This window comes from Momordica charantia, assembly GCF_013281855.1.
Source record: "Momordica charantia cultivar OHB3-1 chromosome 2 unlocalized genomic scaffold, Mcharantia_2.0 BLBB01000002.1, whole genome shotgun sequence".
Taxonomy (NCBI): domain Eukaryota; kingdom Viridiplantae; phylum Streptophyta; class Magnoliopsida; order Cucurbitales; family Cucurbitaceae; genus Momordica; species Momordica charantia.
In genome coordinates this window covers 10,748,049-10,820,137 of record NW_028275160.1, presented here as the reverse complement: position 1 = coordinate 10,820,137, position 72,089 = coordinate 10,748,049, and the positions used below count along the sequence as shown (strand labels likewise).

Sequence of the window (72,089 nt, the reverse complement as noted above, 5' to 3'; positions counted from 1 at the left end):
TCTTATCTTTTCAAAGTGGGATCCTTAACATGTCCCTTCAAGATGATGTCTTTTTCAGGTTTACAAATATTGGTCGAATTGCAATTTTTTTAGGACCGGATACTCGTTTGAGCTTTTGGGCTCTGATATCATATCAATATATATGAGGTTTCATCTCAAGATCAATTGGCTCGTTTGAAAAGATAATGAGACCTAACAAAATGTTAATAATAGACATGAATTATTCCTCTCATTATTGTCAATTGATTTTGAGATGGAAGCTCGTGAATATTAATATGGTATCAGAGCCCAAAATGCTCACACTAGCATCCGATCCAAAAATGGGATCCGACCAAGATCGATGAGCCAAAAAGAACGACGATCTTGAAGGGACATGTTAAGGATCTCACATTAGATAAGGGACCTAAGAAAGTTTTATAATAGACCCGATTATTGTCCATTGATTTTCAAATGTAACAAAAAAAAAATCATGAATCCAAAGTGAATATTATTTTTAGGGTTAAAGATTGAAGTTGATGGCTATAAAGCCTCCACATAGATGGCTTTCAAGTTGATGTACTAGATCTATGAATATTGGCCACTTGTATGGGAAATTTGTATGTTCTGTTGATGCTAAGTCTTGGAAATAGGTGTTTTGGTTTGGCCTACAAATCTTATATATGCCTCAAAGATGTTCCCTTCTTTCCCACACTCATAGGCCATTGCACATGAAAACATTTAAATAAAATAAACCAAACAAATTTTATTATTATTGCAACTTTTTTTTCTCTTTCTTTTTTTTTCCCCTCATTATTATAAATTCAATAAAGTTTAGGGTTAGGTTTTATGTAATATTGGACCAATGAATACTCCTTCCCAAACATGTGTGTGTCTTGGAGAACAACAAACATTGGCATTTGGGTTTCATCCATTTTCTAGTGAATCATCAAATTGATAGAAGTTTTTGAGGAGAAAACTTAAAAGTTTGATTAAACATATGTCATATTAAATCATTTGATTTGGACTTAGTACTATATGATTTCTTTGAGAAGAGGTTGATATATATCGTTATTTTAAAGGCTAGCAATTATTTGATCGTTAAGATATCGAACTCGTTAACGGGTTGTTTAAGAGTTCGCTTGATAACCACATTTTCGCTTCGAGTTTTGTGTTGGTTTAAGATAAGATTGTTTGTTGACATTAGTTTAATTTTTGTTTATTTATTTGTGTTTTAATCTAAATTAAATTTTGAAAATTTAAAAAGAAAGTGAGATTAAGATGCTCCATTTTTCAAATGGTCTCAAATTTGAAAAATATTTAATTTTTTTTAGTAGAACATCGGGGATCAAACTCACAACCTTTTGGTCGAAGATCCCAATTACAGATATGCTCACTTGATGTCCCATGTTTCAAATTTTAATTTTAAAATTTTTACGATCTCCTCTCAACTTTTAGGATCTCCCTAGCCATCCCAAGTAATATTATTGAGGATTTTATTGTTGAATATTTTTCTATTCCCATAAAAAAAGAGAAAGACAGATATATTATCGAGCAACGCTATTGGTGTCATCCTATGGAACCTTGATTGGAGAGAAACAACCGACTTTTTGGAGTGTTTATAAATCTCTAAATAGTCTAGGTAAGGATATTATTGTCTCTTCTTCTACTTGGTCCTCAAAATCAAGCCTCTTTTGTAATTATGATATATCTACTATTTCTCTCAATTTAAGGAGCCCTCTTTTGTTGTATTTATGTCTCTCACATGCTTTTAATGAAGCGATACCTCTTCTTTGTAAAATTTAATTTTTAAATAAATTTCAACCCAATAATGTCGTGTTGATTATATTTGAGTAATTGAATGGTGACATGATAAATTTAGTTTTAGAGATAAATTTTATTTAATCTTAAATATGTATAACTCCTATTCTCCTCTTGGTGAGGTGTGATATCATAAAATGTTTGATATTTCACTTCATTATTTTAAAACCTTTATGGATCAAAGTGCATGAACCATTATTCAATATTATTTCATGTGGGCAAGTTTTTATCCGACTCAATCAAATTCAAATTTTCTAGCTCTATCTCAGAGTATCCTTTTACTCAAAATTGACCCGCGATCATTGGAGGAATAATACCTAAACCTGAGGATGAATGAGTCGTCGAGAAATCGTATGAGAGTTAGTTAACTGCCGTGAATTGAAAGGAATAAGTTTGACAACAGATCACATATTACATGTTTGCTTTAAAAAAATAACAATAAATAAACTTAGATTAAAAATAAAATGGAGAGTTTCAAAAGAAAAATGTTAACACAAACATTTTAGGCACTAATGGGGTGTGGCTGATTTTTTGTTTTGGTCATTTAGATGCAAAAATGTGCGTTGTTTTTTTCCTTTATCAAAATTAATGGCCAAATTTGGCTGTGTTCTTGAACACTCCACATTATCAAAAAGCTCAAAAACTAAAATTTCAATTTCAATTGCAAAAGGCTTTGTCTCCAACCTCAAAACCCCATCATTTTCATTTCAAGACACTCTCAAAACATTGACATAGACTCTCAACACTATAACTTTTGTTCTCTTTTGAATGATACAAATTTTAGGCTGCTCCACATGTGCCTTTGTACTCAACTCCTACTCAACTTCTTCCTCTCTTAAAACCTCTCTATAAAAAACACCTCAAATTCAACACCTTCCACACAAAAACAAGCCTCCCTTTCGGCAAAATCGCAAGAAATTAAAGCTGAAAACTAAAGAGAAAATCGTAAGCGTTGCAATGGCGGTTCTCCCAAGTAGGCGCCTCCTTCTCGTCGTCCTCATCGTTATTCTCTGTTGTTTCTTAAACACTACTTCTGGTAGATTTCTCGACCTTATAACTTCTTTTTTTCTTTCTTGGTGTTTCGAATTATAGTTAACATCGTGTTGATCACTAACCTATTATGAAATAAGTCCGATCATTTTTTTTTGCATATTTGTTTTCTTCTCTGGTTTTATTTTGAGTTTCAGAATTAGGGTTAGTTCTGATCATGTTTACTTCTTAATTAGGATAAAAAATGGAATAGGTTTAATGATTTGTCTTTGGTGTTTCAAATTATGGTTATTACCGCCAATAATAAATGGATTAAGTTGTCATTGGTTAAAACGTATATTCTTGACCAAAAGATTGTAGTTCTACTCTCTTTTTTCAGTATCTTCTTTTTTTAATAATGTAATGCTTGTTATCCAGTATATATATAACAAATAATAAAGGATTTTTTAATTTTTTTGTTGTGACATATCTTAGAAGGTACATCTGTAAACTAGATGCATATTCAAGAAAATATAAAAACAAACAGAAACAAAAACAACATTTAAATAAGTTCGCTAATTCTTTATGCAATCATTAAGAAAAATTCTTCGCTCTGCAAAATTGAGGTCTCTAGCTTCCTTCTCTTTGAAAACCCGAATCTCACATGTACGACGTTATAATCGGATCGTTGATCGGGTTTTGGGTATTTGGGTTGTGGTTTTTGCAGCAGCAAGAAGTTTGGGAGTGCCTCAGATTGGAAATGTTGATCACAAACAGAAAGCAAATGATGATCTTAAAGTTGTTCATGATGAAGAACATTTTACAAGCACTGATGATTTGGTGGCTATGGATTATACTCCAGCCTCAAAGAAGCCTCCAATTCACAACTGAGAAACTTCACAAAACTTAAGTCCAAAGAGAGTTGTAATTATTTGATTAATTATTACAGTTTGTATGATATTATTTTACATCTGCAACCTTTTTTCTTTTTTTTCCTTTTTTTTTTTGGTTTAAAATGAAGCTTCAAGAGAAGTTATATATAGAAATGGAAGATGTATATGTGTAAAAAACAATAAGGGTTTCATGCATGTGCAAGTGTTTTTTTGACCATCCCTATCTTGTCATTTTTAAAAGTTAGATTGAATAATTGTGAGTAGAAGATTATTTATTTTGGCATTGAATGAACTCTAGAAACCTACGACTTCGAATTATAGCTCGGCTAGTTAAGATACATATTTCCGATCAAAAGGTCGTAAGTTCGAATTCCCAACCGTGTTGTACTAAAAAAAAGAGAAAAAGAGTTTGTCTTTTCATTCATATCTAAGATTGGAATTTCTAAGTTGGTCTTTATTCATACCTAGCTAGGCTCGTTTACTTACTACGAATTGGAATAATAATAAAGAATCAAGAATGAGAATTTTATTTCTTTGATTTACTAAAAATTTTATGTAATTGTAATTAGAAAACCTATTAATATTTGTTTACTGAAATTAACTAGAATCGAAATAGGAATTGGATATATAAAAATTACTAGAATACGTACCACTTTTGCTCTTTCTTATTTCTAACTAATTACAAATACATTAATTAAAAAGTGTCTTGATATTATTTTTAATTAAAACAATAATTTATTTTATTACTATTTTATTGATAGCAAAATATTGTTTACTGTAACAATTTACCTAATATTAACAGATAATAAATAAAATTATATCAACTAAAAAAGATTAATACAATTTTTATTAGAACGGCTATCATTAATATAAAATATTATTGTTATAATATTCAATAATAATGGATTATATTTTAACAATTTTATTGATATTAATAAGTAATAATAAATTAAATATAAATAATTGATAAATTAAATATAAATTTATATTATTTTATAATAAAATCACATCAACTAATAAAAAAATGAAAAAACTATTAGTAGTATATAAATAAATTCCTAAAAAAACAAACAAAAAGTAAAACCGTAAAATAACTCATGAAAAAATTATGGATTTTATTAATAGACGAGAGTAAAGGTAAAGTTGTAGTGAAAATATGTGGGATCCATAGAATAATGAAAGAAATGTGATTGATGAAGTTTTAGTAGAAAAGTGAGATTACTCGTTTTTAGGTTTCATCCGATTAAACTTTAACCTTTAATATATATATATATATATATATATATATATATATTTATTTATTTATTTATTTATTTATTTATTGTAATTAACGCCTCTCAAAACTAAATTATAAATTTTTCATGAACAACCAAAAAAATCATACAAAAATCAACTTACAAAGCACTCAAAATTATATTACAAAGAATGTCTAAACCTAATCATGACACAATACTGAGAATCTAACTATATAATATAATCAAGCAAATTAAAATGCTCAAGTTGAAATGCAACTAATTAAAAGTATCTAACACAATTAGAAGAACCAAATATTTTCAAAAAATTGTCTTCCAATCATAAGAACACTCAATGCTAGTAACAAATATTAATAAAAAAATAATATTCATAAGAACACTCAAAGCTAGTCACAAATATCAATAATAATAAAAGTAATATTAATCATTGTTATGGGATTGGATCTGACCAAGGAAATGCATCTCTACAGACTAGAGAGGCCTAAACCCAACGACAGATCGAGCGAGCGGGGGCTTGATCCCAACCCCAACTCGACACCGACCAAGGCTCGGCCAGTTGGCCTTGGCCGAGCCCCACTTTCTTTCCTTTCCCATTGGGAGAGGTATCCGGTCCATGAATTCCTATGATCCAATGACGACAGATAGATGGGTTCAACGAGAAGGTTCCAGAAGGCAAGACTCCTATAAATGGAACCACTCGCTGAACCCTAGAGGTAAGCAAATAAACCCTATTAAAAAACAAACAAACAAATACTAAAAATAATTATATTTATTTTTAATTTAATACAATATGTAGGAGCGAAAATTTGAATCTAGGACTCTTTAGTCAAAGATAATTAAGTATCTTAACCAATTGAACTACGCTGAGTTTGGTGAAACTAAATTATAAGTGTATCTCTCTTGATTCGTATCATTTTATGGTATTCCTTTAATGAATAATAACATCACATTTGCAGTTCTCTAATAAATTGCCACAATACAACACCACATATTGGTTACCAACCGAGTATATTAAGCGTCGTTTGGTAATGTTCACATTTTTTTTGTTCTTGTTTTCAATTTCATTAAAAAGTCTAAATATTTGGCATCTATTTATGTTTTTTTGTTTATTTTTTAGAAAAAATCCTAAAATTATATAAAATATTTGATAATAACAAAAACAAATTTGTTGTTTATTATTCACATTTCCAATTTGTTCCAAAATATAAATAAAAATATTGTTTTATCAATGTTAAATCAAGGAGTGTTAGGTCATGCAATTCTTCTTTTCTTTTACTAAAAAAAACAACAGTCTCTTTTCTTAATTCAATATCTAGGAGGTAGCCACAATTGAACTATCAACATTTTAAATGTATCTTATCGTCTTAAATTATGCATTTGAATGGACTATTAAATTAATCTTTAATTTCACACTTCAATGAATGTAGATCTATATATATATATTATCTACTTTTTCCTCTCCCCTCTCCCTTATGTCAACATTCTTTTCCAACCTCAAAAACTGAAAAAGATCCAATGTTGAGAACAAAAACAAGAGGATACCAATTAATTAAGAAAGACTTGAACTATATTTTTCTAAAATTTACTAAGTCATGTCCTAAATGATATCCTCTCCCTATCATTTTTATTATTCATCAGTTAGTTATTCGGAAAGTGTATAGTGACGTTAATTGGTGATGTAAAAATAGATTTGAAAACAAGTGATTCAATATGGCTCAATTGTCCAAAGAGGTTAGGGTAAATTGAGAGTGAATAATTTCAAATTTCATTACGACCACCTACTTTAAAAATTAATTTTCTATGTAATTAAGTTGCATCCTAAGGATTATTTCCAATATTTATCTATTTTATACGGCTTTCTCACCCTCGTCTTTTTCCTTTCAAGCACCACTAGGGACCACGCAGAATGCTGCCAAGGCCCTCACCTACACTGTCGGTGGTACCCGTATAGCCTTTGGCGCAACATACCACTCCCCTATGAATGTCCAAGGGAGTGGAGACCTCTCGTTCACTCCCTCTCTATCTGATATATAAACAGAGTGACGACCCTAACAAAGGTAAGCTGCATTTCTCTACAAAACTTATTGTGAGGATTTGGCACACATTCTTATTTGTCGTTTCTTGAGTTCTGAGTTAAGCATCAGAATCATTTGATAGAGCATCAATCAAACTATGTGTAGGAATCAAACTAACAAAGACAAAAACATAAGTGGCACCCAATCGGCACCTACACCTATAAATCGGCATCAACATAAATCAACATAATTTCCACAAAAACTCTTGCCCTATCTGTATTTATGGGTGTTCAAGAAAAATTGACTATCAAAAAAAAAAATCAAGCAATCCAACTCATACCATGAGTATGAGTTTCAATTAGGTTTTAAATTAATTTGAATTAGATTAATTAAGTTCATTTCTCCTTGTTAATTTTCAAAGAGGAGAAGAAATAGAGATAATACATAAACAATTAAAATTTCATTAAATTCAATTTAGATATAGACCTAATAACATTATATTTATAATAATAAAATATAATTAATCTCAAATCATAATTCAAATAAATAGTCAATAAATCTAATTCAAATAATATGGTCTAAAACTATATCTAATTAACCTCAAATCGCTCTTTTTTCCTTTTCTTGATTGTCACTCACTGTTGTACCAACGTGAATTTAGAACGAGATTCAATCCCAATTGGTGATAGTGGTAGTACTCACTAAGTAGTGTAAGGTCGCATCCATCAAACTACTTTCGTGATTTCATAAACATATAATTGTCACACACTATTCGAGTTTAGCACGAGATCCAACACCCAACTGAAGGATAGTCGTACCCTATCAATAGTGCAAGGTTGCACCCATCGATCAAGGGAGGGTACATAATTAACACTATCTTTTTCACGAAAAATATGTTCGTGATCACACACATATGCATAAGGTCCCAATTAAATAAACATAATCTGTATGCACTATGGGACATGAGAAACAAAAAAAATATTAATTATATATAACTCGACCATACCGTTAAAATTAAATCCAACATCATACAAATATATCCAACCTTAAATTAATAATGAATCAAAAAATATCTATTTTGGTTAATATCTATTTTGGTCAAATCAAAAAATTAAAAATTTCAAATTCTGTTTTTTGGTTAAAATATTTTTCGCTTCAAATAGATCGGATTTGGGAGGATTTTAAGTTTAAACGTAACGAATTCCGATTCTGTCCTATTTGGTGGAAAAAAATACTTATCACTATAACCTCATTTATTTTGTACATCCTCAAGCAATGTCATAACTTTTTTTTTTTTTATAATTCTAATAAATATAAACTGGCTCTCATTCCATTGTTTTTTTTCGCACCTTCCAAATAAACTAATGTTGATGTTTTTGGTGTATTTAACTTTTCTTATATTTCAATATTGTTAAGATCTTATAGGTTTATGTTTTTTTTTATATATATTTTTATTATTTTATTCTTTTGCTTTTATTTTTCAGTAGTACATATCATGAAATAACTATGTTATAAAAAAACACACATAACTGCAAATAAATTGAAATTGTTTGATTTTAAATTTTTATTTTTAATATTTGAATCAGACATTTGCAATTTTTTTTTAGTTTAGTTTTTAAAATAAATGTGACGTTTACAAGTTTTAATTTTTGTTAGATTGATTTCATTAAATTATTTATGTTTTACATGATTAAAATTACTAGTTTATATTAAAATATTATATTATTAATAATATAATACTCTACAAAATATTAAGGGCATAATAGTAAAATGTTATACTTTCTTTTCATTTCTAGTGAAGATCCAAACAAAAAATTTTAATTTCAATGGTTTAGAATCCTTTTATTTTCAAATACAATTAAGAATTTGAAATCATTTCCATCATTTAAAATCATAGAATTCGAAATCATTTCCTACCGATTCCCAGTGCCAAACGGAGTGTAAGAATGTCCTACTTAAGTTATATGAAAATTAATTTTTTAAATTAAATATTTAGTTGTTTTATGATATATTTACTTTTTTAATATTTATAATGTATTTTATTAGTCAAGAACGACAAAATTATGCTTTTATTTGTTTTGGAAAAAAAAAACTGAAAATTGAGAATAAAAAACCTAAAATTTGATTTTGTTGTTTCCAAAATTTCATTTCTTAAAAATCAGAAACAAGTAACCGGAACCGTCATCAAATGTTTATGTAAAAGAAATAATAACGTTACCAAAGTGACCTTTAGAAAATCTACTCTCAAGACTATCTTATCCCAATGTGTGATTGATATCAATAATCCTACTCGTTTATGGAATATTGAGTGTCTAAAGGGAACCGTGTATAAGCTGTCGAGATTATCCAACATATTCCTATTAGTTCTATCGTCCAAGGCAAATGGGTAAGGAACAATGACAAGAAACATGCTTTTTTTTTAGTTCAACAATACGTAGACATGATTTAATCCTCTGATCTTTTGGTCGAGAATATAATATCTTAACTGCTTAAGTTATACATAAACATCGAAAATTCAGTCAACTAGTAACGACACGACAATGATATAGTATAGAAATGCCATTTGAACCTCAAAATTCTCTACAAAATTGAACACTACATTAAAGCTTCAAGGGTTGGATTTAGGTAATATGTTGTTGGGTAATTTGGAATGACAAAAACAGTTGTTGCAATAATAAACTGATACACTACTCAACAAAACTTTATCATGATGGAGTTATAAGATCTCCAAAACCTCTGTGAAACTCTTTTAAAATCTAAGTATTTATTGTCTAATTCTATGATCATCTTCAATTCTGTCGGGCTCTTCGATTTGCAGATCCCTTGCTGCAACTGATCAACTATTATGAAGCTACAATTACAAGAATGCATGTTTCGGGACTCGAAATGGAATGGGTGGCCAGGTTAGCACCCCTTGTCGCCTCTGTACCTGAAACAGATGCGCTTCCCCCAATCTCGACGAAAAAAAACAACCTTATTGCAACTACATCAAACCCTTTTTGCACTCGGGATTCTAGATTTTTTCATAGAAAACCAAGGTAGCCTCAGCCGCAAGAACTTCTTCTTCAGAAACAATGTGGACTTCAGAATCTGATACACGAAACCACTCTGTAGAGACAGCCTGCAAATGCCCGTTGAGATCTTGCCCGAGCGGGTGACCTTGAACCCTTCTGTAAACAGTGTAATGCCCGCCCCCGGGTCTACCAAAGTGCTCGACGACTGAAACGAGTCGGTACAAACAAGTTTCTGAAGGTGCTATTTGGCACGTCCTACTCTCCTGTATGACAAGCACCATACAAGGGTGATTCAGAATAGACCATGACCATTCAGAGACAATTACAAAGGGGATATCACAGAGGTTCAAGAGTGAACCAAGCCAATTGCAAACTCGAATCGGATTTCAACAATTCATGCTGGGAAAAGAATCGAAACTTTAGACATACCGGGGAACTGGGTTGCAAGTTCATGTTAAGCAAGGTTTCCAAGCCGCCTCCAGTTTGAGAAGTACTGGTTTCTTCAGTAGAAATTCCTACTTGTTCCGAGCAAATGGATTCGCCTAAGGTTAGATTCGTGCGGTAGCTGTCCTCGCCTGTTATCCCATTTATGTACTTTAGCATTCTAGGATCGAACTGCATTCTGAAGAAATCAAGACCATGGCTCGGTTTTTTATTCGATGAATGTTGTCCTCCAAGTTGTCCTTCTAAATCTTTTATTTCGACTCCCGTCAGCATGAACGGAGACACGTCCAAACTCAGGGGGAATGAGATATGGCCCTGAGGAACAAAGATTGTGAAAAATTATTGAAAGATTGGATCATTTTCATAGAGACAAAAAGAAACAACTGTGTAGTATTCACACCACATTTCATTATGGAGCTCTCACCAGAAAAGCCAAGGAAGGAAATGAGTGTTTGGTAATTCAGAAACAATAATAAAATTATTCTACCAGCTACAACTTATTTGTTTTTTTGTTAATTTAGACCATTTTGATAACCATTTTGTCTTTTACTTTTTGTTTTTTAAAATTAAACCTGTAAATACTACTTCCACCCATGTCTTTCTTTATTTTACTACCTACTTTTTTAAAACGTCTTCAAAATCTAAGCCAAAATTGTAAGCTAAGAAAGAAATAATAGTATTAAAAAATTGTTTTTATTTTTAAAATTTGGCTAAGAATGCGAATGTGTTTTTAAGAAAGGTAAAAACATACTAAGAAAATTGTGAACTAACCAACATAATTATTAAAAATAAAAAACTTAAAATGGTTATCAAAAGGGATCAAAAGTTACTCATGTAAAAATTTATACCTGAAGTTTGAGCAAGTCACCAAACACGTTCATTGAAACACGTTTCATATGGATGCATAGAATCTACAAATGAGATAAATATTGGATGAGTACAATTTGTGATGGGTAAAAAAAAATGGTTAAATGACAAATTTAGTTACTGAACTTCAAAAGGTTCTAACTTTTATTCTAATAAATTGCTGCCATTAACATCATTATTCACATGTTAACATGGCACATTTTTTGGACTTCCGAGAGATGATTTGACATTACGTGGCAATAGGTGGTACAATAAAGTAGGAGAAATGAATAAAATAAAGCAGGTAGACCAATAAATTTGGTTTAAAATGTATTCCGCCAACATGTCTCATCGAAATTTTTGGCACGCCCATCCTTATTTCATCCAATCCTTATTTCATCCAATCCTTATTTCATCCAACTGTACGCTCCTTTATATATGGTTGTGCTAAATCATCACTTATTAGTCTCATCAATATGCCACACTAATATCTAATTAATGGTGTTAATAGTGGAAACTTACCATAATAAAATTAAAAATTAAAAAATATAATTGAAAATATTTAAAGTTCAAACTTAAACCTTTTAAAGTTTTGAGACTAAATTGACACATTCGTAAATTTCAAGGACTAAATTTCTAATTTACCTAAAAGAAAGACACAAAATAACAAAGGAAGATGTCTTGAAACCATCAATTTGTTCTTGAACAGCCACATCACTTTAATAACAATTTTACACCCAACTAACGATTTGAGGCATTTACAAGAGGCCAAGAGAGAATTCGAGAGCTACCTACTCTCTAGAACTCAAGGACACAGTTGTACAACTGTAGAACAGATTCTGTTCAAATAAGGTCGTGAGAGCTACCTGCTCTCTCCCAACTTCTGTTTCATTCCCAACTTGTCTTTAATGAAACAGCCGAACAGACAGCCCTCCCCGCTCTACGCGAGAGTATATATCCTAGGGCCCACTCTCATGATAGACTCTCACATCCTTACAGTGACAGTGACCCCCTCAACCTCATATTATAGGTTTGGAAAGCATACCTTTGGGCAGTGAGCAATACTGAGTTGTTTTAGAGTGCATGAAAACTTATTTGACCATGGAACTTTATGTAAATGAAGAAGTCTGTGGCAGCCACAAGAATCTTGCCCATCGCATTTCATAAGTTCTTCAATCTCCATCTAAAAAATTTCAAAAGCATAATACACCAATTAGTAATTGTTAACGTTTTAAAAGGCTAAAGATGGCCTCGAGGCTTTTCCTCTCGAAGAGGCAAGGCGTAGGATGCCTCAATTTTAACTTTCCTAAATTTGTATGATGATGTATTTTTCAACATAAAGAGTACAAAAAATTCACCCATGTCGATTGTCACTTCGATAAAAATTCTAAAAGAACATCTTTACCATCCCTATTATTATCACTAATAGGATTGACTTATTCAATATTTTAAAGTCTCGGGAGCAGAAGTAGTAATAGATTGAATTATCACAACTCATATATTAGCCTGTTATAATTAAAGAAACCTCTATATTTTTTTAATAATGGGACAAATTAATATTATTCCTCTAATCATTACACAAAGATGTAAAAACTTTAAGCCTTGGTGCATTTTCATGGAGATATAAGCATCTTCTATGAGAGTCATGAGTTTCTAGGCTAAAAGTTACAGCATTGCCTCGAGGTGACCCTCAAGAGTCGAGACGTTAGCATCAAAAACATTTTAATACATTGCATTACTCACATAAACTACAAAATGAGGAGGCTACTGTTTAAAAGGGAGTCTGCAGCAGTTTGGAAGTAAAGAGTAAAGACAATGGAAAAGAAATAACAAGGTAACAAACAGCGAAAAACGGAATGACGGAAAACAGGGGAAAAAGGGTAAAATCCCATGAACTAGAAATAGAAATAGAATTCCAGGTAAAAGAATTACTTCAGATGCTCCCACTGCGGACAGATATTTCACAGCAGCATTATGCCAACAATAGCTGCAACGATAATTCTCAACCTTTTCAGTCAGTAGCAAAGAACTGCTTTAAGCAATCCACCAACCTACAGCCAGCAACCTACTATTGCATTTGAAAATGCCTATAAGTACAGGGAAAACATTTTGTACCCATGTTATATAGAATTATGGGGCATGATATTGAAGTTATGGGTTCGAAATATTGAAGAGAAAAATGGACAACAAACATACAATAGTAGAATCACCCTTAAGCACTGGTGAAAGAGGCAGATTGTGGCAGGATTCAAAACTCAGGGAGATCTACAAAAGGAAAAACAGCCAGTTAATGAGCAAATAAATGAAATGACGGAATAAAAAATATAGAGAGACGAACTAAATTGAAAACATAGAAAGTAATGACAAAATTCACCATGAGTTGAGTTTCCCAACTTTATAGTGTTACAATTCCAATGACATATATAAAATTTCATCACTTGTAAATTTAGAGCCAAGGGAGTCAAACAATAGTTTCTGGAGTGCAAGTAAAGCATAATGACGAAAACTATAACCTACCAGAGCCTAAAATTTATAGTTATGAAGTTAGAACAAACCTGAGAAGTACAACTTTGACAAGTTAAGATGCTACCAAGAACACCGTCAAACGGCCCAAGGAAGTGAGACTGCCATCTTTCAAGTTCATTGTCGCCCTTACTTCTAGAAGTAATAATCCTACCATTAGATGCAAATACATCGACTAAAGAACACTGATGTAGATGATTATAATCTGAAATCTCTTCTTTTAATGAAGACAGAAGATGAAGGAATGCTTCTGCTGCATCCTACAAAACGGCAACACAATATGACATGAAACGCATAGATGAACTTTGAAAACAATTAAAAAGATATAACTCCCACACCTGCTGGCTTGTTAGACTGAAATTTGGAGTATAATAAGCCATCGCAAGCATTACTTTCCGTGGGCTCAACACAACTCTTTCCAAATAAATTGAACTTAGCTCTGTTGAAATGATTTACGTTATATAATCAGAAGACAAGAACAATAAAACTTCTCAAAATTTTATTAAAAAAATATAACTTTGGGTCACAAAATCAATCATTGAAAGATAGGTCAATCGTAACTCTAATCTTTAAGAATACTTCAAACAATTATCTGGAAATACAAGAGCTCCTCAAAGATAGACATGGCATCAATGAATTCCCAAAATATCAATTCTTAACAATACCTTGAAACTCGGGCAGCAGACGAAGCCAACTTAAGGTATAGAAGTGAAATGATCGTCTAAGACCCATGGTCAAAGAAGACCCATTTCCGTTAAATTTTGAGGCTCTATAGGTAAACTTGAATTAGTTATGAAAAGGCTTATAAAATACATTAGACAAATTAATTCAATATTAGAAAGAAAGAAAGAAAAATCTCATAAATTTGTTACAATAGCAAGCTGCAAACATAGTGAGATTGATGAAATTTTAGACAATATATCCAAAGATGATAAAACAATAAAAAGAACAAAATTTATGTCCCAGATTTGTTTTGCTTAAAGCCTCAAATCGTTGAATTGCTTCAACAAATGTCAAATTGAGCAGCCTAAGAGTATGAAGTCTCGATGCCTAGACAAATCTCAAATGAAATGCAAAAGTTCTGGACAATACCTTCTAATATTGCAGCCAAAGAAACCGTAAGTGGTAAGGTTTCACTCATTCCCTCGTGAACTTCAAAATCCTCCACAAGCTTTTGAAGAAAAGGTTGAAAAAACACACAGCTAGCTAAAGCCTGCGGAAATTTCCAGATTTAGGAGTAAATGAGTACAGTTTCAACTCTCCTCTGTGGAAGCAAGCTACAGAGATAAATTGTAAAGATTTCTCATATACCCAATTAGAATCCCAGCAAGAAAAGGAAACCCATTAGCTAAAAGTAATAGTACCTGTAAAATCACATTAAAAAAGCAATTGTTCCCAAGATTTTGCAATCCAGGAACTAGGCGCAGCCTCTCCGAAGAACTTGCTTGAACTGTCCATGATGAGAGGCTAAGATTGTTGAGCTTACCATCTTTAATGGCGAAAACAAGAGCTGCGGCGCTCAGAAACGCAGCCGCATAGACGTAGAACGCGGGGCGGAATCGGCGGATGGAGCTCATAGAGAAATCATTTCCCCGCTTCATTGGGTAGGGGCGCGGAGAGAAAATTTCGGCTTCTTCGCACTATATGACATAAATAAGATGCAACAATTTGAAATTAGGGAATGTAGTTGAAGTTTTCTCCTTTCGTTTTTGCGGAAATGGCCCATAATTTGGGAGTTGAGAGAGAAATGACATTCCAACCCTTGCAAATATAATTCGACCTTTAGGGTCCGTTTGGTATGCAATTTCTAGGAAATTGGGACTTTTGTCCCTTTTCATAATTTAGACTTTTGACCCCCTTTCTAAGATCTATTATTCCATGACTCCTCTCTTCTATTTTTTTTATCTATTTTTTATTTTTTTGATTGGCTTCATTATTAGAAAAAAGAAGGCAAATTTCTTCCCAATCTTTATTCCCCTACCAATCCCTTCACAAATTTCTTCAATTTGAATCTAGTACCAAAAAAAATCTCAACTTTTTAATTTGAATAATTAATTATAAATCTAAAAAATCTAACTTTTAATTTGAATCTAATACCAAAAAAATCTATTTAAAAAAAGTTGAGATCACATAATAGAATATTAAATAGTTAATCGTTTAATAGGGAAAATTTACAACGAAAATCAAGACTTCATAAATCTTAGGTCAATATTGCATTAAATGTCCAATATTTAATTGAAAAGAGGGCCAACAATAAATTCAGAAAAAAATGAAGTGGTGTGGATCCCGAACTGCAATAGCAGTATCTCGGACCAGGATAGAACATTCAGGACCATAATGTTATCCCGGTCCGAATTATACAATCCTGATCCGGGATACACGCAGTTCCAGTTTTTTTCTTTAATATCAGCGCATTTATTCTTGGATCATGCAATTTTTTTTTTGTTATTATTATTATTTTTTGTGTATGAACGCTAATAATCCACTAGAATGGGTTCTCAGATGGTAATTGATTCTTAAATTAAAATATTGATATATTTTACATATTAGATTCAAATTAAAAAATATATATTTGTGAGTTTTAAATTGATAGATTGGTGGAGGGAATCAAAATGGTGGAGAATTATACTTAAAGAAAATAATGATATTTTGGTAATTTTATAAAGACAAAAAATGGAAAAGGTTAACAAATTAGGATGGGAGGAGTAAAAATCCAAATGGATTATAGAATGGGTTAGAAACCTCAATTTTCCCAATCCCTATTATTATTCTATTCACTTAATCAAATAAATTTAGTGAATTTCCGTAATATAAAATTGTGAAAATAATTTTTAGATTTTCAATTTGAAACTTTAAATTCCATTAAAAAAAGATTAAAAAAAGTTATAAATATATGTTATAAATCAATTTGTTAAAATTAAACCACGAAAAAATTAAAACGTGTAAAATATAATATATTATAAATTATATAATATTGTAAAATAATAATTTTAGAGATTTTATAAATAAATTGTTATATATTAATTAATAATACTTTAGGTCGAACTAAATGTAATTACCACTCCTTTATAAATATATTACTAAACACAAATAATTTACTAAATTCAATTTCCAAAACTGCTACTAATCATGGTTGACGTGGGCACTATACATATATAAAAATGATAAGCTTTAGAACTTATTAGAAAATAATAACATAATGCAATATAGTGCATGTACCTACCCATACAAGAATCTAAGGTAGGATTCTTCCGACCTTGTGTAACATTATTATATGCTATAAACATTCTTAGTGCTCTAAATACGTTATAAAAATCTTGAAAACAAAATAAATTAATAAGTCATCAATCTTACATATTAATGCAATAAACTAAAAATTTAGATAACACTTATGCATTCATAACATATTTAATGTCTTCCTTAATAGCAGAGTGCGCAAAGAGTCTAAAACGTAAACTATATTGTTATGCACGTAAACGACACATAATGTAATGACTCCTATTAAAAAAAAAAAGTTAACATCAGAATAATATTATGAAAATTTTTAAATAAATTATGTGACCACAAAGTTTTAAAAATATTATTTCTTGTGTAAGGTATCAATATTTTTGACATGTTTGTCATAAAGCGAAAACGTTAGCTAAATTTTTTGAACATTCGTCTACTGAGGAATAACCTTGTTGCGCAACTTCAGATGGGTCCATTGTCTTAAATATGTCGCGCGTAATGTTATCCTAAAAAATGTTTCATAAATATTAAGACATAGACTTTTAGTATAGATACCAAATAATATAATTACTACATACATTATATTTAGAATAATATAAAATCACTTACGCAATCTACACTATTATCCATAGGCCTAATATCTCTACCATATCCACAAAACTACATAATATCTTCTCTAAAGCAAGGAATTCCTTGCATTCACCAAATACTTCAACATTAATGGTGACCTGAATATAATCATCTTTCATAGTGCGTTGGACAAGGCAATACAAAAATTTTATTAAAAAAGGAACATTTATATGATCAAGATATGAATGCAAAATATTTTTTGCTTTCGATTTAGACGCATATCATTGATACAATGGGATGTAATTAAGACATAAAAACAATTTATATGAAAATTACAGCCACATTTAAGTAAAGAAAAAAAAGCATACCTCATCATCTTTCGTGATTGTCACTAGTTTAGGAGGCCACGCAATAAAAGAATATTTTTTGGTGACGAGTCTCAATTGCACTCTTGATTGGAATAGGAATACAAACATCTTCTTTTCCAATAATGACATCAACAATGACCCTAACGTTATCAGTGCCCAATAGAACTCCATGAATCGTACATTGTGTCTCCCCTTACATTATCAGTGCCCAATAGAACTCCATGAATCATACATTGTGTCTCCCCTTCAAACATTGTGCTGATGGCAACAATGTTCTCAATTGACCCTATTGATAGTTTGCAAGTTTTTCTCTTCGAACAAAATATAGTCAATCAAAAGAATATTATATGAACAAAATTATATTAAACATTAAATAAGATTTGATCTTACATTTGAAGGAAACTCTTCCAATCCTTCAATTAAGAAAATAATTAACACAAAATAAAAGTAACTCAAGAATGAGTTTTTTATTTGATTTCTGTGTGTTTCAACATTATAAGCTCTCATCTTTTTATAGAGGGGTGAGAGAACTAGATTTAGAAAACAAAACTAATGAGAGATTTTGTATTACATTAGTTACACAAATATTAACCATATAACTTGACGTTGAAAAGATCATGGAGTTAGTTGTTGGTTTTCTGACTTGCACTTCGTAACATCCCCGCAAACGAGAGGGTGGGAAAAATAGCCCGAGTTTGAAACGCATATACGCAAACTGAGAGTGGGCAAGAGCTTTGGTGAGGCAGTCGGCGACCTGATCGACAGAGGGAATATACCGAACATCAAGATGGTTATTAAGGACCTGGTCACAGACATAATGAACGTCAATCTTAATGTGTTTGGTGCGCGCATGAAACATTGGGTTAGAGGTTAAGGCACCAGCTCCAAGATTATCACACCAAAGAACCGGTATAGTGGAAAGAGGGAAGTGAATCTCTTGAAGAAGTTGTCGAACCCAAGTGATTTCAGTTGAAGCATGGGCCATAGCTCGATATTCGGACTCAGTGTTGGACCGAGCAATAGCATTCTACTTCTTTGAGGACCAGGATATCAACGAATCACCAAGGAAAACATAATATATAGCAATAGACTTGCGATCATCAATGCTGGTAGCCCAGTCAACATCCGCGTAAGCTATAAAAGTGAAACGGTCACTGGGCTGAATAAGCAGACCGAGGGTAGGACTACCCTTAAGATATCGAAGAACACGTTTGACAGCATGCCAATGAACATCAGTCGAGACCTTTAAAAACTGGTTGAGCTTGTTCACGATGTAAGAAATGTCTAGCCGGGTGTGTGTCAAGTATTGCAATGCACCAACAGTGCTAAGATAGAGAAAATGGTCGGCCATCAGTTGCCCGTCACTAAGGGAGAGTTGGGTGCCAGTGACAGCCGGAGAAGGGCACAACTTGAGATGTCGCATGTTTAGTTTGGAGAGTAGATCGTCAATATATTTTGCTTGAATAAGTAAGAGACCCATAGACAAGTAATCAATTTGAATGCCAAGGAAGTAGCTCAATCGACCGAGATCTTTAAGGGCAAATTGACTATCCAACATGTGAATGAACTTATCAATGAATGTGATGTCATTTCCTGTGAGAATAACGTCATCAACATAGATTAGAAGAAGAATAATCATGGAGCTTGACCGTAGGTAGTAGAGAGAGGCATCATATTTGGAGTATTGAAAACCGTAGGATAACAACACATACTTTAATTCATCATTCCATGCCCGAGGTACCTGTTTGAAGTCATATATTGTCTTATTGAGTTTGCAGATGTGACGAGGAAACGTAGAATGATCAAAGCCTGGTGGTTGAGCCATGTAAACATCTTCCTTGAAAGGGCCATTTAGAAAGGCATTATTAAAATCAAGTTGCCTAAGTTGCCACCCAGAAGAAACAACCAGAAATAGAATAATACGGATGGTGGACGCCTTAACAACTGGGCTGAAGGTTTCAAAATAGTCAACAACCAGGATGTTGGTGGAAGTCTTTGGCGATAAGACGGGCTTTGTAGCGTTCAATGGATCCATCGAAGTTTCACTTGATTCAAAAATCCCACTTGCAACTAACAATATTGTGAGCTGTGTAGGATGGAACCAAGGTCCAAGTATTGTTGCAGATCAACTTTGAAAGCTCAGCATCCATCATTGTCTTCCACTAAGGCGTTTGAAGGCATTAGAGACCAACGTTGGTTTAGTTAGTGACCAATCTCGGGCAGTTGTGGTAGCCCATATTTTGGGTTTAATAATGCCAGATTTCCCACGGGTAATCATAGGATGAGAGTTCTGTACCGACAAGGTAGTGGGGTCGGACAAGGCCTCAAGTTGGTAGAGATATAGTAATGGAGGATGAAGGTTGAGAGGTTCAGTGACTGGTGATGGTATTGCTGGCGGTGGAGAGAAGATAACCAGAGGGTCAATGATTGGTGATGGTATTTGTGGCGTTGGAGAGGAGATAGCCAGTGGTTCTGGGACTGGTGGTAGAGGTGATGAAGAGAAAAGACAGGGAGAGGGCGACGAATGTGGGACTGATGGGGGGTTGGTGACAAATTGGCAAGGTCAGAGGATATATGGGATGTTGTTGGTAAGACAGCAGTAGGAGAAGAGTAGTGATCGGCTAAGCCAGTGGGTATGTGATGTGTTGGGATGGAAGAAACTGGAGGGGAATGTGATTTTGGGCAGGTGGGAAGAGAGGTAAAGGTGGTGGCATAAGAAACTAAGACATTATTGATGAAGCCACATATGCAACAGGAGGAGACGTGACAGACTTTGTTTGTCCAGAGCCAGAGGTGAATGGAAATTCAGTTTCATTGAACTGGATGTGCCGTGAGATAAACACTTTGCCTGTTGGACTGAGACAACGATTACCCTTGTGCACTGGACTAAATCCAAGATATAGACATTTCATGGTATGGAACTGGAACTTCTAATTATGATATGAGCGTAAGCTGGGGAAGCAGACACACCCAAAAGTTTTAACAGATGTGAGATCAAGTTGCTTCCCAACTAGTGCTTCCATCAATTGCAATATATTGCAAGAAAAAAAATAGATTGTAAAAATGAGTACTACTTCTCTATCATTGTTTTCCTCTAACTCATTTGCTTCATTTGAAATCATTTTGAACTCAACTTGCATTTTCATGGGTTATTGTTTAGTTTGCAACAAATTGCAATCCATTGCAATATATTGCAAGAAAAAAAGAACAGATTGTAAAAATGAGTACTACTTCTCTATTATTGTTTCCTTTAACTCATTTGCTTCATTTGAAACCATTTTGAACTCAAGAATGCTATTAAATGAATTAGGTCTTGCATTTTCATGGGTTATTGTTTGGTTTGCAACAAATTGCAATCATTGTAATATGTTGCAATACATTGCAATATATTGCAAGAAAAAAAAACAGATTGTAAAAATGAGTACTACTTCTCTATTATTGTTTTCCTTTAACTCATTTGCTTCATTTGAAACCATTTTGAACTCAAGAATGCTATTAAATGAATTGGGTCTTGCATTTTCATGGGTAATTGTTTCGTTTGCAACAAATGGATTTGCAATCAATTGCAATATGTTGTAATATATTGCAAGAAAAAAAAAAGATCGTAAAAATGAGTGCAATTAAATGAATTGGAACTTGGATTTTTGCTTTGCAATAAGTAAGTTGTAATACTTTGCAATATGTTGCAATATGTTGTTTCAAGAAAAAACAACATAATCTAACATACCCACAACTTGGCATTGCATTACCAATCTAACAACAATTAACAACTACAACATTTGTGATAATCAATGGACATAGAATTGCATTACGAATAAAAAAGTTATCCAAAATTGAATTACAAACAAAATATGCATGCAGTCCAAAAAGTATTTAGTTTAATTCCGTACACTTCGCTTGTCCTTGTATGCAATGAGATTACGATATGTCAGTCTATTATGGCCTCTTTGGTCACATCTGACACATCTATGCATTTTCGGGGTTTCACCTATAGATGTGATTCTCTTTTTCTGGCGCCGACCAACCCCTGCCACAAATTTTGGAGGTAAGACTTCTATTTCAACATAGTTTGATGGTGTCTTCCACTCCAAGACATTACAGACCGGAAAAATAGCCTCTAATATGCATCCAACAAACATTCATTAGTATAGTAAAGATCACATAAACTATATATTTTTATATTACGCTCCCTTACTACAGCAATTGTATGTGTCCATGGTAGTTTGTCTAACTGAAAGACCTTACAGGTGCATTCTCGAGTATTGCAATGCCAAAATTAAGCAACTAACTATTGAAGCAAAAGTTTCAAACCATTGGATAAGACTGAATGTCTGGAAATAAAATTAAAAGAATCAAAGAAAAACAAGAAAACAAGGTCAATGACTACTTACCATTATGTTTTTTTTTTTCCTTGCAACATATTGCAACACAATATCACAGTGTATTTCAGTGGCAAAATATAGTAATTAATAAGAGAAAATAATTATGGCCCTTCTCACAACTCCCTTCTCACAACTCCCTTACTTCCCCACTAACAAAATAAGAATCCCCACTCCAATCACATTTGAACTCCGAATTCCCATCTTTCAATTTCAAATTTGGATTCTTCAAATTACATATTAGAGTTCTTTATCTTTGTAAATGATGTATTAGTTGGGTCTGATTAGTTGGTGATATAACAGATTTAGTTGTAACGTTTTCTGGGCCTATATATATGGCCTTCTTCTTCTAATAATATTATGCAAGATTAATTTACTCTTATTTTGGGATTTCTGCTGATGAGCCTACTGTTTCTAATAGCATTGGTATGACTGATCCACTTATGCCTCCTAGTCTTCATGTTGGTTCTATTGGGCATCCTATTGCTGTTGGTTCTGATTCTTCAGGTGCTAATATTTTACACACTGATGGTGTGGTTTATGTTGTTGATACACCATTTGTTGCTTCTGATGGTGTTACTCCTGATTATGTTCATGCTGTTTCTTCTGATAATGTTGATGTTGTTGTTTCTGTTCCAGCACTGGTTGTGGCGCCTCGTCGCTCTAGTAGGCCAACTCGCAAGCCCTCTTATTTACAGGATTATCACTGTGGCCTTGTTAAATCAAATGTCTCCCCTGTTTCATTAGTACAATATCCTTTGCATAAACATTTGGTATATGATAGGCTTTCTCTTCTACTTACAGGGGTTTTGTTCTCAATGTTTCTGCTACCTACGAACCTCAGTTTTACCATCAGGTAGTATATTTTTCTCATTGGCTTGATGCAATGCGTGATGAGCTTCAGGCCGTGGAATCTAATCATACTTGGTCAGTTGTCCATCTTCCCTCTGGTCAACATTCTATAGGTTGCAAATGGGTTTATAAAATCAAGTATAAATATGATGGTAGTATTGATCGGTATAAAGCAAGATTAGTCAGCAAGAAGGATTAGATTATATCGAAACTTTTTCTCCTGTGGCAAAAATGGTAATTATTAAAGTCCTGCTTACTCTTGCTATATCCATGAATTGGCCTTTAATTTAGCTTGATGTCAATAATGCTTTCTTGCATGGAGATTTGTTTGAGGAAGTATATATGGATCTGCCTCTTGAATACAAACATGTTAAGGTTGATTCTAAGGGGGAGCGTTTTGTTTGTCGCCTACATAAATCCATTTATGGTCTTAAGTAGGCCTCTCGACAATGGTTTGATAAGTTTTCTCAATCTCTTATTCTTCTTAGTTTTACTCAAACCAAATCAGATTACTCATTGTTTGTTCGAGGTTCTGGCCCTTGTTTTGTTGCACTTCTTGTTTATGTAGATGATATAATTACTGGTGCTTCTTCCACTATTATTGATAGCTTGAAGTTACATCTTAACCATGTTTTTAAGCTGAAAGATTTGGGATCATTGAGATATTTTTTAAGCGTTGACTTAGCTCGATCATCTGTTGATCTTTTCTTGTCTCAACGCCATTATACACTTCAGCTTCTAGAGGACACTGGATTTTTGGCTTCAAAGCCTGGTTCTCTTCCTTTGGATCCTCACTTGAAGCTATCTGTTACAGATGGGACTTTGTTGGATGATCCATCTGAGTATCGACGACTTATTAGACGTTTATTATATCTTACTATTACCCGTCCTGATGTAACTTTCGCTGTTCACAAACTGAGCCAATTTGTGGCTGCTCCTCGGTCTTCTCATCTCAGTGTTGTCCACTCTTTGCTTCGATACTTAAAAGGTTGTCCTGAGCAGGGTGTGTTATTAAAGCCTTCTACATCTTTTCAGCTTCGTGTCTTTGCTGATGCGGATTGGGCTTCTTGTTTGGACTCTCGTAAGTCCACTACGGGTTTTTGCATTTTTTTTGGGTGATTCTCTTATTTCATGGAAAGCCAAGAAGCAAAATACTATGTCTCGTTCCTCTGCTGAGTCAGAATATCGTGCCCTCGCCACTATTGTTAGTGAACTTGTGTAGATCTCTTATCTTTTGAAAGAGTTGCAGCTTCCTGTGCCTTTTCTAGCTCTTATTTTTTATGATAATCAGGCGACGATTCATATTGCCTCGAATCCATCTTTTCATGAGTGCACGAAGCACATCGAGTTGGATTGTCACTTTATTCGTGAAAAATTGTTGCTGGCGTAGTGAAGGTTCTACCCATCCGATCTGATATGCAATTGGCTGACATTTTTACAAAGGCTCTTTCTTTACCTTCTCTATCTGCTTTACTGTCCAAGATGGGAGTCTGTAATCCCTTCCATCTTGAGGGGGAATATTAGAGTTCTTTATCTTTGTAAATGATGTATTAGTTGGGCCTGATTAGTTGGTGATATAACAGATTTATGGCCTTCTTCTTCTAATAATATTATGCATGATTAATTTACTCTCTAGCCTTAATATTACACTTCTCATAATCGTGCTCCACCAACATAGAATCCACCTCTTTGTTCGCATACTTGAACACTAAACCCACAAATTAAAAAAAAAAAGATAAGCCCATAAAACAAATCAATCATATAAATCAAATCGAACAAAACTTCAATTCATCGAGAAAATTAAACTCACTCAAAATATTTGAACCTATTGTTGTTAGTGGAGTTTCAGATTCAGAAGGAGATGATGAAGTGGGTAGAGCTTTGGACGGAGATTTCACTCTCGACCCTTGGGTGCGGCGAAGTGGGAGAATTGGCCGCGTTGTTGTTGTCACCGGATTATGAGACCCAGAAAAAAAAAGTCAGCCATGGAAATTTAGGCGTGACCAAACAATTTTGCATTTAGAAAAGAGATGCAAATGGAGGAGAGATGAGGTCGTGTGGATGGATAAGAAAGGAAAAGTAAAGGGAGGGTAATAAGGTCTCTTCGCCTCTCAAAAATCCTAACACTGTATAAGGTAAAAAGTGATCCCATGAGTCTTTAGACCCTCCAAAATTGGCTTACTTCTGGCAATTTCTCTTCCATTGTTGCTGTTATTACCTCCCCATCGACCTCTACAACGATTTCGTTGACCAAAACTTTCCTGTTAATAACCACCACCACAATGAGTATTTGACCCCTGACTGTTGTTTCCATTACTAGTTGGCTGGTTGGTTTGGAAGTTTCGCCCATCAACATAGTTCACTAAGAGTGTTTGAGTCTGGTTGATCGGGATGCCACTTTTGAGGGAGTTTTGGTATTCCAACAATTTCTCATATGTTAAAAGCTCCGCGTGCATTTCTGACCATGACGGATTTACTTTACCTTGAACGGCCACCACGATGGGATTGTACTCTTCATCTAAGCCTGTCAATACTTGTGAAACCAAGTCTCAAATAGAGACCGAACTACCCACTAAGGCCAAGTTATCAGCATGACATTTCATAAGCTTCAAATATTCAGTCATTTGTAACAAGCCCTTACGAATTTGTTGAAATACCTGCTTTAGGTAGTCTACTTCCGCTCTAGATTGGATGCCAAAAAGTTCTTGAACTGCTATCCATAGATTGTGCGAGGTGAAAAAACTCATAACTTACATGGCTACATCCGCTATCATCGAGTTGTAAAGTCAACCCAAGAGTAGTTGATCTACTGAGATCCACGCCTCGTATGGCGGGGTTTAAAGTCGGGGAAGATTGCGACGAGGTGCTGCCTTCTACATTAGTAAGTGTGTATGTTGGAACAAGATGCATGTGAGGGCATGACTTGTCTCACGTAAAGTAGTCAAATAGCTTCTAGCTTCGTAAGATTGGTAAGGCCAAAATTTGTCAGAGTAAAAAGTTCCCTCTATCCATTTTAATAGAGGTGATTTGATTCAGTAGTTGATTCAATGGCGGAATGGTGAAGACGGCGCCACTCACTACTGCCGGTGGAGTCACGATTGGAGTGGGTAAGTTAGAAATTGTCATGACCTACTCTGATACCAAGTTAAGAAAACAATTAACACAAAAAAAAGTAACTCAAGAAGGAGTTTTTGATTTGATTTACGTGTGTTTCAACACTGTAAGCTCTCACCTCTTTTATAGAGGGGTGAGTGAACTAAATTTAGAGAAACAAAACTAATGAGAGATTTTGTATTACATTAGTTACACAAATATTAACCATATAACTTAACTTTGAGAAGATCATGAAGTTAGTTGTTGGTCTTTTGACTTGCACTTCGTAACACCTTCAAGTTTATGATATTCTTTGGTATTTTTGTCCATTTGAGTACTTTTTCGACTAGCTTTGGAAGAAGGTAAAGTTGGTTGATTCATGAGAGTTCATTGACATGGTTGAATATTGTTGAATCATAGGAATTGGTGGACTTGGTTGGTTAGAACATGTTTGACTTACGGTTTACCTGGTTAAAATAGTTGGAAGGTGAAACAAAATCACCTACACCTTGCACCCGTCCGCAACGCTCCAACGTTCTCAATGCTTGAGTTAGAACATCATCACATTTATATTCATTTTCTAACTCATCATATCACAAAATAAAGTTACCTAATTTCATTAACGATGTATGTAAATTTAAATTATATAGATCACTGCTTAAAAAACAAACAACTTACAATCTAACGTGCAACATTCCGAGTCATATCATTAGAATAATCATTTGTTCTTTTATTAAGACGTGCATATTTCCTAAACTTGCACGATTAGATGACTTACACACTTTTTCTATATGACAAAATATAACAAAATACATTAATGGAGGAATATCAAACTCATTTGTTAAATAACATATATAGTAAATAACAAAACAAAAGCTCGAAATACTTACCAACTCTTCTGCTAAATTTTCATAACCTTTGTATGATATGTGATGGCTATATTTGTTGTAAGCTCTCATTTTTTACTGTACACAACTAAGTTTCTACATAATAATGTAAAACACACATTTAATATAAACATAGTTGATCAACTTATTGTAGGAATTCAAGCTGAAAGTTGGTTTTCAAATTAGGAATTACTTTCATTGTATATTGTGTAATTTATATTTTCCTTGTAGATCTAGATTAATTCCTTATTTCTAGCTTTTGATTGAAGATACTCTAATATAAATATCATATCTTATTGTATTAAGAAGAATAAGAAATTTTTTTATCATGAAGCTTGATGGTATTAGAGCTTTAGGAAATAAAACCCTAATTATCAAAAACTCTAGCTGTCATCCAAAACCCTAACCGCTGCTAGAAACCTTAGTCGTCATCTTCCCCTCTGGAGATCTCTTCACGGTAACTCAATTGTCAACGTCAACCCTCTTCATCGTTCATCCATGCAGATTCGCCATCCATCATCGCGAATCTATTGTCCATCGCGAATCAACCAATCTACCATCATCGCAGATCCATGTCGTCGCATCGCCATGTCTTCACGAAATCTAGCCAACTCGTCTGGCAACATCCTTTACAGATCTGTTCGTCCAGCAATATCCTCTCAAATTTGTTCGTCCAGCCCAATTTTCGCATGCTTTCAGATTTTGTTCGCAGCAGCCCAGTCGCCACTAAACTCTCTCTTGCCTCTATAGTCGTCGTCAACCCCATCACCGTCGATTAGTTCACTAATTTTGCAAATCTCCTTTATTAGCAGAACCATTCACTATGGCAACCTCTGAATCACAAATAATTGCCCCATCTTTTCTCGAAAATAACAATACCCAGGTAACATGTCACAAACTCAAAGGTCACAATTATCTTCAGTGGTCTCAATTAGTGAAGATGTTCATGTATAGTCATGGACTAGAAGACCATATCACACGCAAAGCAGAACCACCAAAACTTGATGATCCAAAATTTTGGAAACTGAGGGCTAAAAACAATCAAATTATGAGCTGGTTAATCAATTCCATGGCCACTGAAATTGGAGAGAATTTCCTCCTTTTTCCTACTGGCAAGGAGATTTGGGAAGCTGTTCGGGACACATTTTCTAATAAGAAAACACTGCAGAGATTTTTTAGATAGAAACTAGTCTCTATGACCATAAATAAGGTGATTTGACTGTTACAACCTACTACTCTACTTTATCTCGCTATTGGCAACAATTAGACTTATGTGAAACTCTTGACTGGAAATGTTTGATGATCATGCTCTCTTTCAAGAATTTGTGGAAATAAAAACGATCTTCAAATTCTTGATAGGTCCCAATAAATCCTTTGATGAAGTTCATGGTCGAATTCTTGGTACTAAGTCATTGCCTAGTATTCGAGAAGTCTTTTTGAAGTACGTAGGGAAGAAAGCTAAAGCAAGTCATGTTGGGACCACCAGAACATCCGCCTGCTCAAAATGGATTTGCTCCCATTTCCCAACAAGGTCACTCCAACGATCCAACCGCTCTTGGTGCTTGGGAAAGTTTCCAATCATACAACGATAATCAGCAGCTGAAAGGATGACCATGGTGCAATCATTGTCATAAAGTGGGACATGTCAAAGAAACCTATTGGAAACTACGTGGAAAACCAGCAAATTGGAAGTCGAACACTGCCAAATTAGATAGGGAAACTAGGGGGAATGCTACTGTATTTGAAATTTCCAACCAACAACCGTATGCTAAAGAGTTGTTGAGAATACTACAACAACTATGGAATAAAACAAATCCACCAACAACAGAAAGTGGTTTTGGGAATGTACAACAACAAGGTAACCAAAATTCCCTTGTTCTCTATACTCAAACTCTTCCATCTGAATGGGTAGTGGACTCTGGAGCATCAGGTAATATGACAGGTGATAGATTCTTATTCTCGTCTTTTTCACTTTACATGGGTAATCTTTCTATTTGAATTGCTACGATACACTTGCTAAAGTGACTGGGATTGGAAGAATTCAAATATCAAGATCTCTCATTCTTGAGTCAGTTTTGTTTGTGCTAACTGTGAAACTAAATTTCTTGCAAACGCTTGTATTTTTCAAGACTTGGGATCGGGGAAGTTGATTATGGCAATGTTGAACTCTATGTTGGGTTGTATCTTCTTTGAGCAACTAGTCCTCCACCAATAAATGAATGCAATAAACTTGTAGTTCAGTCCAATCGTGAGTCTGCTATGTTTATGAGTCCTTAAATCATAAAGATAGTTGTGTCATGATGTTGCACTATCGTTTTGGTCACCCTAATTTTGTCTATCTCGAGCGTTTGTTCCCTTCTTTATTTCTTAATAAAAAGAGAGTTTTTCAAGTGTGAGATTTGTCAACTCTCCAAACACACATGTGCCCATTATTCACCCCATATTTATTCTCCATCTCAACCTTTCTCTCTAATCCATGGAGACATTTGGGACCTTTAAGCATAAAAAAATATCAATGGGGCTCGCTCGTTTCTTCTCTTGTTGATGACCATACACGTTTGAGTTGGATATTCCTCATGAAAGATAAATCTGAAACTAGCCAACCATTCACAACCTTTCATAAAGTGATCTAGAATCAGTTTCAAGTCAATATCCAAGTACTTAAAACTGATAATGCATGTGATTTTTTCAACTCTACTCTTGGAACTGTCGCAACGTCATCGTTGTGCAAAACCGGCTCACGTCATCCACTGAAAAGTCTCTTTCGAGATAAGGGTTTGGAGTTGCCATCAATCATCCATGAAATGTGACTGGTCACCTATTTAGAAAAAAAAACTTGGTCTGCGAAAAACATATTTTTGTTTCGGGAGTTGATTGAGCATAGGAAAGATGTTAGCATCCTACGACACCTTTTCGAAAATGGTTACCAAATTTTGTAATAAATTATCCCGTTATATTTAATGGTCCAAAAGAAAATGTTTTGTGTTTTTATTTAAATGTCTTACATTCTATTAGTTCATACTTTGTTACAAAATATGAATTAATAGGTGTAAGTGATACGAGGACGATTAGAAAAATTTTAACACCTCGAGAATATTGAAGAGTTCCAATATCCATCATTGGAGTTTTCGAAATAAATTCTAATTTAAAAAAAAATGTTTATTTTAAAATAGTCTAAAAACTTTATTTTCTTTTAAAACAAAAATCTTATTTTTCTTTCTAAAACTTTTATTTAAAAGTATTTCTTTTCTTTTTAATACTCAACTTTACTTACTTGCAATTTTAAGTAACTCATTTTAAAAAAGAGAATAAAACTTATTTTAGTTTTTTTTAAACTTATTTAACAAAACTTTATTTTGAAACAAATTTTTATATTTAAAAAATGACTTTTTATTTACTTAAAAAAAACCCCTTTAATTTTTAAAACAAACTTATTGCAAACTAGTTTTAAAATATTTCTTTTCCTTCTAAAACTTTCTCTCTCTCTCTCTCTCTTAACTTCCAAGTGAAACAATCTTGATATTTTAAATACAAAATTTGATCACTTTTCTCTTAAGAACTTATGGAACAAAGTTGTTTTACTAGATTATATACAACATCATGGTTTTCAAAAGCACCCATTTTCAGCCCCAAAATCTACCAATTTCAATGAAAAACAAGCTTCTAAAAAGTTGAAATTTCAGCAGAAATATCAGTGGATATGGTCCAAAAAAACTAATTTTCAGCATAAACGCACCAACGTTCCCAAAAAGACTATTAATTTTCAGCATAAACACACCAAAATCAGCTCTCTGCAGATTTCAGTAGAAAAAAAAAAAACCAAAACAGCCCCCCTAAAAACTGTAATTTTCAGCCAAAACACAGCCCAAAATGCACCAATTTTAGCCATTACAGGAATCTTTTTTTGGTTTAACTTTTTAACTACTAGTTGTCGCAACGTCATCGCGACGCGGAGCGGTCGACGTCATCTCCTGATGGGTCTCTTTCGAGATAATGAGTCGCCACCAATCATCTACGAGGTGTGATTGGTCACCTAAAAATAAAGACAAGGTCTGCGAAAACAGATTGTTGGTTTCTGGAGTCGACTGAGCGTAGGGAAAGTGTTAGCACCCTACAACACCCGTTCGAAAACGGTACCACATTTTCAAAAATTATCCTGTTATTTGGTCCAAAAAAATATTTTTTATTTTAAATGTCTCATATTATATTAATTCACATTTTATTATAAGATATGAATTAATAGATATGAGTGGCACGAAAGCCATTAGAAAAATTTTGACACCTCGAAAATGAGAATTTTTGAAATAATTATTTAGCATAATTAATTTTAATTTTATGAAACATTAAGACTTGAACTTGCGACATGAGTGTTGACACTAAAACATCACACCAATGTGCCACCACTTTGAGATACTAGTGTATTACCACGTGCAATGCATGTATAAATTTTTTTTAATTATAAGGTAACTTAAATTTTATATAATTTCACCTAAAATATTTTAAGTATAATTATTTTAAAAAATAATTAAGATTAATTTTTATATATATTTATTATTATTGACCGCTAATTACTAATAATAAAATGTACTATTTATAATTATTTTTTAAATATACTATTTATAATTAATTGTTAATGATATATTTTGTAAATAAATAAATTAAAAGTAAAGGAAAAAATTATATATTAATAAAAAAGTAAATAGGTATTTTAATATTTTTATTTTTAAATTATTTCAACCTAATATGGGTCCTTTATTTTATTTTTTTAATATCTTGTTTGTTTATTAAATATTTGTTTAGGGCTAACATTTTGTTATATATGTTGAATTTTTTAACTAAATATAAATTATTTTATTGATTTAATTTTATATTATAATTAAAATTATTAAAGAAAAATTCTTCAAATTATATTATTAGAAAATAAAATGACTAAAAGTTTTATATTCCACCTTTTACGATTCTATACAAATTATTGTTTATAATTAATTTATTAATTAAACATTTTTTTTATATATTGACTTCTATGATTGTTTTTTTTTTTTTTAACAATAAGAACATGAGCTTGTAATTATCTATATTTTAAACAAATATTCTAAATAAAATTGCTAAAAAAAATCATTCCAAATAAAAAAAATACACTAAACAATAAAAAACATTTGTAAAAAAAAAATCCAAATCCTAAACTAAATAAAATTGCTAAAAAAAGAAACATTCCAAATAAAAAACACACTAATTAGAAAAATAACAATAGTAACAAAAAAAATCTAAGTACTTGCTATACACTCATCTTTTAGAGTAAATATACTCATTCTTGAAGATTGCTTGACAGATACTATTATTCAACTTTGTAAAATTGTGGAATGGTAATGTCACAAACCTAGTATTCGAGATATGTAGATTCAACATATGCCTCTCTTGCAACTTGATCAATATGTCACAAATATCTCGAGATGTTTTCAAGATTGAATCATCTTTGAGAGATGTTTCAATGAACTAAGAATAAAAAAGTATTGAAACTTGTGAAAAACATGTAGAAGAAAGCCTATTTTTATAGTAGTAGAGGATAAAACGTTACAAAAGCTTTTCAAATTCTAAAACTCTTGAAATTCTAGTATGAATTTTAATTAAAGAAAAAATTAATTTTATGTTGTTGGAAAACTTTTTGCATTCTAACCTTTTATATTCCATGCATTTATAGTATTGATAATTAATAATTAATAATTAATAATTAATTTAATATTTGTAATAATATATTAATGGCATAATTTGTAAATTTGTAAATTTAGTAAAAGGCAAAAGTGTCCAAAAATGTTTTTCCTACATCCTACCTTTTTAATATAGTAATATAGTATAGATAAGCTATGCTCTTTTTTAAAATACATATTTTGTATTTTTGAATTTTGTTTAAAAAAAAAGAAAAAAAAACTCTAAATGAAATCTTTTAATTAAAATAATTATTTAGTAAAAACAACGATAAAATGAAGCATGTACATTAAAAAATAAACATCTTACCACTATTCCAACATCTTAAGATGTAAACATTATATTCTTTTACACAAGGAAACGTTTTAATTTATTTTTTTAAAATAAAAAAAAACTACGAATTTTGTTAAATTAAAACAAAAAAAATATCTTTTTTTATTTATTTCGAAATTAACAAAATTATTTATAAGAAAAAAAAATTTATTTAAAAACAAAGTCAAATTTACTTTAACAAAACTTTTGCTAAAAAACTGATTTTTGTTAATATTTTTTCAAAACCATAACCACCAAACCATTAAACCAAACCATTAAAAGAATTTTAAATGAGATTTTATTCTAAAATACTCTGTTTTTATCTCCTCCTTTAAAATCCTGCAGCAGAAGATTCTTTTTTAATTAAAAAATAAAACAAAGGTAACACAAAAAATATAAACCTCGTAAAAAAAATCATTTTAAATAAAAAAATCTAAATTTAAGAGAATCCAAATTTTTTTAAACAAGATTTATTTTATAAAACTCCTATTTTTTTTCAACGTATTTTAACCAAAATTTTAAAGTAAAATATTTTATTAAAATAAAATTAAGTTTATATTTATTTCATTTAAAAAGCTCTTCTTTATTAGAAAAAGAAAACCTTTTATTTTAAAACAAATTTTAAAATATCAAAATCCTTATTTTATTTTCAAAAACTTATTTAAATTAATTTAGAAGATTTTTTTTCCTTACTAGAAACATTTTCTTTTTAAAAAAAAGTAAAAAAAAAACCTTTTCTAAAAAAAACAAAAAAAAATCTTTTGATAGAAACAAAAGAATCTTTTTCAAATTAAAAGCATGGTTTCCAAAGTCTTTCCCTTTCCAACGTATTTGATACTTACTTAAAATGCACTACCGGGGAGGAGATCGTCGGAGTGCCAGCGGCCTTGGAAGAAGCTGTGAAGAAGAAGGTTGTTGCTGCTGTCGTTAGTGGTGATCGTGGGATAAGAGAGATGGAGAGAAGAAGATATGGTGATGAGGTGATGAGTTTCTAACTCTCTGCACCGTATGCACTGTATGCACTGTCCCTTAAATACATAAAAAAAATAACGGTAAAGAAGAAGAGTCAAAAGAAGAGAGAAAAAAAGAGGGAGAAGAAGAAGGGAAGGATGTCACGCGTTAGGTTATGACGAAGGAAAAACGGGAGGAGAAACCAAATTCTTATTTTTAACCAAAACAGAATCTATTTTTTTAATTAAAAAAACCTTTATTTAAAACAAAATTATATAAATCAAATCAAATCTTTTTATTTCTTTTATTTTAATATTAAATCAAATTCTTTAAAACAATATCTATTTTTTTAATTTAATTTAAACTTTAGCTTATAACCAATAATAAAGTAATCCTATATTATTTAATAAAATAAAAATTAAATAATTAAAAATAAAACTAAAATAAAGTCGGACCAAATACGGTGTCTACACTAGTATCGCTTTGTAGCACAACCATGAGATGTGTTCTTCCTGTTTTACTCGATAAGCCCACTTATTTGTGTGGTTTTCGCTTTAGGTAACTTGACAAGCTTAAAAGTGTGGTTTTCATGCAATGATTTCATTTTATCTTTTACTGCATCAATCGACTATCTTTTGTGCTCATCTTCCATGATATCCTCATAACTCCTAGCTCTATCCCATCAGTTAGTATCACATACTAATCATTAATAAGATATCGTGTGGAAGAACGTCGATTTTTGACAGATCTGTTAGGTGAAACATCTACAGGAACCTTTAGAATCCAATGACTATTCATTAACATCATCATCTACCTCAATCTGTTCTGGACCTTCTACCTCATCTATATCATCAAGCTAATCATTTTAACCTCATTTATCAGTTTGTGTAGAAGGTTGTGTAAAAAGAACTGAATTCAAATCAATCAGATCATAATTGTGCTGAAACAATGTTTTGTCTCTGTATTCTCAATGTGTTGTATGGTCTGGTCTTCTACAAATACAACATCTCGACTTCTTATGAGCGTTTTCTATACTGGATCGTATAATTTGTAATCAAACTCATCTTGGCCATAGTCAAGTAACACAAATGATCTTGACTTTGCGTCAAGCTTCGATCTCTCATCTCTTAGGAACATGTACGAAAGATGTACACCAAAAGACATGCAGGTGATTATAGGATATTTTCTTATCTGGTCAAATTTTGTTCTGGTCTATAAAATTCAAAGGAACACATGACGTGAGATTCAAAATATGCACAACTGTGCTTAATGCTTGATCCTAAGAACAATCTTGGTAACTGTGGTTGTGAAAGCAAACATCTCATCCTCTCAATTAATGTCATGTCCGTTTTCTTAGCTAGCTCATTTACTTGAGGAGTCTTAGGAGGTGTCTTTTAATGTCGAATACCATGGCTTCTACAATACTCATCAAAAGGTCAAAAATACTCACCTCCATTATTGATCCTAATGCACTTCAACCTTTCGCTAGCTTCTCTTTCAACAAAAGCATGAAAATTGTTTAAACACTTGCGCACCTAGTATTTAGTCTTCAATGTGTAAACCCACGTTTTCCTTAAATGATCGTCTTTAAAGGTCGCAAAACATGAGGAACCCTCACGTGTTTTTGTATGCATAGGACCACATACATCAGAATATACTTGGTTAAATATATTTGGCTTTCTTGAGTAGTAAGACACCTAAAAAGAAACTTTTGTTGCTTTCTTGCTAAGCAATTACCACCTCTTTTAGAAGGTGCGTTCTTTATACTAGAAAGATGATTATTCTTGGCCAAAATCGTCAATCTCTTCTCAATAATATGACTAAGTCTCTTATGTCAAAGTTCAACACTTTTTTTTATCATCCACTGTATTTTTTGTGGAATCAATAACCTTGCCCTGCATCAAATACATTGAGGAACAATTCTCTCCCTTATCAACAATCGTTGGGCCTTTAATAAGTTTCCATTTGCCATTGTAGAAGGTATTTCATAAATCTTTATCATCGAGCTATCTTGTGAAGATTAAATTCATGCAAATATTAGAGAAATGTTTTACATTCTTCAAAATCAGTGTAGTACCATTCTTGGTCTCCAAGTGCATATAACCAATGCAATGACTTTAGCTTATCCATTACCACCCATCCTAACACTATCGAAATCACCAAATGTGTAGGATGCAAAAAAATTCCTCTTGGGTGTATCATGAATTCATGCGCCACTATCAATCACCTAACTGCTCTATTGTATAGCTAGACTAATAACATCACCATCAAATAAGATAAGAAACTCTTCGGTAGTTGTAACAACTCTATCTAGGTCATTACCATCATTATTCATCTTTTCCTTATCTTTATTATTTTTAAATTCTATCTTCAGTTGTCGACAATATTTCTCTATATGATCTTTCATGTCACAAAAAAAAAACACTCAACATTGGCAAACTAGCTATTTTTACTTTTGCTTCTATCTCTACCCTTCGAAGCTTTACTCTTACTCTTATCCCACTCCTTTCAGTAACAAGAACCTCTAACTATGATAGAGAGTCTTATGAATTTCTTATAATCTCTTCATTTAGAATACTATTTTAACCGGTGGGAGTGAGATGATTCGAACTCACGGTATCTTAGTTAGAAATAGGTGCCAATTACCACTAAACTAAGCTCATGTTGCCTTTAATTGTGTTAGTGACTGTGGTAAGGTTTAGGGTTAAGTAAAATAAAGAATGAAATAAGTAGGTTTTTCGGCTGGGTAAAAATATTTTAGGATGATTTATGAAATTTAACTAAACCATAGAGATTAAGTTGAATTTATAATTACCAAAGCGAGCATAAATCAACGGTAATTAATATATATCTCCAACCAAGAGGTTGTGAGTTGGATTTCCCACCCCCACATGTTATACTAAAAAAAGTTGAACTTGTAATTTTTTTCAAAAAAGAAAAAGTTGAAGTTGTAAAAATATTCAGATTAAATTAAAACCGTAGTAACAAAATTGAAACCCAATAAACTTTTTTTTTTACCACATGTGGGGGGTGAGGATCGAATTCACACCCTCTTGGTTGGAGACATAAGTCAGTTATGCTCGCTTTGACAAATAAATTGAAACTTAAAAAAATACTTCGAACGAATTTAAAAGTATACCCAAATAATGGAGACCAAATTATATATACATATATATTTTCTTTTATTATTATTATTATTTTTTCTGAAAAATTTGTGTCAACAAAAAGTTTTTTTTGGTGGAAAGTATCAAGAATAAGAAGTACTGGGCAACAATGGTAATTCTGAAGAACTTAAAGGGCGGAGTTGCGAAAACCCGTAAGCGAAATTCTTCATGCGCAAGTTTTTGTTCGTTGGTGAACAAAACTCATCGGAAATCTTTCTCCAATTAGGGTTTAACTTTGCACTGCCGAGGGCTTGCTCTGTGATTCATAGCCATCTCTAATCTGTCTCTACTAGAGTTTAAACTTGAAGATCAATCGGTTCATCTCCAAATCCAATTGAAGAAATGGTACTTTTTCGTAGTTGCAGTTCTAAATTGATTTTCAGATCTGAATCTTTGAGTCTTCTATTGTCCTGACTTCCGATTCTGATACGCATTCGATGTTGGATCTTGTGGAATTTCAGGAAGGTGAACGTAATTTAGAGGCAGCAATAGAGCAGCTGCTCAACGTCGAGAAGCAGATGCGGCTCGCCGGAGATGTGGCCGGTACTAAGAAGGCCGCCACTGACATTTTACAGCTCTGCTTTGAAGCGAAAGCATGGGGGACACTCAACGACCAGATTGTGCTCTTATCCAAACGCCGTGGACAACTGAAGCAGGTTTGTGGATAGGAAATTGTTCTCTTACTTCCAAGTTTCAACCATTTCGCGTTAGAGGAGCTGTGTTTCCTTTGAACTCTTGGTCTCGGAGCTTCAATCGGTTCAGCTTTCATTTCTTATTGTCCGTACATTTAACTCGATCATTTTCGTTTAAGCATCGTGTATTGAATTTGTATCAAAGAGACCTCTCTCAATCAGATACTATTTGTTCTTTGAGATTCGAACTTCCAACATCTGGGTTGTTTAATTTTCATTTAGGCTGTGACTGCAATGGTCCAACAAGCAATGCAGTACATTGATGAAACGCCAGACATTGAGACCAAAATAGAGCTTATCAAGACGCTCAACAATGTGTCTGCAGGAAAGGTAAATTTGTTGTATTAGCTTCAAGTGTTTCTTTGGAGAAGGAAAATAGTTTTCATTTAACCGTACATAGTTTAGTATTTTATACTTCAGCCTATTGCTTTGTAGATATACGTGGAAATCGAGAGAGCCCGGTTAATCAAGAAATTAGCAAAAATTAAAGAAGAACAAGGGCTTATTGCAGAAGCTGCTGATTTGATGCAAGAAATTGCTGTATGTGTTATATACTTTAGCAACAAGCAGAATGTTTTTGTTCCAATCTTCCCATTTTCAATGGTTTAGTTTCTGATAATTAAGATCACAGGTGGAGACTTTTGGTGCCATGGCTAAAACTGAGAAAATTGCATTCATTCTTGAACAAGTACGCCCCTTTTTAACCGGTTGTAGGTTATTCTTGCACCCATCTGTATCAAGAAATCGTACGTTTTGTTGCTAATTCAAATTTTTGTGACAAGACTGTATGTTGAATCTTAATTGCAGGTTCGTCTGTGTTTAGACCGTAAGGATTATGTTCGTGCTCAGATCCTATCAAGGAAAATCAGTCCAAGAGTTTTTGATGCAGATCTTACAAAAGAGAAGAAAAAACCTAAAGAAGGTGACAATATTGTTGAGGAGGCTCCAGCTGATATACCATCATTAATGGAGTTGAAGCGTATTTACTATGAATTGATGATAAGGTAAATGGTTGCTTACCTTTTCTTTTAAAAATGTATTTAATTATTATTTTTTTGGGATAAGAAATCGTTCTTTCATTGAAAGAAAAGAAAGAATATACAGGGGCATACAAACAAAAAGCCCGTCAAATAAAACCCCAACCAACAGTGTAAAGGTTTCCAATCTAATAGACCAACTCCTAACTGATTGTTACAAAAATCCTTTGAATTATTATTTTTTTGGGATAAGAAACCGTTCTTTCATTGAAAGAAAAGAAAGAATATACAGGGGCATACAAACAAAAAGCCCGTCAAATAAAACCCCAACCTACAGTGTAAAGGTTTCCAATCTAATAGACCAACTCCTAACTGATTGTTACAAAAATCCTTTGAATTATAAATATTCGTCCACAAGGAGGAGTTAAATCTAATAACATCCTAAACCTCCACCCAAGACCTCTCAAATCCTCTAAAAATTATATAAATGGTTGCTTACCTTTTTTATTTTTAAATGCAGTTTCTGTTAAAAATTTGTAATAGATCTTATAATCTTGTGAAATGGTTTATTTTCCATAGTGGATTTCAGGACAGTCAATGCTATGAGTATAAATCTTGTTCTGAGTTCTTTGTTTTAAGTTTGTGCAGTTTTATATTTGCAATGTCCCATCCCTAACAGATCCTTAAAGAAACTCTGTGATGTTAATTTCAGAAGCTTAAGATTATTGGTTGATTTTGTCTTTTTAATGTAAGGAAGTTGCTTCTTTCTGGCAAGTGATGAACAATTTTATGTACTCCTATAAGAGAGATTCTTTGTTAATCTAGAGGGCCTTTTTTCTGGCCATCTGATTTGACATTGAGGATAATTTTTTCAGAGGTTTGGAGCTCTATTTAGAGACTGGAGTAATGTTTAACTCTTGGTTTCTCTCTATTCTTCATTCATCCTTGATAATCAATAATCAGGATACAACTGCCATTTAGGGACTTATTATTTTGGCTTTTGTATGGTTTTAGGCTCGATTCTTGTTGTGCTCTTTTTCCAAATCCCTTTAGCTCTTCCACGGATCATTCTTTTACTATTAATTAATTAATTATTTTTTTTTTGACAAGAAACATAAATTTTTCATTGAGATTTGAGAAGTTAGAAATCAACTTTCTACAATTAAAAGAATGGGAAAAGGAGACACCCTAGCTGCAAGCTAACATAGAGGCTCTTTTCCTGATAAATGCGTAAAAGAATAGCCCTCCAATATCAGAACAGTACAATCTTACAAAAAACTTCCCAATTAGAGTTAATCTCAGTGATGGAATTATTTTGAAAAAGTTTGTTCGGAATACACCAAGAAGCTATATGAACTTTGATCATCTCAAAGCTTTCACCCCAAGGAGCACATTTATTGTAAAAGATCTTCTTGTTTCTTTCAAACCAAAATTTGAGATTGAAGATTTAACAAGATTGGGCTGAAGGGTTCTTGCTTTCCTTCTAGAACCATGGCTTCAAAGAAAAGCAAATGTATTATCCTTAGCCCTCAAATTGCAAATCCACGAGCAATCAGATCTGAAAGGGAGCACTCAAAATGTGCTCACTGGATGAACAGTTAAAACAAACATGATGAATATCGTTGCTCTCAGTAAGACATGAAGGACAAGCATTTGGGTTTAAGACCAATTTGGGCACTTCCTCTGTAATTTTACTATTAAATTCTTAACAGGTTGACTTCCGTTCAAAATTAAATAACAATAGTAGATAAGTACACAACGAATGACTGCTTTTTTTGTTATAAAAAGTTTCAACTACTTACGGTTACATATACTTCTAACTTTGTTAACGTTGGCTCCAAAATTCAGATCAAATAAGTTGTTTCTGTTTTTTCCTCTCTTTTTTTTCTTTGTTGTTGTTGTTTTTATTTATTTATTTATTTATTATTATTATTTTTTTAAAAGTTGTATTGAAGATGCTACCATATCCATGATAAGATTTTAAAAAGGCTATCAACAAGCATATTGCTTGGGATATTATTTGCACCATCCACCATTTCCAACTTTGCATTTCCCCTGGTTTTAAACTTAGCTGATGTGCTGTCACAAAACAATATATATTATTAACTTATTTGTTCTGCTGGATTTAAGCTCACCAGAAAGCTATTACTGTTTTCACTACGACATTTTGAATATTGGTCATTCACATAGGGGACCTTTTTAATATTTTGAAGGCAAATAAGATCTTTAAGACTTTAAATACTTCTTCAACACTTTCGGAGGACAAATTGAAGACTAAAATCTAAAAATTCTACAGGACTCTAGTGCTTACCAAGACTCTAACAAACTGATTGATTTCTTCCTACGAAGATTTAATCTCGTTTATCTGAAAATAAGTTGTATGAGCCCTCAAATCAAAGTTTATATTGAATATAAAGATTAAGATTTCTATTTAATGTATACTTTAAGCATTCAAATATTAATAAAATTCAGGTCTATGTTGGAGGAGATCCTTGTGCTTCCTCCATTTTGGGATAAGGGCCGGATTTTGTGGCATGTTGGTTTCGTTGCAGTCCTTTGGGATCTCTAGCCATGGAGGAATAATAGAATTCTTAGGGATGTGAAGAGATCTTGGGAGGAGTGGTCTTTGGCTAGGTTTATTGCCTCTACGTGGGCATCCGTATCTAAGGACTTTTGTAAGGTTTCATTATTTTGGATTTGAGCCCCTTTTTGTATAGTTAATTTTGGGGTTCCCCTAGTCTTGGGGTGTTTTTTTTCTTTGTATTGTTCTCTTTCGTTCGTTTCTGACACCAAAAGAAAAAAAAATTAAAAATGAAATTCATATTTATTTTGTTGGCTGTTTGTAGGGTATTTATCTTGAGAGGAATAATATGATTTTTATTTGGGTTGAGAGGTTTTGGGAAGAGGTTTGAGTCTCTTGCCAGGCTTGATGCATCTCTTTTATATTGCTGTATTGGTCTCTAAGGAACTTATAATGTTTTTGGTTTGACTCTTTTTCTTGGGTTGGTTTTTCGTTTGCTCTTTTTTTCTTTAATTTTTCTCAACAGAGGCTTAGTTTTCTTTGGAAACGGAAAACAATGAAATTCATATGTATTCTACCATTTCATTTATTTGAAATTTTGTGCAAACAGTGTTGCTTGTTCTTAGCTAGTTAGCTTAGCTGTCTAGAACCAAGAAGGGAGGGCGGTTTCTTACTAGATGAAACGGGAAGCATTTTCTGTGGGATGTAAAGCATTTATTTTCTTCCACATTACAATAGTGTGGTTTGTCCTTATAATGACTGAATTTGACCCAAGTATGCATGAATATTGTCGAAAACATGCATGATCAACATGATAATGTTTTTTTTTTAGATTTTGACAACGAAGGCCTTGGATATTTGGTTTTATTTTGCAATGAAATTTATACAAGTCTACTCATCATCCATTGCAGGTACCATTCCCATCACAATGATTACCTTGAAATTTGTCGCTGCTACAAGGCAATATATGATATTCCTTCTGTCAAGGAAAACACAACTCAGTGGATACCAGTAAAGCCCTTTTCCCTTTTAGATAAGTCCCGAAATTTGTTGCACTTGTCTAATTTTACCACTGTAGGTCCTGAGGAAAATCTGTTGGTACCTGGTTCTATCACCACATGATCCCATGCAGTCGAGCCTTCTTAATTCCATCTTGGAAGATAAAAATCTCTCAGAGATCCCGAATTTCAGGTATGTCTTCAATTTGTTTTTTTGGTGCTTATTTATGTTTACAGGATTTTTAAAAAATTGAACTATTTTTGCATGTCTAGTGAATTTAAAATTCAGAGTGACACTGTTTAGCATAGGTTCCTTGTTCCATATTGTAGTTGTGCTGCTTGTTGATACTTCTTCGTCATCTTTGTCATAGATTGTTGTTGAAACAGCTAGTTACTATGGAGGTCGTCCAATGGACAGCTTTGTGGAATGATTACAAGGACGAGTTTGAGAATGAAAAGAACTTGTTAGGAGGCTCTTTGGTTGAGAAAGCTGCAGAAGATCTTAAACAAAGGATAATCGAGCATGTATTATATGTTCCATTCCCTTTATCTCTTTACTTTGTTTAGCGATGTTCATATGGTCATTGTAATTCAATGTATTTTTTCTTTTAGAATATTCTTGTTGTGTCGAAGTACTACTCGAGGATTACATTGAAGAGACTTGCAGAGCTGCTGTGTCTCAACCTTCAGGTTCGTAAATGATATAACCTCATCTATAAAATTTTGGTTAAACTACAAGTGTTGTCCTTGCACTTTCAAAGTTGTGCCGGTCTCTAAACTTTAAAGTGTCTAATAAGTTCTTGATATATTAGATACTTTTTTAAAATTCACGAACCTATTAGACACCATTCAACTCTAAATATAAAAAATTGTTGAATAGGTACAGATTTATTAGACAACACCTTATGAGTTCAAAGACTTAATAGACACTACTTTAAAAGTTTAGACTAAACTGATCAATTAAGTTAAAAATTCCCTCTCTTCTACTCTTATTTATGCCCTTGACCTGTTTTGTTAACTCTGAGCCTTTTCTTCATTCAGGAGGCGGAGAAGCATCTTTCTGAAATGGTTGTGTCCAAGGCCTTAGTGGCGAAGATCGATAGGCCGATGGGGATTGTCAGTTTCCAGACGTCGAAGGACAGCAATGACATTCTCAATTCATGGGCAATGAACTTGGAGAAGCTTCTTGATCTTGTTGAAAAGAGCTGTCACCAAATACACAAGGAAACCATGGTTCACAAAGCTGCTCTAAAAGTTTGAGAAGAATGATGATTATGCGCCATGTGTTATCGGTAGATTGCTCATCACGCTTTTCATACTTAGAACTTCACATCCAAAAAGGGAAAAAAAAGGAATCAAGTACTTTTCACGATGTTAATCTTCATGAATGTTTTGTGCAGGTCACCCAAAATTTGGCATGTTTGATTGATGTGCCTAACAGATCTATGGAGAATTTATCCTGTTTTTTCTGAAGTTGATTGTTTTGGTGGTAAGGAAACAGAACTTTGGTATGCTTCTTAGAATTGGAAGGGAAGATTGTTGTATAATACCGACTAGAAATCGGAACCTCGATGCCCTTTTCTTACTTTTGTAGCGGCTGGATTAAATCGCCTCACTTAGTTTAAATTCTTAGGCTATGTTTGCTACATTCAGCTACCATTTTATCCAGTTTAGGCTTCTTTTTTTATTTTTTTATTTTTTATTTTATGTTTTTTGCATTTCAACCATCCAGTTCTGTGTGTTGGGATTATTTGTTGGATGCTTTCATTTTTCAAATGTGTCTGGAAACTGCTTCTGTTTTGCTGCCTTAGTTTTGATATTTCTCTTTTGTCCTCTCAATTAACTGCCCCAACTTTTAAATTTTTAAAGAAATAGTTTGGATTGTATATGTATTTTGGGCAGATTGAACTTTTTGCCAAGTTTGCACTCGGTTTTAATTTGATACCTGAAGTTTCCAGAGTAAAGCTTTAGCGAGTTTGAAAAGAGTAAAGCTTTAGCAAGTTTGAAAAATAGTCATAAATGGCCTTGAGTTGAGACGATCGTTAGCACGGCAATTTTTCCACCTCCCCGACATCACTGGTGTGCAATTATCTTCATCTCCGTTCCCCTTTCTTTCTCTTCTCGATGCGATGATGTACATCGACCACTTCATCTCTTCTACTACGAGCGGAACTTTGATCCAAAATTTAAACCTCTCCAACATCATTTATTCACTATCTTTGTCTCTCATTGCAATTCCAAAGTCTAGAAAATATGGAAGATTATAACATGTCAGTAATTTTTTCTAACATATTTTCAAAAACAAATTTAAGTTTCATTAGAAAAAATTGTAACATAAACAAAATTGAAACAACTCGTAGTATATATTACATGCCATTTCTTATTGAACTTCCAAAATGTCAACTTTTATCTCTCAATTAAATTTTTTTTTTCATTTTTTTATCATTACACTATTAATTATTTAATAGATGAATAATGTGATTTCATTAACGAGAATGTTTTCTAATACTGGATGGTATAAATAATTTTCTATACAATTCTTAGCATCATCTACCCATGAAACAAAACTACTGAAGGAGAGGAAAAACATCTTTTTTTTTTTTCCTTGGCCTTTTAGGGAATTCGATCCTCACAAAAAAGTCAATAATGCTTTGACTAATTGAATTATTCAACATAGAAATATGTAAAAAGAAATCAATATGTATGATGATTGAGTATATTAGTGTTAAGAAAAGGAAAAATGGAGAATCTTTGGATTAGAGAGAGAAAAAAAAATGTTAAAACACTTTCCAAAACTTTAATAAGTGAAAATTAAAACAAAAAAAAAAAGGAATTGAAATGGTTCAAAGTTTGAAATACAAAGTCAAGGGGACGAAGGCTACATGCCTTTCAAAACAATTGTGAAAAAAATGCTTTTTTTTTTTGGGAAAGCAATGATTGAGGTACAAGCAATGATCATGGGATGTGATTATGATTCAAATTCTAAGCAAAATGATTTCATAATACCTTCCTACAAAGAATTTCAAAGTTTGATCAAATCAAAGACAAATTAAAAATTTGATTGTCTTCATCCAACTCTCACTTTGTAAATAATAAAGGCAATTCTCATTTTTTAGGATTATTATATATCAGCTCTTAAATTATTAAAATGCCTATTTTATTCCATAGATGTTTATTTAAATTTTCCTCCCACATGAGTGATTTGGTATAACAACAATAATATAAGTCACGAAATAATTAAAAGAAAAAAAGTACACACATGATATCAGATGTATAATGGTTTATTCCAAACTCGAGATTACGCCAATCTTTTATAATTGTAGGTTCTATTTTGATATTTTAAAAGTTCAAATTTTAACGACTAAAATGAAATAGTCAGCTTCACACATAGAATAACCTAACCTTGTGTGAGGTTTGTTGAGGAACTCAACGAAAGAAAAAATATCAAAATGGAATTTAAAGTTTTTTTTTTGTTGGGTTTGAGAAGTGAATTTCTTTAAAGTTTAATTACAGGAAGTGGCGTTAGTTTAAGAATTTGTATTTAATTATAAATTCAAAGTACTTAAATAGTTAGTTATATTACTAAAAAATAAAGTTAAAAAAATAATAACAAATAAATGTTTCTTTAGTTAAACAAACTGCGAGACAAAAATTGAATCTTCAATCTCAAAATGGTAATTAATAAATATCTTATCTATTCACTTATGCTTGATTCGATGTTAAAAAATAACTTTAATCACAATAATACACAATAAGTTTTCTCACTAATTACAGTCATTAAATTATTATTGCAAATAATTGTTCTATAATCATTCTAGAATCGATAGACCCGATCCAAACACACCACGCCTAATTAGATCCGACTCGGTTGAGCCGTTCTACCAAACAAGACTCGATCAGGTCCACTCGAAGAGAGACATATAGTGCAAGGTACATATGGTCTACAAAACAATAATTTTTTGTTATTCTAAACTGAACTATTGTCTAACTTAAGCATCGAAGTGTGTTGCAAATCAAAGTTAAGATCTTTTGTGTTTGTAGGTATTTGTCGAAGTCCTAATCCAAATCCTACATCAACAGATGATTGTTATGTTTATTTTTCGTGGTCTATTGATATTTTGCCTTTCATTGATATTGAACTACTATTTGATAGTTATCTTCTATTTTTCTCCCTAGTTCGATTTTGAATGCCATAAAGTCTTGTCGTCAATAAATATATATATATTATTGTCAAACTTTCTTATCTACAATGTAACTATTTATGTTTTAATTATTTTGTAAATGTGATAATTTTACATATACTCTATAAAGTCACAAAAACTTTCTTGATTTTAGTATATTTCTAATTATTATCAATATTCTTCTAGAAGAGTATGGTTTTGAAGCAAATTATATCTATATAGTTATGATTTTTGTTGTTGTTGATGCATGGATTGTGCTCTCCCGATTCCTTTAGAGGTTCGCACCAAGCTTGATTATTAGGGAATCGAAGACCTGCAAGGCTAGATCGGTGTAACTCTTGTTACACGGGCTCCGATGCCTAAGTTAGCAAGGGAGGTGATTGAGTAATGAAATTCAAGTGTAGAACTCGGTTTACCTTAGGGTTAGGCTAGATTGCCTATTTATAGTCGCTTGGAAGGTTCCAGACCCCTCTAAAGGAGCCGTAGTTCGTTGCTGCAAAGCCTAAGGTGCATGGAGCAGAAGAGGGGGATTACCGGGCTTGGCAATGGGTCGAGCCTCGGTCGGGATCGAGACGTGGTCGACTTGATTCAGTTCTTCCGGTGGCCTCTCTGTTCCTCTCCTGCTTGGTTGACCCGTTAATTTGTCATTTTTCCTCTGTATAACAATTGCCCCTACTCCCAAGACGATGATTTTGATTTTGTCTCCATCTCCTTGGGAGTATATTGTGGGAGTATATTGATAGGAGTGTTGGAGCGCGCGAACAAGGAGCTTTACCAGGGGGTAGTCAGATCGTACTTAACCTTTCACATTTTGCTAGATGACATAAAGGAAGGACCTTCTCGACTGTCGTGCCCCCACAGTTGTCGTGACTTTCCACATTATGCCAGGTTCGTGACCGAGGAGGTCACGGGCTTCCGGGTACCTAGCCGAGCATGCCTCGGTCTCATGATAGAAGTCCAAGTTCAAGCCAGTAGAGTTGTCCCCTCATCGCGAGACCTGAGAGGATCACGGTTGAATTGTTCCATCCCCCCACTGTAGGACCCGTGACCGAGAAGATCACAAGTTCCTCGGGTACCGAGTCGAGCAGGCCTCAGACCGATAGTCAAAGACCATCATGTCGAGAGCTATGCTCCTATGTTGAAGGCTATTTAACCCCCCTTCAAGCCCTCCAATGTCGATCATCCCTTCAACTAAGGTATAATTCTTTTTTACTTAGCTTTTGTTGTGTTTCCTTACCACTATGGCATCTGATCTTAATTTCGAATGGACCTCTTCGGATGACGGGTCGTTGTCGAACCCCTCATCTGGGTCTCGACCTTACCGCCCATCTTGGGTAGATAATTCCACTCTTACGGTGAGGGACCTACGTCGTTTGCGTTTGAAATACCGCATTCCTGATTCAGTTAGCATTGTCTTCCGAATCTGGGAGAGAGTATTGACGGGTTTTTCCCTGGAGAGGTTGTATTTTATGTAGCCATGTTCCAGTTCGGTGTCCGTTTGCCGTTGCCTCTGTTTCTTCAAAATTTCTTAGCTTTCAATCAAGTAGCTCCTTCTCAAATTGTTCTCAACGGGTGGTATACTCTTATTAGTTGCTTCATTTTGTGGTCCTACCTCGGGGTGAACAACCTCTAACCGCGACCAATTTTATGTCGCTCTATTTCCTCAAGCATAGCCTTGAAGATAATTTTCATTTTTACGTTAGCTCTCGGAATCAAATTCCTGTTATGGGTCATTCCTCAATGAAGCACAGGAAGGACGAATGGTTCCTTGTCGGTGGCGACTGGCTAGTCCATGACAAGAGAGGATTGCATTTTCCCATCCCGACTGAGTGTATGGAGCTAGGTAAGTAGTTTCCTGAGCTCTATCAGGGCTTTTCATAGATCTTTATTCTGATATTTTTTCCTTTGTTGACAGTTCCTCGTAATTGTGAGCTTACTGCCGAGGCGTTCGACTTTTACCACACCGTCATCCAGTTGCCGGATACTGAGCGTTGGGGCCCGGATCTAGTTAAGGAACAAAATCTAGTAGACTTTGGTTTGGCTCCCCCTCATTACCCCAACAGGTAATCGCTAAAAATTATTCCAAATCTTGCGTAAGGGTCAATTTTCACCTTCACCCCTTTTTATAGAAATGTCGAGACGGAGCGCCTCTCTATTTGAAAGAGAGTGTCGCCGGAATGCTCGGAACTCAAGGGCAGACTCCATTCGGGCCTCAGACATCAAGGTGACCGACTTGACTGAGGAAGACTCCCCATCTCGACAGGCTCAGCCTCTAATGCCTTCCATAGCACCCCAGCATTCTGCTAAGCTTCAAGGGACGTCTACCCCTTCTTCTTTTCGCGGTCATCTAGGGATCTCCTCCCACGCTTCAATTTTCCCTTTCTTTGGTCCGTACAACGCTGATGTGGACAAAGCAGTTTACCTAGAGAGGGTTTTTAGCCTTTGGCAAGGGCTCAGAGATTCATCAAGTGGGTCGGATTTTGGCTTGTCGAATTCTCAGCACAACATCAATACATGCCTTAGCGACCTCCACCAGGTGAACATTTGTAGTTTTAAGTACCTGTCGTAGTATTTTCACTTAACGTTGGTTTATGCCTTTGGTAGGTTTTTAATTGTCTGGTGGTGTTCTCGAGTCGAGTTGTCGATGAGATCAACCACCTTCGCTGTCGTTATGCCCCTCGGGAGGAGTTGGATCAAGCTCTCTCCTCCTTGGATCAGGTCAATAGCCTCCTGGAGAGCGCTCGACGTGAGTTGGAAACTAAGAAGAGAAAATTCTGAGATGAGCTTGCCAACCTGTAGAGGAGGCTTGATGAAGCCAATGCTTGGCTCTCGGACTTTGAATTCTTGGCCGGAGAATTCAGGAAAATGCAGGAGTATGTTGATTTGCAGAATGTTGCTATGGAGTGTGGTTAGGTCTCTTCGCCAAGTTGCTACTGAGCATCCCAACATTGACTACTCCTTTCTCCAGGAGCACTTTAAAGTCGAGCGTGATGCCCCTGACAACATGGATGATGATGATGACGACAAGTAGGAGGGTGACAATCTACTTTGTCTGCGTTGATCGCTTTTATGTAACAACGTTGTTTTGTCTTTATTTGTAGCTACCTTTGAAATTATCAATCAATTCTCTATTACGAAAAATTATTGGCTTATGGCTCTAACTTTGATGGAGCTGATTTTCATTGCCTTTATCTCTCATAGCTTTTAACCCTTTGGCTATGGCCAATGATTTTGTACCTTTAGTTGCTATCATTTGACTTTTGATTTTGTTCCATCTTGTGTTTTAACTGCGCTAGGTCACGTGACCCGCTTTTGCTTTTACCATGCTTGAGATCTTTAATTGTTCTTTCCAATTCTTGTCGATCGATATAGATTGATGTACTATAATACCCCCTACTTGAGGAGTACACAAAAAAGTTGATAGGGAGTACTCAAGTATGTAGGCAGTGGATACTTTATTGATAACGTAAAAACCAATAATCCTAGAAACAAAATGCAAGAATCTTAAACCTATCCTATACTTGTTGGTTGAATGAAGAAATCAATGGCCACCAGTAGTAGAAGCCCTATCGTTGCTCTTCATAGAGGCATAGTAGCACTCACGTGATACTCGTTGCTCTCCTTTGATCTTGTCTATCCCACCAGGTATTGGGAATTTCATCGACTGTTGGTACGTGGATGGTATTGATTTGAGCATGCGCATTGTTGGTCTTCCTAATATACCATTATAGGAGGATGTATAGTCGACGGCCAAACAATCTACCATTTTAGTGATCCTTTTTGGCCAGCTTTCGAACGTCATCGACAATTCTATTCTCCCTTCAAGGATGACTTGTTCTCCTCCAAACCCCACTAGTGGGGCCGAGCTACTTTTAAGCCATTTCTCTCCTAGATCCATAGCTTTGTAGGTTGTCAAGGAAATGATATCTACTGAGCTGCCCCCATCTACCAAGATCCGATGCACCTCTGCATTGGCTATTTTTAAAGTGATGACCAGTGCGTCGTTATGCGGGTGGAGGAAGTGAGTTGCCTCATCATCTGAGAACTCGATTCTTGCCTGTTGTTCTGTAACAAATGCATGGTAAATCTCATGTTGTCCGTGGCTCGTCCTCGTTTCTTGTATGCTTGCCTTTCTCTTTCTGCAAGATTCTCTCTCTACTAGGCCTCCCATTATTGTTCGGATTACTCGAGCGAGCGACTTACTGTAGTTCTCACCATTTTGCGTCGCTTTAGGATCCTCCACATACTCTTTGAGATATCATATCCGGATGAGTCTTTCCACTTATTCTTTGAGATCAAAGCAATCTTGAGTAGCATGGTCGTGGTCTTGGTGGAAAAGGCAATATTGCCCTTTACTTATTTTACTTGGAGGTGCTTTCATCATCTCTGGCCATTTGAGCAACTTTTGATCTTTGATCTCCATCAGTACTTGTTCGAGTGGGACTGTAGTTGGGGTATACTTCTCGAACTTCCGAGGTAGATCCTTCTGACTAATCCAATCTCTCTTCTCCCATCTCAACGACTGTGGTTTATCCTCAGACTTCTCACTCTTTTGGTCGGATCGTTTTCCCCCTGGCTCCTTCTTTGAGTGGAAGAACTCCTCAACGCTCATATATTTCTGAGCTCAGCTCAGCGCTTTAGAGAAGGTGCTCGGCGTCTTTTTCCCAAAAGAGAATGAAAGATGTTCATCCCTGATGCCGTACATGAAAGTTAGGAGTGACACTGCATCCGTGAGACCCTCAACCGAGACGCATAGTCGTGAAAGCTAGTCGTGAAAGCTCTCTGTTGCTCTCCGCTTGATGGTCAGAAGATAAGCCATGGGTCGGCTTCGACTTCATCCTCCTACAAATTGGGTCACAAATGCCCTGGCCAAGCTCTTGAAGCTCGAGATCAAACCTCGCTTCAATTATCGAAACCATGCCCTGGCCCACCAACTCAAAGTTGTCGAGAACACCCGACATCTGATCGCCTCGGACACCCCGTAAATGTCCATCCGTTCTCGGTAGGCGTCAAGGTGGTCTACCGGATCGGCCGACCCGTCGAATTGTTTCACCGTTGGTAGCTTGAATTTTGGAGGGACCTTCTCCCCCATGATTTCTTCAGTAAATGGCGAGTCGGCTTGATCCAGTAGCTCTTCGAGATCGAACCCCTTCTCTTTTTTACTTTATTGCTTTTCAGATAACTTGGGTCGATCTGTCGGTTTGTCTTTGTTGAGGTCTATGGGCTCAACGTGTTGTTTATCTGTGTTGTTCTTGCCCCCATCTGGTACCTGGAATTTCTATTGCTTTCTGCCTTTTTGCTGGCCTCGGGAGTCGAAAATCCGAGTTGGTCGTTTGATGTTTCCTCCTAGCCTCAGCCTGCTCCCCTACACTATTCGTTGATTCTTCGGCCTCACTCTCTACTGGGCCTTTTCCCTTTTGGGGGTCTCTGACAAGGGTACGTCGCCGGCCTCTCATTGTTTTAATTGTTGAAGTAGTTGAGTCATGTGCTGAAACATGCCCTCTACTTTTTCTTCCAAGGTTACGAACTGATTTTGGAGCTATTCAGTGGCTATTATTGTAGGCACCTCAAGCGGGCCTTCCTAGCATTCCGAGTTCTGTCGATTCGCCTCGCCCTCGGATCCTCCTATCTGGGGGTCACTCAAGTTTAACTTTCTTTTTGCATGATAGTCATCGTCAGAGTGTCGTGGACTTCTTTTCGACGTCATGCTTGTTCAACTATACGGCTTGTTTCTCGTCCCCATAAACAGCGCCAATTGTTGATGCGTGGATTGTGCTCTCTGGGTTCCTTCCGAGGTTCGCACCAAGCTTGATCATCAGGGAATCGAAGACCTGCAAAATCGAACAAGGCTAGACTGGTGTGACTCTTGTCATACAGGCTCCGATGCCTAAGTTAGCAAGGGAGGTGGTTAAGTAATGGAATTCAAGTGTAGAACTCGGCTTACCTTAGGGACCTTTTCCTCCATGATTTCGTCTGTAAATGACGAGTCGACTTGATCCAGTAGCTCTTCGAGATCGAACCCCTTCTCTTTTTGACTTTATTGCTTTTCAGATAACTCGGGCCGATCTGCCAGTTTGTCTTTGTCGAGGTCTATGGGCTCGACGTGTTGTTTATCTTGGTTGCTCTTGCCCCCATCTGGTATCAGGGATTTCTATCGATTTTTGCCCTTTTGCTGGCCTCGGGAGTCGAAAATCTGAGTTCGTTGTTTGATATTTCCTCTTAGCCTCAGCCTGCTCCCTACACTGTTCGTTGATTCTTCGGCCTCACTCTTTACTGGGCCTTTTCCCTTTCGAGGGTTTCTGACGAGGGGTACGTCGCCGGCCTCTCGTTGTTCTAATTGTTGAAGTGGCTGAGTCATGCGCTGAAACATGCCCTCTACCTTTTTTTTCCAAGGTTGCGAACTGATTTTGGAGCTGTTTAGGGGCTATTATTGTAGGCACCTCAGGCGGCCGTTCCTGGCGTTCCAAGTTCTGTCAATTCACCTCGCCCTCGGATCCTCTTATCTGGGGGTCACCTAAGTTTAACTTTCTCCTTGCATGGTAGTCATTATCAGAGCGTTGTGGACTTCTTTCCGGCGTCATGCTTGTTCGACTATACGGCTTGTTTCTTGTCCCTATAGACAGTGCCAATTGTTGATGTGTGGATTGTGCTCTCCCGGTTCCTTCCGAGGTTCGCACCAAGCTTGATTATCAGGGAATCAAAAACCTATAAAACCGAACATGGCTAGACCGGTGTGACTCTTGTCACACGAGCTCCAAGCCTAAGTTAGCAAGGGAGGTGGTTGAGTAATTGAATTCAAGTGTAGAACTCGGCTTACCTTAGGGTTAGGTTAGATGGCCTATTTATAGTCGCTTGGAAGGTTCCATACTAGTCTAAAGGAGCCCTAGTTCGTTGCTGCAAAGCCCAAGGTGCATGGAGATCAGAAGAGGGCGATTACCGGTCTTGGTAATGGGCCGAGCCCGAGTCGGGACTGAGCCTTGGTCGGCTCGGTCCGGTTCTTCCGGTGGCCTCTCTATTCCTCTCCTGCTTGGTTGACTTGTTGCTTTGTCGTTTTTCCTCTGTATAACAATTGTCTTAAAAAGAAATATATTTTTCTCTAAACAAAGATGTTACTATATTATTGTTATTATTTCATTGCTACAAGATAACCAAGCGTGTTTAGCATATTTCTCTTTTGTTTTTCAAATATATTGCTTACATTTATAAAATTCATGCCAAAATTCAAAAAAATAAAAATACATATTTTTATTTTGACATTTATATAATTAGTTTACCATCTAATGTAATTTCTTAAAACAGATATTAACTTTCTTAAAAGTTAGATGTTGGAATTAATTTCCTAAAAAATAAAATATTAGTTTATATGTTGATGTAAGATTTGGATCCCGACTCCGACATTGAATGTTCCAACGAACACTTGTACACACAGTCGATATACACATATGTATGTGATGCTAAGCCCAACACACTCTCATGCCTAATTCAGACAAAGAGTCAATTAAGAATAGCAAAAGTAGGACCGTTGAATGTACCTCGCGTCCCAACTTGATCTCCTCTAATTAACAAAAACAGTCTATTTGAATTGATTTAGGTGGATTGACTCAACTAGGTCTGGTTGGGTGGTTCAATCCGAGCGGCTTGGCTCGACCGATTCAATCCACATTGCTTGCTTAATCTCATTTCGTGTGAACTACCATTGGCCCAACCATCACGAAATTTGGAATCGTTGCGTATTCTCTTTTTTCGTGATGTTTTTTAATCGTTACCAAAGCCATTTTTGTGACATTTTTTAACTGCCACGAAGAACTCATTTTCTCGTAATATTTTTAACCGTCACGAAATCTATTTTTCGTGACGTTTAACGTCACGAATACCTTTGGTGACGAGAGAATAAGTATCATCAGAAAAAAAAATGTCAAAAAAGAATTTAATGATATTTTTCAACGGTCACGACAAACCAAATTTATACCAGTGGATATGATAATTTCACCGGTAATAGTTTACATATAAGTGTCACCATCACCATAATTATTGCATGTTAATGGCTGTAATTTTGGGAATATGTTTTAATTTTATTTAAAGAAATTACAAATATATAATAATAATAATAATTATTATTATTATTATTATTAGTCAGAGGCATATTCATGGACAATTTTGGTCCACACATTTTTTACCTTTTTTTTTCTTTTTGCGGTGATTTGGTCCATAAAAGTTAAGAGTACTATTTTGAGGTCAAATTATTATTATTATTATTTTAACGGAATTGTCAGCTTTGACCTTTTGTATTAATTATTATTATTTTATAGCAAACAAGTCAGAGAGGCATTCGTTATCTTTGAATGAAACTGAACTTTATTTGGATAAACCGTAATTAACTAAAACCATATTCTTCAATTTGACTTCACTCATATTAAAAAGGGAAAAAAAAATTCATATATTAAAACTTTATTTTTGTTTTTGGACTTTTTGTATTTATTTATTTTTGTTTTCATAATGAAATGTTGAATTATATATCTTTTTTCTTTTATATAAAATTATAAATTTAGTCACTAAACTTTAAAGATAATTTTTACGGATATTATGAAACTTAGGGTGCAAAGAGATTGATTTAGATACTTGTCTTTTTTCTTTTTTTATGTATTGATTTTTTTTCCAAAAAATATTTAATTGTTGATAGCATCATCTATCTTTAACTGACCACCATTAAATTTTTAACATGTAGGAGGGAGAAATGAATGCACAAAGTAATAGATAATATATATATATATATATATATATATATATATATATATATATATATATAAAAAATTGTCGGATTTTAAGCTGTGCATGAAGTTAGGTGCTGACTAGTCAGTAAGTCAGCACCTAAGTATTATTAGTTTGGGTCAATGTCCTAGTTGGTGTTGTTAAATTTTTTAAACCATGGTTAATATTGTAATTTTCAAATTTTATAGAATTATGAAATTTTGTATAAAATTATAGCAATATTAAAGTTTGAAGGTGTTTAATCATATCAATTCTTATATAAGTTCCAACTCAAATATAAATCAATTGATTAAGATATTATAACTTCACCAACAAATCCCATTTCACATATGGTTGAACTAAAAACTATATGTCAACTATTACTTTATGGAGGAAGAGAATCTACCACTTAGACTCGAATCGAGATGTTCTAGCACTCCTTCCTGAGACGTTCTAGCACTACTTCCTAAGAACAACATGTCCACCGATTTCACCATAGCAGCTTTTTTGAAATCATAATAAGCTACAATTGAAAAAATAGCATCAATTTATCAACTTAATGTAATATTTTTAAGTTTAGAGGCATTGGGTAACGAGGTTATTACAATTCTTTCATTAAAAAATAGAAAAAGAAAAACCAAATAGAATATTCCAAACATATAAAAAAAGAAGAACACAAAATTCAAAATTCAAAATTCAAAATTGGATTCAAACCACCAAAACCAAGAAATCATTTTCATTGAAAAAAAAAGGGAAAAAGACAGCTAATAGCTCAATCAATTTGTTGCTATTTTTTCTTAATCAGAATGTGAAAACAAAATCCGAAAAAAAAAATGAAAACATTGAACCTATTCTGGTGAGCTGTAATCATTAATTTCCGGCCATCTCGGCACCGAAAATCCCAAATCTCCGGCTCCGCCGCCGCCGTAGAAAGCGGAGGAGGATGACGACGTGGGATTTGGCGAAACGACGTCGGAGAAGGAGATGAGATTGGCGTGGGGGGAAACGACGTCGTAGGGGGCGGTGGCGGTGGCTGTGGCCGGGGGTGAGGTTCGGAGGCGGACGTTTTCGGGGAAGTTGAGTTTGGCCTTGTTGCCTCGGAATCGGAGGGCGGCTTGGTCGTAGGCTCGGGCGGCGGATTCCGGCGTGTCGAAAGTGCCGAGCCAAACTCTGACGGCCTTAAATGGGTCCCTAATCTCCGCCGCCCATTTTCCCCACGGCCGCTGCCTCACTCCTCTGTATCTCCTCATCGCCGCCATCCCCTCATCATTATTCCGGCTTGTTTCTCTGTCGTACTCGTAAACCACCGCCGTGCTGGTCTCGCCGCCGGCCGCCGCATTTCTCCCACTCTCTACAACACAATCCAATACAATCAATCAAATATACTTGAAAATTTACCATTACTTATCCGTTTAGTAATAAATGTACTATTTTTCTCGAGATTTGAGGTAGTACAACATGTGGAAATAGAAGTTTAAATTCACACCCTCGTAGTTGGAGGAAGGTATCAATTACTCACTTTCAAAATTAGTTTAAATTTGTTATTAAGTGGATAAGTTGTTTCGATTAAGTTTAATTAGAAATAGTGTTGTTTTGTTTGTTATATCTTTTTATAGATATTTTCAAAATCAAAATTTGAATTTTGACACCCACGAGAATAAATAAATATATATATATAGAAATTTAACTAAAAATTTAAATATGTTGGTGAAAAGCTTCAAAAACAAAACTAACTTTTAGAGATAGAAAATAAGAAATGAAAGGGTTTTATGGCTTTTTGTTACTCTTTAAAATTTATGAGAAGTTTGGAAAAGAAAATTCAACTTTCTCCTTTAAATGGTCTAATTTTTTTTTCTAGTAAAACTTACTAAAATATTATGTCACCTCTCTTTATAAAAGGAAAAAAAAAAATTCTTAAACAAGAGAGGAAGTAAAACTGGAAAAAACACTTCACCAAAGAGCTGAAAGATTAAAGATTGAACTTCCCATCTTTATAGAGAAAACAAGCTAAACTCATTTTTCGCTGGCTAGAAAAAAGAAATTATAGTTTATAATATTACATGGTTAAACTATTAGTTTGAAGATATTGTTTTGAAATGAAGATTGAGTGGTCAGGTTGATGAAATCAAAGAAGAAACAAATTCAAAGAATACATAATTTTACCTGTGAAAGCATGTGGAGAATAAGAAGAAGCAGCGCCAGAAATAGGCCTTGTAATTACATCGTCTTCCTCATCTTCATCACGCCCTCTCTTGTTCGAATACGACGACGGAGCGCCCCCGACGCGGTGGGGGGCATCACCGGCGACGACATGGGTGAGGGCCGAGACGATAACAGAGGTCTCTGCTTCTCTGTTAAAACCAGACAAGATATTAGAAGAAGAAGAATAAGGCCATTCCTTATGCTCTCTAATATTTGTATTATCTCTTGAAGAATTCGCCACCTTCGTAGTAACAATAATAATACACATCAAATGAAAAAAAAGATGGAATTTTGGAACTGTGGCTGGAAAAATTGGTTTTGAAATTTTGCTGCGTGTGTTGTGTTGTTGAGCCATTTATTTATATTGGTGTACAAAGCAAACTGCAAGTTGGCTATGGGCTATGACTTTGAAAATAGCCAAAAGCACTATTTTAATAAGCACCGCCATTGATCCCATCACAAAGCCTTATGGGGGAAGATAGCCCATAACTTTGGCTTCCTTCTTATGCCCTTAAAACTAACACAACTTCTTCCACAAGTACTTCTCTCTCTCACGTCAACATCGGGTTGGGAACTTAATTTTTGTCGATATTTTCATGAACGTTTTCATATATTTGTGAATTCGATATTGAATAACAGACAAATACCCATAGTACAACATAAAATTTGATGAAATATAAAATATCACTTGTATTGACACGACATGACAATAGGTTGATAGTTGGAAGAGTCTCAAAGATGGGTAAATTCAAGACTTCCCGCTTTGATACCATCTTAAAAAGATCAATAAACCACCACACTCAATCCAAAAGCTTAAGCGAATGGATAGGGTAAATTTAATTCATATATTTGATATCTAATAGAGTGATTGAACGTTTTGGACAAAAAAAGACATGCACAAAAGAGCCAAACATTCCGATGCTCAGGTCGGTTTTAGCTTGACTTTAATATGGAGTCTGAGCTAGATAGAATGTGATACCTGATGCGGAAGTGAGACCCTATATTTATAGGTTGTGAGTCCAACAGGCCATCCAACGAGCAGTTGTTAGTGTCATCCTGAAAGTTAGGTTTGTCGGGTGCCAAAGATCAAATATGGGTCACACCTTCATTGCAGGAGAGAGAATTGCTACAGCGTTTGCGGTTAAGTATGGAAGGTCAGTCACTCCCAAGATCGCTCTGAGATAAGACCTTAAGCCTTCCGACTTTTCTTTGTTCGGCACGTGGCAAGGTTAGTTTTCTACCCCAACATTATATAAATAAAAAATTAGAATATAAAATTTCCAACTCTATCTGCAGGAAGATGAGCATTTGCCGCAACCTTCTTTATCTAAGTCAAATTCTGATCCATATTTTCATAAATTAAAAGTTTGGGCATAAGGGATTAAATTAATAGACCCTTTTTAAAATACCAAAAAAATATTACCAATATTAACAATAATTATTTACAATTTATACGAAAATAAAATACGAATAATTTTTTTTAACAATAGTCTTCAACATCAACATTCTGTTCAGACATAGACATAAATTTTTTTATTAACGTTGCAATTTACTCTCTAGTTGTCACTTGTCAGCTAAATGATTTAAGAATTTAGTCCCGAAAAAGTTTTAATTTGGTTCCTGTAGTTTAGTTAAATCTCATACGTCATTCCTAAATTGTATTTTGCTCACTCGAAAGATCGATCTATTTTATTTTATTTTATTTTTTACTCCACCCTAAATTCTAACATAATCAACTAACACATTTTAAGGATATGTGAATAATGACAATCACAAAGATGATTTATAAAGTTTGACTAAACTATAGAGACGAAATTTTGACTAACACTCCCACCATAAATACTAAATTAAAGCTTTTAAATCATAACCAACTTGAATAATACTTAGCAGCACTCATTTCTAGTTGACCTATGACCGCCACTAAATTTTTGACAAACAAAAGAGAGAAATATAGAAAATGAAAGATGGGTAGGATAAAAAATAAAATAAAAATAAATAAGCATTAAAAAAGTTTTTTTTTCTCTTTCTTTTTTTGAGTGTGACTATCTTTTGTGCTGTAATGAAGAAAAAAAAGGTGTTTGGCAAGTGGAAAGAGGAAGTATTATGCCTTAGCCATCAATTTTGGGGTTTGTGGTCAAACATAACAAACCGTGTAAACCAACCTTTTTTTTCACTTGTTTCATACCTAATATTTTATTATATATGTTTTAGTTCGGTGATTTTTTAAAATGTAATTTCTATTATTTAAAAATTTAACTTAGACCTTTCCATTTTAATATTTTTCAATTATATTATTTTTGTCACGGGCAGTGAATGTTGAAATTGGTTGTAATAAACTTACATGACATGATAATTAGTGAGTATATTGAAACTTATGAGAGAAGTTTAGCTGGTTTAGGAGGAGAAAAGTCAACCATCATAAGTGGTTTATTGGTCCAAAACGGCTACGGTGAGTTGAGAAGAATGATTTTAAAACCTCATGATGGCCACTTATCTTAAGAATTAAGTTTTATGTGTTTTCTGGCTGTCCGGTAAAATTAGTTGAGGTGCGTGTAAGCTCACCCATACACTCATGGATATCAAAAGAAAATAGAGAGAAGAAAATTCAGAAATTTCTACCATGTTTTCTCGACGAGGATCAATTAGCAACTTTCATCTTTCAAATGTCCTAATTTCTCTTTTAAATTTCTACTACTTATTAAGTATCATGTCAGGTAAGTTTTGTTATCAACTAAATTTAATATTTACCAAATAGAAAAGGTCCGGTTGAAAAAATGTTAAAAAACAAGGAACTAAATTGAAACTATTTAAACAAAGGACTAAATTGAAAAAAAACACTTAAATATTATCGACTAAAACATATATTTAGTCTTTATATTTTAATTGCTTGAACTCTAAAATATTGTGGTTTAATTTGTAAATGTATGCATATGACACACAATTTTAATTCTTTCGGTTAATTTTTTATTAATCGTTTAACAAGAACTCAAATTGGTTCGAAAGCCCATCACCCAACTTAGTGATCACTTCAAATACTTAATCATATAAATATCTATGTTCAAGTAAATGAAAAAAGTGTATATATGTTAAGTTTTTGTTAAATATTTTATTGAAAAAAAAGTTAATCATAAAAACTTGATTATGATCTAAAACTACCGAAAATAGAGTAGAATATAGTTTAGATATCAAAATAGGATTTAAATCTACATACTAGGCCGGCCTATTATTATATTTTCAAAGAGAACCAAACCACTCATTCGAACTAAAAACCGATTATTAAGGGCATTTGATAACCATCTTATTTTTGGTTTTCGGTTTTTAGTTTTTAGTTTTTCCAAAACAGGTTGTTTGATAACCAACTCAATTTTCTGTCTTTTGTTTTCAACAACCATTTTGAAATTCTATGTAAATTTCAAAAACAACAAAAAAAAGTAGTTTTCAAAAACAAGTTTTTGTTTTTGAAAATCTGATTTTTTCTTCTAATACTTGATTTTTTTTTTCATATTTATATCTAAAAAATTTATTTCTCACTCTAAAATTTTTTTATTTCTAAATTTCTCTCTACAAACTTTATTTTTTTCTCTCTAAAATTTTCATATTTTGAATATTTATTATTATTGATATCTCTCCAAATTTCTGTATTTTTTTTCTAACATACCAGTTTCATTTGTTTCTCTAAAAATTTAATATTTTTTCTAATTTTTTTCTCTCTAGAATTTCATCTTTTATAATTTTTCTTTCTCTTCGTAATCTATTTTTTCCTTTGAAAATTATATTTTATTTTCTCGTTTTTATTTATTTTCGTATTTATTTATTTTTTCTAAAAATTATATTTTGAATTTTGTTTTTATCTTTAAATTTGGTTCGACTATAATTTTTCTCTTTCTTTATAATTTATTTATTTTCCTTTAACATCTGTTTTCCTCTCGAGTTTACTTGTTTTCTCTAAAATTTGTCTTTTTGTCTTGAACTTTTCTTCCACTATTTTTTTTTTCTAAATCTTTTTATTTATCTCTCTAAAATTTATCTTCAAAAAGTTTATTTACATCTCTTGTATTTTCATGTCACATTAGCGGATGACAAAAATCCACGTAGGGCCAGGTCCCAAAAATAAGAAATGCATGTCCCGACCCCGTCCCCATCCCCGATTCCATTTTTAAATAATTAATATATATTTATTACACTTTTTTATACATAAATTCTAACATAATTAAAAACAATTATAAAACCGATAATTTTCTCGAAAATATCTCTCGGACCCAAGAATGAGTTGGAGATGGAGACTAAAAATTTTCACGAGCACAATAATGGGGGAGAGCATCCTCACTCGCATCCATACCATTGTGGTCTCTACTCTACATAAAAATCTCTCTCTCTAATATGTATTTTCAATTTTCTAACTTTTTAGAAACAAAAAACAAAAAATGGTTATCAAACATATATTGTTTTTGTTTTTTAAAAACCGAAAACCAAAAACCAAAAACTAAAAACAATAAAAACCAAAAACCAAAAACTAAAATGGTTATCAAAGGGACCCTAAGGGTCGTTTGATGACCATTTTTATTTTTGGTTTTTTGTTTTTCTTGTTTTTAGTTTTCTGTTTTTAAAAAACAAAAACCATATATATTTGATAACCATTTTTTGTTTTTTTTTGTTTTTGAAAAACAGACCAAACATATTTGGTAACCATTTTTAGTTTCACGTTTTTAAAAAGTTAGAAAATTGAAAATAAGAGAGAAAATTCTATGTAGAGTAGAGATGACAATGTGTGGGTGCAAGTGAGAATGCTATCCTCCATTCTTGTGCCCGTGAAAATTTTTAATCCACGTCTCTACCTTATTCTTTGGTCTGAGAGATGTTCTCAAGAAAAGTTATTGGTTTTATAATTGTTTTTTAATTATTTTTAGAATTAAAAAAAACATCATAAATATATATTAATTATTGAAAAAATGGAATCGGGACATTGTTGAGACATGCATTTTCTATTTTTGGGACCTAAATATGCGAAAAAGAAAAATTATAGTGGAAAAAATTTAGAGATAAAAACAAGATTCAAAATATAATTTTTAGAGATAATAAATAAATACAGAGATAAATAAAAGTTACAGTGAAATAAAATTGAATGAGAAAAGAAGATGGAAAAATAGATTAAAAAGAAAAGTTATAAAAGACGAAATTTTAGAAAGAAAAAAGTTCAAAAAAATTTTAAATTTTTAGATAGAAAAATGAAACTGATCTATTAGAAAAAGAAAAAAAATACTAGAGATGAAAATTTGGAGAGAGACAAATAATAATAAATATTCAAAGTATGAAAATTGTAGAGAGAGAAAAAAAGTAAAAATATATAGAGATGAAAAATTTGGAGAGAAAGAGACAAATAATAATAAATATTCAAAAATACGAAAAATTTTAAAGATAGAAAAATAAATTTTGTAGAGAAAAATTTATTTAATAGAATAAAATAGAAAATTTTGAAGACAGACAAATAATAAAAAATATTCAAAGTACGAAAATTTTAGAGAGAAATTTAGAAATAAAAAAATTTTAGAGTGAGAAAGAAATGTTTTAGAGATAACTATTGAAAATAAAAAAAGTTGAGTATTAGAAAAAAAAATCAGATTTTGAAAAACAAAAATTTTGAAAACTACTTTTTTTTTCTTATTTTTTAAAAAACTGAAAACAAAATGGTCATGGGTCCTAAAGGCTTGTCTATTGACATTACCGTTATTTGTTATTTTTTGTTTGTTGTTTGTTGCTCTAGTATTTTAGAAATATAAGTGTCTCAGTCATTTTTTTTTTCTCATTCCTCAATTTTAAGAAAATGTTTCTAAAATTAGGTAGAAATTTGAGAAACAACATAATCAAGTTTCTTGTTTTATTTTTTATTTTTTTAAAACACAAATAAGAACATTATGACTTATAAAACGCGTAATAAATATTAAAAAACTAGACAACATAAAAATTTTAATATAAATATTTTACTTTTTTAATTTAAAATTTTAGAGAACGAAAAACAAAAAATTGACAACCATTTTCAGTTTTGTTTTCTATTTCTTAAAAACAAAAAAACCGAAAAATAAGAAACGAAACGTTGCCAAAGAGGTCCTAAAATAACTCAAACCAAAACCAAATCAAAATCCATCAAAACCCAATTGACTGATAAACTTCAAAACTCAACCAATTATGGTAGATTATTCAAAACTCTATCGGACCAATTCAATTCAATTCAATGGATTTGGTCGATTTTTTTTTTCTATTATTTAAAATTTGACTTGCACTCTACAAGTAGAACTACAACTAGCTAGGAAGGCAAAGCAAGTTGAAGCTTTTGGCCAGTAGCTCTCACTAAGGACCGACATCAAATATCCAAAACCTTATTATTATTATTATTATTATTATTGTTATTGCTAATTTTATAAAAAAGAAAAAAGTATATATTATTATGGCAAATTGGCCATAAGGTCTTTACACCAATTTGCCCCACCTATTGCTTTTTATCATTTTATTAGGGTTTCCCAACTTGAGTTATATTGGGTTCACCCTAAAATTACATAGTCGAGGGGGAGCTACATTCATTTGATTTGGATTGATTTTTGACTAAATTATTTTTATTTTTTTATTTTTCGAAATTGATATCGTGTGACTTACGTTATTAGATCCCACTAATCGAGATTCATTGTTTGGACTGAACAAATGTGACCAGTGCAGAGGTCGAACTTTGACATCTCAAAATAAGTGGTGCCCTCAGGATCCAAGCATTTATTTGTTACTGCGCTATCCCAAGGAGACTTGACTAAATTATTTAAGACGACGAGAAGAGTCTAACTAAATTATTTTAGACTTGCTCGATGGAACTGGATTTTATTCGATTGGTTTGAATATTTAGTTCAAGATGGCCCTTTGGTCTTTTGTTTCTTCATATACTTATATATGAAACTAAAGAATATATATATCTATTAATACTAACTCTTTCTTATAAAAGAGATTGGTATCCAATTCAGTTTATTGTAATAAATAAGTCTTTTAAGTGTTTTTAGTACAACAATATGTGCGGAGTGAGGTTCGAATATAAGACCTTTTAAATTTTAACAGAGATACATGTGATCTTAACTTGTTGAGCTAGTCTCGAGTTAATATAAACAAGTTTTGAATTTATTAGAAACGGTTAAGTCTTCTTGAGGAATTAACTATTTGGATTAAATGCTATTAATTAGGTAAAAGTTAATTTATTGGCCATAGTTTACTAGCGATAGGATTATCATTTATCTTCATTTGAGGTTTCGGTTCTCCATCCTACATTTGTTGAAGTCAAAAGGAAAAAAAAAAAGCTTTTTTTTTTTTAAATTATCAGCTATGTCTAGACTTAGTCAATTTTGAACAAACAATTACTGAACATTATTGATTGGTTTGAATGAGTTCTTGATAAACTATAATTAATAATCACAACAATATCTTAAACTATATTTTAACATTTTAAAATATTACTGTTGATGCGTGGATTTCGACCCTCCGATCTTCCTTCCTGCACACACCTAACTCGATGACACGGGAACTGATACCTGCAAAACCAAACCGATCTAAATCGGTGTGACCTTAGTCACACGGGCTCCGATGCCTAAGTTAGGAAATGGGAGTTGAGAAATAGTAGGTTTCAAGATGTTACTTGTCTTTGCAGGGTTAGGCTGCACTGTTATTTATAACTGTGAGGATGGTCCAGAACCTTCTGTAGTCGAGCCCTAATTCGGAGCTGCAAGGTCCAATGATTGATAATGAGCAGAAGAGGGTGGATGCTGGCCTCGGCTCCGAACAGGTGTGTTTAACCTCTTGATGTAGATTTGAGCGAAGGAAGCCAAAATGGTACCTTGGCCCGAAGGCCAAGGTGAGAAGCCAGCGCCTCGGCGCCGAGGAGGTCTCAACGCGGAGGTGGGTCGGCGCCTCGACGCCGTGATGGCCTCAGTGTCGAGGTGGGGTCGGTATCGAGGCGCCGTGATGGCCTCGGCCCTAGGTTGTCTTTTGGCACGGGTCGGCCCGTTACGTCGTAGGCCGGTCTCCCCCGATGATCTTAGGCTTCAATTTCCTGTCTCATTTCAGATCGTTTTTATTCTCTATAACAATTACCAACATGAACATAACTCTCGTTATCTTGCTCCTCGCCTAGAGACTAGAGGTTCAATCATTCAATTTGTGCATTTCTTGTTAAAAAAAACTATTTAAAATGATTGACTGACAACTTACTCTAAAAAATATCATTAATTCACTTCATCTTGTTTTCACTTGGTAAGAAAGCATTTGCTAACTCTTATCTACTTTTTGTCTAAAAGGAATGTTCCCATAAATAAATAAAAGTCTAAATCGTAAAAACCATCCATGAAGTATGTTAGTTGTTACAATTACATTCCTAAACTTTCAATTGTAGAAATTAAACTCTAACTTTCATAAGTGAAGAAATTGGACCCTTAAACCTTCAATAAATAGTAAAAATTAAACCTTCAAACTTTCCTAAGGGATAAAATTGCACCTTGAATTTACAAAATTTAAAATTGAAACCCTTCCTCGACCTTTGAGCATCCTAATTAATTCAGGGTCACCTCTTCACCGCCACTCTACTATGGAGGTTGATGATAACTGAAATACTGAACTCGGACTCAACCGCGACGTTATCATCTTGTTCCTTGCAGTTTTATAGGATGGATTTTGGTTATTCCCATGCAGACAACCCCTTCACATCGCCTTTTGAGTTGTCGAACGACGACACTTATGGAGTTGAATGACTCAATTCCAATGGCAGCCATTTGTGATGTGAAAGGATGCCTGTACGGTTGTTAATCCTATCTTTTTTCTTATTATCTTTGACCAAGGAAGTTCCATAATCATGCTTCAATGACCCATAACGAGATCAAAAGCCAAGAAGATTCAACAAGCTTTAATTTCTCATGTTTAACAATTGATGAGCTCGACTAGGAATGACAAAGAGACAGATGACGTTTTTCAATTCAAAATCTTCCAAGTAGAGCTTAAGGGATGCATTGCATTAAATAAAACCTAAGCTCATTTAAAAGAGCTGGAGTTGACGTGGAGTTTAACTCAAATTGCATTCAATAAAGCCAAGTTGGATTCAAGGAACTCAAGTGAAGTGCATCTCAAGCTTCATTTAGTACAAAGCTACTTCAAACTACTTCAAGTGAAGCTTTATTTACAATTGAAAGGTTACAAAGACTTTGAAGACTGACCAAGATTTAAATTTTCGGATTTAAAGGTTTTTTTATTGTATTTTCAGTTTTAAACATTTCATTTAAGTGTTTTAAGCTACATTTTAGCTAGTGGTTGTTATGGGCATCATGTAATTGGGAGTTACAACTTTTCAAATGTCTTTATGTTACTTAGGGTGATCATTGGTCGGTCGGAGTCGGTTTTAGACTCCAATCGATGCTGACCACCGACAAATTAGTTTTTGTCGGTCATAGTTCGTTGGTGTTTGAAGACCTTCTAACTCCGACAGATCGATTATACCTGCTGTCGGTCGGTTTAGTCGGTTTATAGATGAAGAAGTAGGGATGAAATAATAGAGCAGGAGAGAGAAATATGGAAGAAAAAGAAAGAGTAATGGAGAAGAAGATGAAGAGGAAGATAAGAAAAGCAGAGAATGAAAGAAGAGGGGGAGAAAGAAAGAACAAAGAGAGGAAGAACGCAGAAGATTAAAAGAGGAGAGATGTGAGAAATTAAGTAAAATAATTTTTTTTAATTTGAAAAGGCAATAATAATGTAGCTGGTTTTCCCAATGCGCCGCTGCAGTTTGTTGCAGACTACAGTAGCATTTAATGTTTTAATTTTTTTTCAATATATAACATATCGGTTGGTTTCGGTCGGAAATAATATATCTGACCAAATCGACCGACTTTGAATTAGTTTTTCTTTTTGAAAAATCGATTCTGACCGATCTCTTTGTTAAACCGACCGACCGATCTCGGTTCGGTCTGTTTTGATTGGTCGGTTCGATTTTTCAGCTCTCCATGCTCACCTCTAATGTTACTTTTCAGGGTTGTTTTGGAGGCTAAAAATAGTCTAGCTTGTTCCGTTGAAATTTAGAATTTTGTGATTGAATGAAAGTTTCAATTTTGCTTCAAAGCCTAGAGCTTGTTATTCTTTGCAATTCTTGAGTGTTAGATTTGCATGTTGGGATCATTTAAGTAGTCTTGATCAAGCTATCTTGTGGAGTGGTTCGAATCTTGGGTTTAGGAATAAGTTTTCTCTACTCTAGATATTGCTCATCAAGGTAATTCGTTCTGGTCATTTGTGCGCCTCTGTGCGTGCTACGCACCTTGCTTACCCATACTGATTGATGTACTACCTTGCTCCGTCATTGAGTGTACTGCCCGACAACACTCTGACACTAGCTCGTGCAAGGCCCAACAAACCATGTCGCATGCTCAAGATCGGGGTCCTAACAAACCTTCACCACTTAAGCTTCTCGACGTCCTCGTCGAGGTCAACTTCATTCCTTCCTGAATGAAATGTGGATACTGCCGACGTCTCCGTTTGTTATACCCTCTCGTGCCAACTATCCGCTACACCTGCACGAGTGTGTGCCCGCCTACAAGCATTTGCGTTCGCTCGCTGCCTGCGTTTCCTGCGCCTGCGTGCGCCAACCTGCACAGGTCGTTCGGCTGCGTGCGTCATGGCCTACCTGAACGTCTCATTACCTGCATTTCCTATGCACGTGCGCGCCCACCTACGCGCACCAATCTGGCTACTTATGTCATGGTTTGGCTGAACGACCCCTTGTGCTCAGCACCGCAACATGCATTGCCCCTATTCGCTAAGTTATGTGGCTTCGACCGATCACGTCACCTCACCACCGACGTGCCCTGTTCAAGCTCGTTGCTTTACATCGTGTGCTGTAGACACCTATGATGCATTAGCCACCTGCTAGCCTTTTGTATGTATTACGTCAGTCACCTATTAGCGCTGTGTGATGCCGCTCGCACTGCTCATGCACAATGTCGTTGCCTCATCCTGCTTCAGCTATGAATGTGTCATCTAGCCCACTCGACCTTGGCCCTCCTACCAAGTCTTGTGCCTTGAGATTTAGGTTTGTTTACTGGGGCTACAACAAATCTCCACCACTTAAAGTCTTCAACGTACCTGTTGAACTTGACTTCGTCCTGCACCTACGAATCAAACATCGTTGGACTTGATGTTCACGCCTCCTGTGCCACGCGTGGTTGTAAACCTCTACACTAAATGCCATCCCCAACATGTCACGTCGCCCTTCATGCGTCCCTCCTTTGGCATCTATCCGTCTCGACAACATGTGCACTCCTTCATGCACTGCATGCATTGTTTATTTTCAACACATGTTTTTGAAGAGTTGCCCTAGACCCGCATCGTCATGCATCTCTAAGTTTAGCGAACAATTTACGGCATTAATTCGTCTTCTCCGTCAGAAGAAAGCATTCCCGAACTCTCCCTCAGCAGTAAGAAATATCTCATCTTCCACTAATACTAGCCCACCTACGAGCATACTCAACTGCCCATTGAGTCTTCTAATGACACGGACTTCATTGGGTTTGTAGTCACTTGCATCTCCGCTACCTCAGGTTAAGCATGCGTCAGGTATCCATGCTCTTTTGTGGTCGACCTCGAACATGAAACAATACCTATGAGAACCTCCCTCATTCCTCCAAGACGTAATCACTAGAACCAAACCACTTGGTTCTTTGCAAACTCATCAACATCCGCTTCTCTAGGCTGCTGCAAAGGAACTCCTATCCTACCTTGAGTCTTGGAAAATGTAAGGTGTTTCAGAGGTACTGCCTTACCATGAACTCCTCTCCTCAAGAGCTCACCATCATTAAATGACCACATCCATTTGACGACATTGATCCAATCCACTAATCCTTATGTATGTTGTTTGTCAGCTTTCCTTGAATCAACTGTACCAACACTTTGATTCAGGATACTCCCTTTCTGAACCTTGAATGTACTTTGATGAAATTTCTCTCACCAAGAATGGATGAAACCAACATTGATCAAATAAACTCCCAGGTAGAGGTGTTCCTTTACGGTCAACTTAAATACCTCATCATAGACATGATCTGCCTTAGACAAAGTTTCCTAGTGATCCAATTTTGGTTGACTATCCATCAAGGTATCTCGCTTCAACAACATCAAGCCTCGACTCACCATCAACACCCTCAAACTATTGGACATTCACGATCTATGAGAGCCTCCAACGTTTCACGAGACATGAGTCACCAACAAAGTTTGTGAATGATATTACTAACCTTTTTGAACCAACTTCGTCACCCACCAAGATAATTGTGTAGCATTGGTGCCACCAGATCTGGCCTCGATCTTGGTACCTGTGGTTACCTTCCACTAGCTTCCGCAATCTACGGTGTGAATCTCCAGCTGAATGAAACCCGTTTCACCTTCCACAATGATGCAACCTTTCTTCATCTCGAGTGCAATATGGCTTCCATTGAATATTGCAAGCTCCCATTTGAATGGAACCTTTAGGACCAACGTTTGATGCACAATGTTAATTTGGTTGGAAAACCAAATGTCACACTAGCATAAACGCAAAAACTTGGTTCCCCATCGAATATAACTTGGCTTTACATACACAAGCTACACCCAGTCGAACACAACCTAGGTTCCAACGAACACAACTTGAGTTCCCTTTAGCGCAACCTGGCTCTAATACCACTTGTCACAGGGTAATTCCTGGTGTAGAATTTTTCACGCTCCGTGCGGCCTAAGGACACCGCCTTAGTACAACCTCTCATTACACACCTACAGTTCTTTGGTAAAGTTAGTGCGGAAGTACATCGTCACGACCCTCCCAATTTTCGTTGGTCAAGTGTCGACACAACACAACTCATACACACGCAAAGCCAATCATACGAGAACCTCTTCCCAACCTTTATATACAAATAACATATACAAGATACAAGAGACTCGACTCCAACTCCCTAATTGAAGTCTTCCATCAAGATGGATATTGATGGACAATGCTCCCTCTCACAACGAACTCGGCTCTCCTAGAGGAACAACACCTCCCCTAGTGAGCCTACACTCTCTCCTGCCACTTGGGCTACAATTGAAACTCTAGGATTGGATACGATATGCTCGGATTGAATGAGATTCTTGAACATTCCTCAAGCTTTCCATTTTATAGGCAAACGGGATGCTAAACTTAGCACTACCTAAATTTAGCGTTATTTGGAGACCATTCCAAGTTTGACCCCACTTTCCCACTACTTGGAGGTTGGAGATAATGGTGGTGCCACTCCACCACTAACATTGCTAAAAATAGTGTTGGCTAAATTTAGTAACACTCCTCCATTATTCGGCCACTCTCCCACTAAGTCCACCATCCACCATTTTAGGAACGTGGGACTATCTTTATGGAAGACCCGTTCACGTTTGGACCAACTCTCCTGCTGTGTGATACCTATAAGAAGTTCACCAATGCATCAGCATGGATGTTGCACACCAGCATGCCCGAACGCCTTTAAACGTCCATGTGTGCACTGCTCTGGCACACCACCGCGCGCATGCCTGCACACGTTGCTGCCTGCGCGCGTGCGCTCACACGGTCGCACGCCTCCTGCGTGTGCCTGTGCGCTGCGCCTGTTGCACATGTCGATGAAGTGCACGTCCACCTACGTGTGCTTGTCGCCTCTTGTCCCGCCCGCCTGAGTGCGTGCATGTCGTGCCGTCGTGCGCGCCCACCTACCCACACCTGCACTTGGCCATCGTGACTGATCCTCATGCTAGGCTGCCACCTGCATGTATGGTGAGACTAGCCACCCAATAGCACCTCTGTGCGTGCTTCGCACCTTGCTTGTCTGCACCAATTACTGCAGTACCTTGCTCTGTCATTGAATGTACTGCCCGACAACACTTTGACACTAGCTCGTGCAAGGCCCAATGATCCATGTCGCATGCTCAAGATCGGGGTCCTAACACAATGTCATTTGAAATCAAGTAATGCCATTTAAAATAGATTTATTTTGCTTTCGGAAAACTTAGGAATACAATTTTTTTCGGTTGTTAATCGTAAAATCGATACAATTAATCGTTGTGATTAATCAACATCCCAATTCCTCATTTTCTAGCTCATTCAAGCCCCTGAAATTCCTCAGTTTTTGTTCATGTTTTTGGAGGACGAAACCTTCATTTCTATCCGAGTCGGAATCAGTTAGAACGCTCAAAGCTTAAGGAAGAGTTTCAATTTTAAATTTTGTAAAATTCAAGGTCCAATTTTCTCCCTCGTACAAGTTGGGGATTTAATTTATAATGTTTAAGGGTCTAATTTTTTCACTTATGAAAGTTTGACGACTTAATTTTTACTACTGAAAGTTTAGGGTGCAACAACTACCCTATTTTAGGGTGGTTTTTGCAATTTACCTTAAATAAAAATATAGTTTTTAATTTCTAATATTTGAAAATATAAATAAAAGTATTATATTGTTATTTTTACATCTAAAATAATGCATAATAA

At 34.4% G+C, this 72,089-nt stretch overlaps 4 protein-coding genes and 1 long non-coding RNA gene across 5 annotated transcripts; 2 read left to right on the top strand and 3 right to left on the bottom strand.

Moving 5' to 3' along the window:
• The first annotated feature begins 2,615 nt into the window (after positions 1 to 2,615).
• On the top strand, positions 2,616 to 3,876 carry LOC148212801 (uncharacterized). The gene is made up of 2 exons (XR_015789413.1): positions 2,616 to 2,833; positions 3,494 to 3,876. It is a non-coding gene; the product is annotated as an uncharacterized LOC148212801 (long non-coding RNA).
• Positions 3,877 to 9,468: 5,592 nt separating this feature from the next.
• Positions 9,469 to 15,422, bottom strand: UBP27 (ubiquitin-specific protease 27). The gene is given in 11 exon segments (XM_022298496.2): positions 9,469 to 10,204; positions 10,371 to 10,700; positions 11,234 to 11,296; positions 12,277 to 12,414; positions 13,164 to 13,250; positions 13,252 to 13,296; positions 13,428 to 13,496; positions 13,787 to 14,014; positions 14,093 to 14,193; positions 14,847 to 14,967; positions 15,119 to 15,422. Coding segments are annotated over 11 exon segments (1,683 nt in total). The 5' UTR covers positions 15,356 to 15,422; the 3' UTR covers positions 9,469 to 9,940.
• Positions 15,423 to 37,386: 21,964 nt separating this feature from the next.
• Positions 37,387 to 44,259, top strand: LOC111021501 (26S proteasome non-ATPase regulatory subunit 12 homolog A). Its single transcript, XM_022298493.2, has 12 exons — positions 37,387 to 37,606; positions 37,723 to 37,917; positions 38,176 to 38,283; positions 38,389 to 38,493; positions 38,585 to 38,641; positions 38,761 to 38,957; positions 42,363 to 42,462; positions 42,530 to 42,642; positions 42,821 to 42,974; positions 43,062 to 43,139; positions 43,491 to 43,741; positions 43,850 to 44,259. Exons 1-11 carry the CDS (start codon positions 37,604 to 37,606, stop codon positions 43,707 to 43,709), a joined length of 1,329 nt encoding a protein of 442 aa, XP_022154185.1. The 5' UTR covers positions 37,387 to 37,603; the 3' UTR covers positions 43,710 to 43,741; positions 43,850 to 44,259.
• A 5,912-nt stretch (positions 44,260 to 50,171) lies between these two features.
• On the bottom strand, positions 50,172 to 50,801 carry LOC148212800 (uncharacterized). Its single transcript, XM_088120923.1, has one exon. It carries the CDS (start codon positions 50,799 to 50,801, stop codon positions 50,172 to 50,174), a length of 630 nt encoding a protein of 209 aa, XP_087977049.1.
• Positions 50,802 to 56,059: 5,258 nt separating this feature from the next.
• Positions 56,060 to 58,064, bottom strand: LOC111021506 (ethylene-responsive transcription factor ABR1-like). The gene is made up of 2 exons (XM_022298498.2): positions 57,542 to 58,064; positions 56,060 to 56,729 (listed from the first exon to the last, which is right to left on the bottom strand). The coding sequence occupies exons 1-2, from the start codon at positions 57,933 to 57,935 to the stop codon at positions 56,227 to 56,229; spliced, it is 897 nt and encodes a 298-aa protein (XP_022154190.1). The 5' UTR covers positions 57,936 to 58,064; the 3' UTR covers positions 56,060 to 56,226.
• Positions 58,065 to 72,089: the final 14,025 nt, after the last annotated feature.

Bases quoted from the DNA above. Each gene is read 5' to 3' on its own strand.
- LOC111021501 (XM_022298493.2), top strand. The intron at 38,284-38,388 runs GTAAATTTGTTG...ATTGCTTTGTAG, and splicing joins ACAATGTGTCTGCAGGAAAG to ATATACGTGGAAATCGAGAG. The intron at 42,463-42,529 runs GTAAAGCCCTTT...TTACCACTGTAG, and splicing joins ACACAACTCAGTGGATACCA to GTCCTGAGGAAAATCTGTTG.
- LOC148212800 (XM_088120923.1), bottom strand. From the start codon at position 50,801: ATGGGAGGCCTAGTAGAGAGAGAATCTTGCAGAAAGAGAAAGGCAAGC.
- LOC111021506 (XM_022298498.2), bottom strand. From the start codon at position 57,935: ATGGCTCAACAACACAACACACGCAGCAAAATTTCAAAACCAATTTTT. The intron at 56,730-57,541 runs GTAAAATTATGT...ATTGTGTTGTAG, and splicing joins TTCTCCACATGCTTTCACAG to AGAGTGGGAGAAATGCGGCG.